The 69,963-nt window shown below is 38.2% G+C and overlaps 5 protein-coding genes, 1 long non-coding RNA gene and 1 pseudogene across 8 annotated transcripts; 3 read left to right on the plus strand and 4 right to left on the minus strand.

The window, feature by feature from the left end:
• The first annotated feature begins 3,149 nt into the window (after positions 1 to 3,149).
• On the plus strand, positions 3,150 to 24,515 carry LOC149011811 (myosin-17-like). 2 transcript variants are annotated; one of them, XM_089161625.1, is made up of 39 exons: positions 3,150 to 3,589; positions 6,956 to 7,084; positions 7,249 to 7,392; positions 7,707 to 7,852; positions 7,946 to 8,102; positions 8,541 to 8,599; positions 10,137 to 10,296; positions 10,420 to 10,569; positions 10,648 to 10,784; positions 10,931 to 11,077; positions 11,168 to 11,269; positions 11,362 to 11,419; positions 11,504 to 11,605; positions 11,848 to 11,885; positions 12,066 to 12,192; positions 12,273 to 12,443; positions 14,055 to 14,186; positions 14,280 to 14,389; positions 14,487 to 14,547; positions 14,739 to 14,916; positions 15,622 to 15,827; positions 16,325 to 16,444; positions 16,545 to 16,643; positions 16,743 to 16,964; positions 17,509 to 17,648; positions 20,328 to 20,445; positions 20,535 to 20,585; positions 20,702 to 20,782; positions 20,898 to 21,068; positions 21,277 to 21,426; positions 21,515 to 21,721; positions 22,368 to 22,505; positions 22,621 to 22,691; positions 22,821 to 22,920; positions 23,001 to 23,057; positions 23,143 to 23,199; positions 23,348 to 23,428; positions 23,601 to 23,683; positions 23,787 to 24,513. In XM_089161625.1, the coding sequence occupies exons 1-39, from the start codon at positions 3,587 to 3,589 to the stop codon at positions 23,908 to 23,910; spliced, it is 4,587 nt and encodes a 1,528-aa protein (XP_089017751.1). In that variant the 5' UTR covers positions 3,150 to 3,586; the 3' UTR covers positions 23,911 to 24,513. The 2 variants fall into 2 exon arrangements, with proteins under 2 accessions (XP_089017751.1, XP_089017749.1); XM_089161623.1 differs by having other exon boundaries at positions 16,545 to 16,964; positions 23,787 to 24,515.
• Positions 24,516 to 26,060: 1,545 nt separating this feature from the next.
• Positions 26,061 to 27,698, minus strand: LOC149011812 (pentatricopeptide repeat-containing protein At5g48910 pseudogene; annotated as a pseudogene).
• Positions 27,699 to 29,222: 1,524 nt separating this feature from the next.
• LOC149011813 (uncharacterized protein At4g33100-like) lies at positions 29,223 to 30,090 on the plus strand. Its single transcript, XM_089161365.1, has 3 exons — positions 29,223 to 29,447; positions 29,536 to 29,620; positions 29,708 to 30,090. Exons 1-3 carry the CDS (start codon positions 29,362 to 29,364, stop codon positions 29,780 to 29,782), a joined length of 246 nt encoding a protein of 81 aa, XP_089017491.1. The 5' UTR covers positions 29,223 to 29,361; the 3' UTR covers positions 29,783 to 30,090.
• A 70-nt stretch (positions 30,091 to 30,160) lies between these two features.
• Positions 30,161 to 38,732, minus strand: LOC149011814 ((S)-coclaurine N-methyltransferase-like). The gene is made up of 8 exons (XM_089161363.1): positions 38,476 to 38,732; positions 37,956 to 38,064; positions 37,234 to 37,458; positions 32,304 to 32,403; positions 32,116 to 32,226; positions 31,717 to 31,800; positions 31,441 to 31,499; positions 30,161 to 30,750 (listed from the first exon to the last, which is right to left on the minus strand). Exons 1-8 carry the CDS (start codon positions 38,666 to 38,668, stop codon positions 30,558 to 30,560), a joined length of 1,074 nt encoding a protein of 357 aa, XP_089017489.1. The 5' UTR covers positions 38,669 to 38,732; the 3' UTR covers positions 30,161 to 30,557.
• A 1,172-nt stretch (positions 38,733 to 39,904) lies between these two features.
• On the minus strand, positions 39,905 to 40,645 carry LOC149011815 (uncharacterized). Its single transcript, XR_016174779.1, has 3 exons — positions 40,541 to 40,645; positions 40,248 to 40,401; positions 39,905 to 40,158 (listed from the first exon to the last, which is right to left on the minus strand). It is a non-coding gene; the product is annotated as an uncharacterized LOC149011815 (long non-coding RNA).
• Positions 40,646 to 51,249: 10,604 nt separating this feature from the next.
• On the plus strand, positions 51,250 to 57,650 carry LOC149011816 (protein PLASTID MOVEMENT IMPAIRED 1-RELATED 1-like). 2 transcript variants are annotated; one of them, XR_016174525.1, is made up of 4 exons: positions 51,250 to 51,557; positions 51,884 to 54,027; positions 54,143 to 55,538; positions 56,383 to 57,650. XR_016174525.1 is itself a non-coding variant. In XM_089162297.1 (3 exons), exons 2-3 carry the CDS (start codon positions 51,887 to 51,889, stop codon positions 55,296 to 55,298), a joined length of 3,297 nt encoding a protein of 1,098 aa, XP_089018423.1. In that variant the 5' UTR covers positions 51,250 to 51,557; positions 51,884 to 51,886; the 3' UTR covers positions 55,299 to 56,371. The 2 variants fall into 2 exon arrangements, 1 of the variants encoding a protein (XP_089018423.1); XM_089162297.1 differs by lacking the exon at positions 56,383 to 57,650 and having other exon boundaries at positions 54,143 to 56,371.
• Positions 57,651 to 60,195: 2,545 nt separating this feature from the next.
• On the minus strand, positions 60,196 to 61,716 carry LOC149011817 (putative WRKY transcription factor 51). Its single transcript, XM_089164043.1, has 3 exons — positions 61,281 to 61,716; positions 61,025 to 61,171; positions 60,196 to 60,679 (listed from the first exon to the last, which is right to left on the minus strand). Exons 1-3 carry the CDS (start codon positions 61,511 to 61,513, stop codon positions 60,553 to 60,555), a joined length of 507 nt encoding a protein of 168 aa, XP_089020169.1. The 5' UTR covers positions 61,514 to 61,716; the 3' UTR covers positions 60,196 to 60,552.
• Positions 61,717 to 69,963: the final 8,247 nt, after the last annotated feature.

The following is a 69,963-nucleotide window of genomic DNA, read 5'->3' on the forward strand; positions in this document are numbered from 1 at the left end:
AAAGAGGTTACTTTCATGGGTCCATCTAGGGATCTAAGTAATGACATGTAAGTTTGGAACACTTTTAGTTAGTCAATCTATATTTTCTGTTCTCACCAGAAAAAAAGAAAAAGAAAAAAGCCTAACCGTTATCAATTGAAATGAATACATTTTTTTTATAAACTATTCACTAATGAATTATATTTTGCAATATCTTGAATACAAACTACAAGGTTATGGTTAGTTGGATTTTTTTTGGTATTTGCTACCGATATAACACATCAATCTTCCTCTTTTACCTAAGCTTAGGATCAATAATAAAATCAAATTGATATGGGTTAAATAGTACGGACCGGGTTAACCACAGTCGGGTCAAAGATTCCGGTTGGGTGCGGCTCAACCGTGTTCAAGACTGGCCTAAGGTTCTAACCAGACGCTGGCGTAGGAAGGGAGAAACCTTGCGGTTATGGAGATAAGCATGATCTGTGGAATTCTGGATGTATGATCGAGTTATACATGGCAATTGCCATTATGTGAAGTAGGGATCGTGTTAATCATGATAAACGCCATTATCTACGGAAAAAAGGGTAAAACTCTAAGATCGAACAGCCATCGAGAGGAGACACGAACGATCCAATGGTCGAGAATAAGAGGTAAATCTTATATAAACCAAAAGGTCATGCACAACAAAGGTTTCTGAATCGTTTTCTTCTATTTTATATTAAATTCAAGCTCTGCGACTCATCAGAGTTTTGTGATCAGTTCCATTACTGATTTAGCCTTCGAAGGTGGTATCCCGACCCCACAGTTGGGCTATATCTAACATTGTTTTACAGATTAATCCTCAATGATCTAAAAGCTGAACAGATTTTAAATGCATTACAAACCAAACGGATGCATATTCATGGTAATGGACATGATCGTCTAAATGAATAATCCATGTAACAGCGCTAAGCAATCAATGGAACCCATGTATAGTTTTTTTTTTTTTTTTTGAATGAGGTTCATCCGGGCCAGCTTGCGCACTACGACTACATCCTCAAGGCGCTTTTATATAATTAATATAGGCGAGACTTCTTCCCTGGCCCTGAGGGGATTCGAACTCTGACCTCCTATGTGAAAGCGTTAGTCTTTGCTAACCGAGCCACCCCTAAGCGTTGAACCCATGTATAGTTGGCAACATTGTTACCCTTCGAAGCAATGCACGTCCACAAAAATATAAACAATTGAGAGATACCTTGTCTAAGTTCCAAAGCAATGATGAATGTTGGCTTTTGTTTTCTTATTATTATTATATTTTAATTTTAATTTGTACATATATATTTTATAAATTAATTATTAAATAAATAAAAAATATGAAAAGGCAGAAACTGGACGGCATGTGAACACTTTCTTTTCTATTTTAATTTTCTTTTGGTGTAAGAAATCTCATGTGTCACACTCATGAAGTAACCTGTCATAGATTGTGGAATCGGTAAATGAGACCGGTCTCACTCGTTGTGATGGAATCGGTAGAAACTAGGATTGAGGCTCGGCCGATTCCGATTTTGTAAACCTTGTGCGCTCTTCTCCGTTCCGAACCGACCCTATCGAACCGTCCAATCGCTACCTTTCCAGAATATTTGGGAAAAAACATTAAATGACGGAATTATCCTCATATTCCAGGACAGAATGGGACAACCGATGGAAACTTCACCGCAGTCGAGGATGATTCGGTCATTTTCGATGTCTCGAAAATCTGTAAAATGTAAACAACTGCGAATCCCGTTTCCGTTGCGGAACTCGAGATTTTGAAACAATTCTGGGCGTGTAGGCGCTTAGAGAGAGAGAGCCTTCTTTCATAAATGAAAGATTCCTTCTATTTAGCTATAAAATTTACGCGCCAGCAGATGTGGTGGATATTTCTTTTGTCGTGTCGTGCAAACTTGTAAATACTTTCTTTCATAAAAAAACATTAATTATCCACTTAATTACAATAATGTCCTAAGTACCGTTTCAAAATTTTCAAAATTCAAAACTAAAAACAAACCGGATTTGAATTTATATATTTTATTTTTCATAGGAGGCTTTGGAAGTGTTACCTTTTATCCATAATGCAATGAACAAGGTGAATTTAGACACTTACCCAAGGTAGACATCCCATCTTAAACATGAGCGGGAATCCTCTATTCATCTGTAGAAACCGCAGAGTAGAGGATGGTGCTCTCCTCTCACTTCTCCATTTTATATTTAAGAGCAGGGTTCACCTTTAAGCATTGAGAAAACAGATAATAACGATATGTCTCATCTTAAATATATGGTAGAGAGATGAAAAGAGCACAATAATTATTCCTTAGACACATGGAACTTAGCTGTTTTAGCAGTGTAGAATTGTTCCCTCCTCTATGGTACTATAACTAGATTCGACAAAAGGATTTCAACTTTTCATCGGAGGCTGGAGTGATCACCTCTCCACATTCAATTTCAAAGAGTAGATGCCATGTTCCTGAGGAAATTTCTTTTTTCCTAATTATATATTAGATATGGCACGAGAAGAAATACACGTCTAGACAATTTGATTGAACCAAAACTGAATTTAAACCTTTACTGGGCTTTCAATTATTCATTCATTCGATCATCCTTTGTCGCATTAATGGATTCAAATCCTCTACAGCGTCTAAGTTAATTTTCAATAAGTGCCACGTATCTCGTATCTATTTCCAACCTTCAGATTATGATATTTTAAAATCTACCTATACACTTTGGCTCACCATTCAAGCTAAAATATGAATAATCTAAGGATTATAAATAAAAATGAGACATGTGGCGCTCATTGACAACTGACTACTGGATGGCCGTTCACTTGAGCGTTGCAGAGAATTTGAATCTCTCATTAATGAAAAACTTCTTTAAGTAATACGAAAAATCAAACATCAAGGCAAGAGGAAAAAAACAGCTAAACAAAATAAAAAACAAAAATGCAACAGAAATCAGTTTGGGTAATTTTTTGGCCGTTGCTGTCAAGGACAGGTAAGAGGTAACTTTAAGTTACACAGCAATTTGAATTTTAGAAAAAAAATGATGGCGGTTTCGTAATTAAAGCTAAATAAACGCCCAAATAGTTTCGCTAAACCAAATTGCTTAATTAGTGAATAATGACTCTCTCATGACCGTCTTTAGACTTTGAGGTAGTAGAGAGGGTGGAGACCACGATTGTCCCACAGCCTTCCCAGCTGACCAGAGAAGCTTAGAGAGAGAAGCTAGAGAGAGACAGAGAGACAGAGAGACAGAGAGAGAGAGAGCTTAGACTTTAAAGAGACGAGAGCGAGAGAGAGAGTGGTTGCTTCGAACATTAACTTCGAAAACTTCATTTGGGAGAGAAAAGGAAATAGAGGAAGAGAGACAGAGAGTTTTGAGAGACGAGGTTGAGGAGGGAATATTCGCAACCCTCCTCATCTTTGTGTTCTTGAGGAATAATTTCCGATCTTCTGAAGAATTTCACAGAGATAATCAAGACTAGTCATTCTCTTCTCTTCGATCTGAGTTACTGAGTTTCAGTCTTCCTCGTCTGCTCACCTGTAAGTCTTTCGGATGAGATAGGGAAGGAGATCGATCTTCAAAATCATCAATGGTACTTCACAATAATTCCTTTTTTTGTTTTTAAATTCTTCCCCCTCCCCCCTTATTGAAGTTGTTTTTTTTTCCCTTCCCCTTTTGATTAAATTTGAATTCTGCTGCTTCCTACTGGAACCGCTTCTCTGTTTTTCATTTTGATGTAATAAAACGGAGAATTTTTTTTATGTGAATGAAAAGATTTGTTTAAATTCATTTGTGGGAAAGACTGGTTTCTTGCTTATGCCGAGGGAAATGGGAAATCTCCTGTTTCATTCTCGAAATTGTTGAGTTACAGTTTGGATACGGAATGCTTTAAGGTTTGGGAATTGCTTAATTCGTTACAACTGTTAATTACTGCGGAAAACTGGAAAGGCAGATTCGCACAAGAATAATTTCGAAGCGCAGTCAGTGTCTCCCCTTACTATTCTCAGGAACTAGGCAATTGTCATCTAAACGGACGATTTAAGGCAGTAGCAGAGAAGTTTCAAGATGCACTGGTGCTTGTCCTTATTTGCACAAGTTATTGAAAAGCTTTTACCTTGATTGCTCTTGATGGTGGTTTCACATTGCGAGGAAAACAAGATGTTGCGTGAAGGATTTGATATTTTTATCTGTGGAATGCTTTGCTTGAAAGCTGCATCGTTAATACTTTGTTCATTTCTGATGGCACAGTGCCGTCTGTAGGATGCTAGATTTTTTCCCCTTTATTTGTTTTTTGGTCTGAGGAGAGTTGCAGAATAAAGATGAAAAACTATTGTGATCGATGTTGTCATGGGAGCTGTTATGTATGTTAGTTCAATATGAAGACAAAAGAGCTAACCTTTGCTTCTACAGTTAGTCATAAATAGATAATTGCATTTTCTTTGGGTCCAACTGCTGCGGTTCGGCTGCTCGGGAGAGTGAATTGGTGGTATGAATTAATAGTAGAAACAAGAGGCTTGCCAAAACTCTTGATGGTAGCATTATTAAGAAGGATGAACAGAATAGATAAGTGTGCATACGGTTGCATCTTATACACCATGAACACCTTCATAGTTGTGTTCAAACTAGTCTTTCATGGTCAGAAAATTTTCATAATGACTTGAATGAGACATGAATTTGGAGTATAAGTGTTATCTTGATGTTTGGAATTTGGTGGTCGTTGAACTTTACACATTTATGAATGCCCTTCTCAGTTCATCACACAAGTGAATGCTTAAATCTTCAAAGTAAAATGATGAATATGATAAAGCATGCTGCTGGGATGTGGGTTGTTGCCCATTTAGTTACCGCAAAGAGCTCTTGGGGTTATACAGTAGTAGAACCACCACATCGACTTGAAAAATGGTGGTAGCTGGAATAGTATGATGTGGTGGGAATGGTATAAATTGGTGACTGTAGCCCTCATGGCAGTAACATACAGAAGTGGTTTATACTAAAGTAGAAGCAGTGGCTGGTACTAGTATCAGTAATGATTGAGAAGATTCGGCAGTATAATGATGCAGTTGGTGAAAATGGTGGCTACAACAGACATTTCTTCCTATTTCTGAAGGTTTTGTTGATCAGGAGTGGAAATAGGTTTCTCTGAAAACCACTCGATCTGCAACCTACCTGATCATTAATTGTTTGAAGCTGTTCTGTTTAAACCGCCATGAGGAGGGAATGGGTGCTCTGGGTTCCTAGTTAGGAAGTTTCCAACCCGAACCATTTCAACTGTCAACCATGGTATTATTCTTCGCTTTAGGCTCGTCCTTTTTTTCTTTTTTTTTTGGGGGGGGGGGGCAGGTGTGGGTGGTTGTGTTGGGGGGGGGGTGAGATGGCAAGTTGGAGCAAGAGTTACCACCCCTCTTTGGAGCTGAACTCCTATCCAGTGTACAAAACATATGAAGTAGATCTTACCTCCATGTCTGAAATCTCCCAAAATGTTGATTTCACTAATTAACCATATCATAGATTAGCCTTTTTCCTTTTCCTCCCTAAAACTGGATATTGTTTGGTTTGTTTTCCCCTATATTCTTTTGATAATCCTTGTATGAAAAATGAGCAACTTAGTGCATGAGGCTACTGCCATCCATTCTTGATGGCCTACAATACTTGCATATGAACTCCAAAATTGTACATAAGAGATGCATTTTTAAGTTTATCGTTTTACCTGTACTTCAGCTATTAGTGCTTGCTAGAGACTTCAAAGGTGTGGGATCTATGAACTTCTTTGGGTGTTGTTCGACGGCTTCCCTGAATCCAGATCTTTTGCTTCCTTCAGTTGAAAATTGACGATTGACTTTCTTTTGCATGGTGTTTACATTGGGTTTTAGATCTGCCTATGTTCAATAACAGAAAGAAATTGGTTTAAGAGGAGGCTAATGCATTTGGCTCAAGAGTAAATTGAGAAAGTCCACATATCTACAACCAAAATGACCCAAGAAATCGACCACCCACCATACAAATTCTCTCAGATGAAGAACATTTAATGTCAACTGTGGCCTCAATAGAAGTGTGGTATCCAATCTGAGGGAGAAACCGTAGCCTCTCTTACAAATGAGTTCCCTATAACCACCTGTAAGCCTGTACTAGCATTAGCAGAACAGCCTGCTTTCATTCTCAGCATCCTAAGACTCATTGCAACTGAAATTTCAATACCTATACTGCTGGTGCACATTCTTCCTAGGTGAAATCACCCTACCTAATCAACAAGGAATAAATGAACATATAGCTCCTTACTATCATGAGAGATTCCAAATATTGCAGCATTCCTTGGTTCATTTCTTCTTTCTGTTACCTGCCTGTCCTTTGAAGGTATCTTCCTTGCATGATGAAACTACTGACCATGTAAGACATTCTCCCTTTTTTTTTTTTGGTGATTTTTTTGTTTTCCTTCTGTTTTACTCTTACATGATTGTGACGGAAGGAGAAGCCTTCAAAGATATTAGGGTAATCATGTGCCATCATTTTGGTTGATGGCTGCTGATCAAGACATTAACTATGGATTTGTGAAGTTCCTTGACTTAGAATGTAGGTTATAAAACAGTAATTTACAACAACCAGGAGAAACTGTGGTCCTTATTTGTTCTATTAACTTGTACATGTTTCTGAAATCCCCCCCCCCCCCCCCCAATTATTGATAAGAATAATGTCATGGATCACGCAATCCTGTTAAAGCTTATCTTTCTATACCACATTTTAAAATTTCCTAAATAGAGTTCTGTGGCCCCATTCACTTCTTTCTTTTCATGATTTGGCAAAGTGTGAGATTGGATTGACCTTTGTTATGGCAGCAGTATATCTCCTCCTGTGCAATTTGAATGGCCATGGAGAAATGCATGTTGGAGACAATGACTATAGCTAGAAAACCATTTTTTGTATGTTAGGTCGTGCTTTTCTTATGATGCTTATTGCTTTGCAGGCAGCACCAGTTAATATCATTGTAGGTTCTCATGTATGGGTTGAAGATCCGGTGTTGGCCTGGATTGACGGAGAAGTTCTTCAGATTGATGGTCAAAATATTCATATTCAGATCACTAATGGGAAAAAGGTGTGGACTGAATCTGTTCATGAATGTTCTTTCGAATAGTCCAGTTTTAAGTTCCTACAAATTCCTTTCAGAGAGAAACTTGTTGCTTGCACATGTTATGAACCTCAAAAATTTTCCCATAGATACGGCCCTGCGGTTTTTATTAACTTGATACTTGTATGCAGGTTGTCGCTAATGTATCTAAAGTATTTCCCAAGGATACCGAAGCTCCACCTGGAGGAGTAGATGACATGACAAAACTTTCGTATCTGCATGAACCTGGTGTTCTGCAAAACTTGGCCGCAAGATATGAACTTAATGAAATTTATGTGAGTACTTCCAACCCCTCTATCTAGTGCCCCCCCCCCCCCCCCCCCAAAAAAAAAAAAAAAAAAAAAAAAAAAAAAAAAAAGAAACAAAGAAAAAATACCTCATATCGGTGGGGAAAAATTAACCATCTAGATATTCATTGACATGCTGCTGATATGACTTTTAAGGTGAGGGAAAAGAGGGGGAATAAAGAAGAAAAATAAAAGATACAACATACAACAGATAGATAAATGAAAGAGAAATAATTTACAACTTCAGCTTTACCTTTCCAGACATGATCTGCTGATGCTAACCAGCGGCTTTACCTTTCCAGACATACACAGGGAATATCCTTATTGCAATAAATCCATTTCAAAGATTACCTCATCTATATGATACCCATATGATGGAGCAATATAAAGGTGCAGCTTTTGGGGAGTTAAGTCCTCATGTTTTTGCAATTGCAGATGTTGCATTCAGGTGATTTTCAGTGCTTCTCTTACTCCCCATCCCCACCCTGAACTGCAGTGCATCTATAACTGTATTAATATGTGGTCTTCCATAAGAAAACAGGGCAATGATCAATGAAGGGAAGAGCAACTCCATTTTAGTCAGTGGAGAAAGTGGTGCTGGTAAAACTGAGACCACAAAAATGCTCATGAGATATCTTGCATACTTGGGTGGGCGGTCTGGAACAGAAGGACGAACAGTTGAGCAACAAGTTCTAGAAGTAAGATGAAGTTAATACTTACTGTTACTGTTTTGCTATCATCATCAATTATTGGAGGAAGGTTCTTCTGGTGCATCCAGAGAAGCTCCTAGGTGTTAGGAAGCCATCCAAATTTAAGGATAATCCACTATTGGAAAAGGTTTGAAAAGTTTTTGATGAGTCAATAACTCAAGGGTTTAATTCAATGCATGTTGGGCCATATGCTTAAGTTGGACCGTCAGATATTTCTTTGTGATCAATGAGTTTGTTTCAGAGTAAGGCTACCTGGGTGGAGATTCCATCCATCCATTGGTTGGAATTGCCACAAACAGCTCAAGTCTGCTATTTTTGTTTCTGTTATGTTATTGTTAATTTGTCGTTGCCATTCTTTATGACTAATTAAAAGAATTGGTATTGAGGACTGAATAGTTGTTTCTTTTTCTGTTGTTAAAATAACAGTCAAACCCGGTTCTTGAAGCATTCGGCAATGCCAAAACTGTTCGGAACAACAACTCAAGGTGACTATTTTTTAATGTGGCACATTTTGAGAAGAAATTAGTAGCCATAATAAGATTAGCCTGGCTTACTCAGGGTGATTAGCTTCAGGACTTTGATTGTCAAACTTGAAAATGCTTTGAGACCTTTGACATTTGAACTTGCAAAGCCACTTCTGGATCCAGGTCCTGGAGTTACTGTGTTAAAGGGTGATTTCTTTCTACTGCTCTTCCTAATGTCTGTTGATCTCTCTCTCTCTTTCTCTCTCTCACTCTCACTCTCGCATGCATGCACATGTACATTTACAGCAGGCGGCCCCTCTGCTTTCTCTTGGTAAGAGAATTTCTTTGGACAATGGAGTTGTAAATTCATGAGTGAAGGCACCAGTCTGAAAAATGGATTAGATCTCCAATACCAAAGTCATTTATAGGACTTAATTGACTAACAATTATGTAGACGTATAAGACCTCAGTTGAATATAGTCCACCCCTCATCAGTCCACTCGCAGTCTTATTGGCTGTTAGCCAGCCTATTGGCGTGAAGTTCCAGTCTTGCGGAAGAGCTTGGCAAATCTGCAATAGTGAGGTTAAAGAATCAAACTGTAAATCCCTGAGCTTACCTGCTACTAGTTTAGAGTCTCTCAGGGGAGATGAAGAACCTAAGCCCTTAAGGAAGCTTGAATTTCGGCTATGATGCGTCTCCCTTAGCTGCTCGTCCAGAATAGGAAAATGGAAAGTAACCTTTCAGGTACATGAGCAAACTATAAGCACTGATTTTTGGTAGTGAAGTAGCAGTATTAGAATTCAACGTTTTTTCATTTAATGTCACCCTGGAGACAGTAAAGCCAATAGAGAAAAATGTGGTATAGTTCAGGAACTGGAGTTGGTGACATTTCTCTGTTCTCTCACTGTATTGTCCATCGGTGTTCCTCTGGATAAATACACTGTATTGCAGTATGTAAAATGGTTATTGGGTTTGAAAGTTTCACTTGTTAAATGTAAGTTTTAATTAAGCTGTCAGGTTTGCACCAACTAAACTCTCGTATAGGATGACCTCATGGTACTCTCGTATAGGTTGACCTCATGGTTTCCTATTAAATATTTGTCTCGCAGAATTTAGAGTAAAAATTAACTGCATCTATATCAGTTTGAAAATTTGGATCTGTTTAGTTCATTTTGCTTGGTTAGAAGAATGATGGTAGCTTAAGATCATCGAGAGATTTCTTTGGCTTCCTTAAAATTGTTAAACACTGTTGAGGGGATACTGCTTAGTGAACTTGGAAGTGGAAGTGGTTTTGTAGATTGTGAATCTAAGCCGTTTCCTGTTCTATGACAACTTGACAAGAAGGCCTCAAGCTTAGCAGCCCAAATAACTAGGAGAAGTGGGAATAATTTTTTAGTCCTACAAAACTTCTCATTATACACCTGTTGGGATTAGATTTTAAATACTCTTCAGAATGTTATTCAGCAGTTATTTCGTGCCCATTCTGTTTCTGTTTTAACCCTTGTTCAAGGAACTTATTACACTCTGTTTCATGTTCAACATGGAATCACGATGAAGTCGTTTTGGTAAATTTGTTGAGATCCAATTTGACAAGAGTGGGAGAATATCAGGGGCAGCGGTTAGAACATACCTTCTTGAAAGGTCCCGGGTTTGCCAAGTATCAGATCCTGAGAGAAACTACCATTGCTTTTACCTTCTTTGTGCAGCACCACCCGAGGTATATGGTCTCCATATTTGTTTTCTGTTGATGTTTATTCAAATTTTCTCTCTTGATCAAGTATGAACCTGTATTGCTATGTATATGTTTAATTTTTTAATGATATTGCATCTTTAAATGCAGGACATTGCGAAATATAAGTTGGCAAATCCTAAATCATTCCATTACCTAAATCAATCCAGTTGCTACCAGCTTGATGGAGTAAATGATACCCATGAATATCTTGCGACCAGGAGGGCGATGGATGTTGTTGGGATGAGTGAGCATGAGCAGGTCATCCTTCTTGTCCAAGATGTTGTAATTTTTATTTTGATGGTTCATCCAGCTTTCTGACCATAATGTTATCTTCAGGATGCAATTTTCAGAGTTGTAGCTGCAATTCTCCATCTTGGAAATATTGATTTTGCAAAGGGAAAGGAGATAGACTCCTCTGTAATCAAGGATGAAAAGTCTAGATTTCATCTTAACATGACAGCTGAGCTTCTAATGTTTGTTCCGTTTACTCTGAAATTTTAAGTCTTATCTTGATTAATTATTAAAATTATGTTATTTGCAAATTTATGTCACATTGACCTATGGTCATTTATTTGACTCAACGCTCTCACTTTCTTTGGCGATAATTGCTGCCCGGTAGGTGCGATGCCCAGGGTTTGGAAGATGCACTGATTAAACGTGTTATGGTGACTCCCGAGGAAGTCATTACAAGAACTCTTGATCCTGTTGCTGCAGTAGTCAGCAGGGATGGTTTAGCTAAAACAGTATATTCCCGCCTGTTTGACTGGTAAGATATTTTATGAGGCTTTGTGATATTGCTTATATTGGTTTTCTTATGGGTGTTAGGTTTTAACAAGTTTACTATTATTGTCTACAGGCTTGTGGAAAAAATTAATATTTCAATTGGGCAGGATCCAAATTCAAAGTCAATAATTGGAGTTCTTGACATTTATGGTTTTGAAAGTTTTAAGTGCAATAGGTGAGGGAATAGTGGGATGAACCATCTTTCCAAGTAGTTTTTAGTGAAAAAACTTTACCCATCAGATATGCTCATCTGTGTATTTGAAACAGTTTTGAACAGTTCTGCATCAATTATACTAATGAGAAGCTGCAACAACATTTCAACCAGGTTAGCTCCCTTTAGATTTTTCGCATTTTCTTGAGATCTTTTATTTGATTGATTTCTTTGACATTTTTGCTTGTATCTTGACAGAATGTCTTTAAAATGGAACAAGAAGATTATACCAAAGAGGAAATTAATTGGAGCTACATAGAGTTCGTTGATAATCAAGATGTCCTGGATCTGATTGAGAAGGTTTGATTTCTTTCTAGATGCATTTTTCTGTGTCAGTTGTTTCAACAGTGAACATACAATAGATTAATAAACAGTCATAACACACCTACAACACGCACATGGTGCGAGTTCACACATATCTTTAGACCAGTATATTCATATTTTTTGTTACTCACTTACTCTTCATAATTGATTCACAAATCTACATTCTTCTGATGGATCAATTTGGATGACGACAATTGATAAGTCCTATATTTATGCAGAAACCTGGAGGTATAATCGCACTTCTGGATGAGGCCTGGTATGGAGTTCATGCTTGATTCTGCTGATCCTAGCTATGCTACTCTTTTAGTAGTGGATACATGGAACTGTTGATTTTCTGTTGTTTTCATAGACATGATGACATGTACTTCTGTTGTTCTACAGTTGTGTAAATTTCCATTTGTACTTTCACTAATGTTAGTCTACTTGGTCCATGCAGCATGTTCCCCAAATCTACCCATGAAACATTTGCGCAGAAATTGTACACCACATTTAAAAATAATAAACGCTTCATGAAACCAAAGCTTTCTCGTACTGATTTTACAGTATCTCATTATGCAGGAGAGGTAAAGTCCCTGGCTTTTTTGTTCATATTTATATTCTGACAATATGATGATTATTTTGCTGAATTCTCTACTTTATGTAGGTAACTTATCAAGCTGATCAGTTCCTGGACAAGAACAAAGACTATGTCGTGGCGGAGCACCAAGATTTATTGACTGCCTCAAAGTGCTCCTTTGTAGCTGGGTTATTTCCCCGACTTCCAGAGGAGTCATCTAAGTCATCCAAATTCTCTTCCATTGGGGCACGCTTCAAGGTACTTGTGTCCACTTCTTTCGTGGTTTCTTTATTTCGGATCAAATGACTTTCTTAATGATGTGGAGAAGTACTACTTACTTCCTGCACTTTGTTGAGTTTGTTCCATCCTACTGTCTGGTGTAGAATTAAGCTATTTTTCTCTCTGTTAAACTGCTCAGTTATAATGCCTAGTACATTTTCAAAAGGGGCTTGCTTAGTGACTTCCTTGAGGCATGTGCTCTGTTAAGGATGTACCTCCAAATATGCGTGGTTCTGATCGTGTAAACTTATATATGTGTGACTGATCCCATAGAAACTTGTGAAAACCTGGCTGGAAGCTCACCTAACAAGGTTTTTAACAAATCCAAGATTGCATAAATTTGATTTATATTTAAGGGTTTTGTACTATTCAAACTTAATTTGGTGTGCGCAAATTGTTCTGAATGAAAATAATTTTTTTTTGGAACATGTCAACACAAATGATCGTTTTACTGCACTTTTGGTTTTTAGCAATTTTTTACCGTATTAAAGTTTGAAGTTTTAGACTTGATAATAACCTTAGCATTAGAAAGTTGAAAATTGAAAGTTGCATCTACTGTCAAAAATCTAGTTTTTGCTCAGAATTGAATTTTCTTAAATTATTTCTCTTGGATTCGAGTATGGGGGTGTTTGCTTAGTTATGAATAATATCTTAAGCAAATAAAATACAATTGCAAAAGTATTTACTTAAACAGACTTTGGCATAAAGAAGTATTGGTCATACTTTCCACCCACTGTCCAGTAACAATCTACATTGTGGACCTTAGGTCAAAACCACAAATATCATTTAAGTGTTTTTTTCAAGAAATAATTCATCCATTGTGTATAGGTCAAAAAGAGGCTGTATTCCAGAATCAGCTCAAAAAACCATCAACTAGGCTTTGAAACCAGCCACTTAAGATGGGTGGGAAAAAATGCCAGGTTTTGTCCCAACTTGAGCATATCTTGGTTTCTCCATGGGTTGAAACCATGGTTGGTATCGAGTTCCTTTTCCTTGGTTGTACGTCCTCCGTAGGGGCTAAGATGATGGTGAATAGCTGGTGAATTTATTTAATGGAGATTGGTTTTACATCCTGTTCTTTGTATTCGTATAAACTATTCTTGTCTTTTAGATGCAGCGACTTCCTCACTGGATTTGATTAGCTGCCTCCTGAAATGGTCTTGGTGCAGCCACAAAATACAAGTGAACATGCTATATAGCATCATGCATGCCTTTTGAGTCAAATTTCTGACAATCTGACTCACCCTAATAACAAGTGTGGGCAGTGAAAGACTAACATCCAGCATGACCTCGCTTCTTGCAAGTGCATGCTGACCAGACTAAACCTCATGACAACTTGTATTGGTTTTTTGATTGAGCTCTGTTTGTTTTGAATGGAATGCGAACGCACATGTGACATAAGGTGATGCATGAACGCTCAGTTTTTAAGCTGCTGATGCTTTTTTAGGCTACTAGACTTGGAGAGTGCATACATTATTTTGTGTCTGGCTATTTTTGAGTAATTGGTGTTAATTTTTTTAATACACAACCAGCATTCCAGCACACATTCTGCAAGATACACTGACAAAAACCGACATTCTAAACTTGCAGCTGCAACTTCAATCTTTGATGGAAACCCTGAGTTCGACAGAACCTCACTACATCAGATGTGTGAAACCAAACAATGTCCTCAAGCCTGCCATTTTTGAGAACTCAAACATTATCAATCAATTACGCTGTGGTGTAAGCTTTCTTTGGAGAAGACAGTCTACTTTATTGGAGTTCATTATCTGTGATTTCAGTAGATAATATTTTGGTGGCTTCTTTTCCTTTTAGGGTGTTCTTGAGGCAATTAGGATTAGCTGTGCTGGGTATCCCACTAGACGAACATTCTATGAGTTTCTTCACCGTTTTGGTGTTCTTGCTCCTGAATTTCTTGATGGGAAGTAAGTTTTACCATTCCTTGTTTTAGCTTCTGTTCTATGCATTCAAGATAGGGGATATAGATGAGACGCTTTACATAAATTCTTTTATCCTTTGCAGCACTGATGATAAGGTTGCATGCCAAATGATTCTGGATAAAATTGGATTGAAGGGTTATCAGGTAATTGTAGCATTTATCTTGTAATTGTCTTCACACTGAAGTGTCCAAGGTGCTCCTCTGAAGGATCTTTGAATGTTTTTATCTGCTATATTGTAATTCTATGCATGTCTGGTACAACTTTGCTAATGATGTATTTAGCCACTGCTAGTAATATCCAATATCATTCATTATACCCTGTCACTGCTTCACAGATAGGCAAGACGAAGGTCTTCCTGAGAGCTGGTCAGATGGCTGAGTTGGATGCACGAAGAACAGAGGTTCTTGGCAATGCAGCTAGAACCATTCAAAGACAAATCCGTACTCACATTGCTCGCAAAGAATTCGTCACAGTGCGCAAAGCGGCGATTAATTTGCAATCCTGTTTGAGAGGTATTTCTAATGCACTCATCCTCGTCAAAAATATCATTCCTATGAATGACATGTCTTTGAATAAATTTTTTTTTTGTTAGAACCGAAGTACTTCCGCATACTAGTATAAATTTAAATTAAATTGTTGATGTGCTAAAAATTTCCAAGTTATTTAAAAAAACCCGACAGCTTCCTCCTGCTTTCCCCAAAGTAAATTGGAGGGGGGGGGGGACCTAGAGATAGGAGGATCAGGAAATAAAAAAGGATGCAAAGTTAAGGAGTGTAAAAAAGGTCAATGTGTTGATCTCCCAAAGAAGGGGGACCTTCTAACCCTATGATGCTGGCTTCTTAAGTTTTGTCCCTCCCTTATGACAATTCATTCTTGTTGATTTCCCTTCAACCCTAGGTGGCCTTAGACCATAGTTCACCAGACAAGGTAATTGATTATATACTTTAATTTGAGTCACATCAAAGACGGAGAAAACCCTTACGTTAGCAGGAGATAGTGGTATGAGATTCTCTGGTCAGCCTTACTCGCCAGGGTCAAGCTGAAATCTTCATTCAGATATATAACGACTTCCAAAGATACTATAGTATCATATAAATGTTATGCTTGTTTTTCTGGAGATGGTCTCTATATTATTTTTCTTCACTGACTTAATTACTTGATTAAGATGCTGCTGCTGGTCTGTTTGAATAGTTAGTCAATGAACCCATTCTTTGCAGGTATACTGGCACGCAAATTGTTTGAGTACTTACGTCAGGAAGCAGCTGCTGTGAAGATGCAGAAAAGCTTCCGTCGATATGTTGCCAGGAAATCTTACACTGAATTACAGACATCTGCAATCACACTGCAGACCAGTTTGAGGGCAATGGCTGCTCGCAATGAATTCAGATTCAGAAAGCAAACAAAGGCTGCAGTCATTGTCCAGGTACCACTGCTGACTTAATTGAATAACATAGCACCATGGCAGGGAATTTATCAATCCAAGTGAAATATAAGGAAAATGGGAAAGATCTGACTGTCTGAGCCTAACCCAGCCTTTTTTGGGCGTGCCTAGTGTGTTGATGAAAGCATAACAACTTATATATTTTATCACAAAATTGTGTAATGTTTGTTTTTATTTATTTATTATTATTATTATTTTGGGGGAGGGGGGGTTAGGGTGGTTTGGGACGGGTGAGAACATCTTTTGAATACATGCTTGCTTTGGCCTTGCTTGGATGCATGTAGACTGGATTTTCTGCCAGTCTATCAGGCCTACCTTGGGTAATGCCAGGATCAGGGCCATTCTGGCTGTCCTTTGCTGCACGTAGTCAACAAGAACTCTAGACTCTGCTAAAGCAAATATAGAAGTCCAATTTCTTGAGAAATAGCATTTCAGGAATTTGAAAATTGTTATTGATCATGGTTTGTTGTGGCCTATAGGCTCATTGGCGTAGCTACAGGGAATTTTCATACTATACGAAGCTTCAGAAGGCAATTCTTGTTTCTCAGTGTGGTTGGAGACGAAGAGTTGCTAGGAAAGAGCTCAGAAAACTCAAAATGGTTTGATCTGATTCACTAAAGTGGTTTTATCTGCTGGCACATGTTTCTAATGTATCATGTGGTGGTTACCTAATGCCAACCATTCTTTAAATGAATTCAGGCAGCAAGAGAAACGGGGGCGCTTAAAGAAATGAAAGACAAACTAGAAAAGAAGGTGGAGGAGCTTACATGGCGTTTGCAGCTTGAGAAACGATTGAGGGTAAAAACTAATTTAATTCTATTTTTCACTTGTTTTAAATTTCACTTTTCTATATTAGGAGGGATATTTGCTGATTTTATTATATATTGTTTGAAACAGACTGATCTGGAAGAGGCAAAAGCCCAAGAAGCTTCCAAGTTACAGGATGCTTTGCATGCAATGCAACTACAAGTTGAAGAAGCAAATGCAAGGGTTATAAGAGAACGAGAGGCAGCTCAGAAAGCCATCAATGAAGCACCACCAGTGATAAAGGAAACCCCTGTTATAGTTCAAGATACAGCAAAGATTGATGCATTGACTGGTGAAGTCGAAAATCTGAAGGTATGCTGACTAAACCAAGTATGTGATAGTCTGTTACGTCCTCTTGTTTGCACTGCAACTCTAGGAGCTATTATGTAGAGTATATAATTCGATAATGGCTAGTTAGATGATACTTCCTGTGTAAATCAAACTTACATACATGGGGATTGTCGATGATTGGATGAACAGAGGTGCAGCTTGTTTTCAAGTGCAATGTTGGGTACAAAATCCTATCATATAGGATGGAATTGATTCCTGAGAATAGCTTATAGAGCTACATGAATCCGCTATTGGGTTCCGATCCTTATTTACATAATTATGGTGATGGAAATTGAGTCTTGGGTAGCAGGGGGGCCTCTTGTGTGCGAGGAACTTACTGGTATAAAAGTAGCAAAGCATCAGAAGTTGCTCTTTATGGAGCTTATAATATTAGGTTGCTCATCAATTTGGCAAGCCTGTAATTCTGGTTTATGGGCCAAGTTATTTATTTAATCTAACCACCAAAGTTTTTAACCTTATACCTTATCTGATATTCTGATGTAGTAAACCTTTTTAATTCTTTCAGGCTTTGCTGCAATCAGAAAGACAGACAGCAGAAGAAGCCAAGAAAGCTCATGCTGATTCTCAGGCTAAAAATGGGGAGCTGAGCAAAAAGCTTGAAGATGCGGAACAGAAAGTGGATCAACTTCAAGATTCAGTGCAGAGGTCTGCAAAATTGTTTAAAAGTTTTAAATGTTTTATACTTCTTTATATAATTTTGCAAAATGTCTGAGGTTTTGACTATCCTGCTGGAGCCCTTGAGAATACTTCTTATACTCCTGCCCATCCCTAATGTTCTGCCTTCTTTCTGTGGCCTAAGTGGCAGAAAATGCAACCACATACTCTTAACTTTTTCTTACACAATTTCCTTTTTGGAAATAACTTTGTTCTAAGCATCCTTGCAGCTTTTTGAATTTTCTATCCTTGAAGCCCTTTTTATTCCTTTTATGTCTTGCTTGAGTTGCCTTCAGAGCCTACCCTTTTGCAGTAGGGACTGAAGCTAAATCTTCTCTAGCTTTCATTATTGTCTGTAAACAGTTGGATCAGGATTTCTATAGGCCAAAAAGGACATCACTGTGAATGGATGAGATGGTACCTAATATTATAGTTATATAATCCAATAAAGAAAATCAAATGTTAACATTGCTGTGTTGGTGCCTGACACAAACACAAGGTTGAAGGGGGATAGGGATTGGAAGGCTGACTATCTCAGCCTCTGTCAGCACATTGTATTGCAAAACAGAAACATAGCTTCCTTCATTAAATAGTGTGGTGGCCTCATCTGAGCTTTATATTATATGGATACAGGGACTGAACTGAAAACAGAAATAATAAAAATATAAAATCTCTAGAAGAGCAAGACTTGAGTTAAAACTTACAAGTTCTTCCAAGTTTGCTTAGTAACAACATTGGAAGGTAACTAAAATAGAAATTAAACTTGAGAAATTAGATCTATGCCATAATGTTAACTAATTGTTGTTAGTACGGGAGATAATGACTTAGAGAATTGTGTTTATTCATAGGCCTCAATGGGGTATATATAGTTACAATCTGACTGAGGCCTACTCTTAAGTAGTACAAGAAATACAAGAACAAGTAGGAATAGAAAAAAATAACCTAGACTGATTAGGAAATTAGTTTAAAACAGAATAGGAAATTAAACTAATCAAAAACACATTCAAATAGGGTGTCCTACAAGGAATAGGAGAGAAATTGTGTCCATCTCGACTCTAGTTCTAGCACTGCTCGAAAGGGACAGATTTGTCCTTCTCAACACTAATGAAATAGTTGCTGCCTACTGGGGATATTATAGTAGCAGAATGTAATTATCCATGCCAGCCGTCAACACCATTCATGTGAATGGTGTCATGTGAAGTAACTCTTGGTGCTTATCACATGAACGTATTATCTTGATCCCTTCTCTTCATGCTTCTCTCTGGAATCGGGTTGCCTTATGTGAAGCTCCATGGAACCAACAGCTACGTGCCACATCATCAGACCAGGTTACCTCTCAGCAGTTGAATCCCACAACTACGCTGGGCTGGTTTTGGGGTTGTTTGTGCAGCTAGGCATGGATATGTGATCTATATTAACTGGTTGAGTGGCTCCATGGTTCAAGATCTCGGTCTCGAGGCCCCTCTTGCCAACTTAGAAAAAGGGGTTGGCTCGCCAAGTTGGTGAAAAAATTTTCCCCAACTTTAAGGGGGTCATTGGGGGCTACATCTTGCTCTCCAGGCTATTTCAGCCCTTCCGAACACACTGGAGAGCTCAGATTTATTAAAAGAAAAAATAGTGTAAATGTGAGTTTTTGAACCCCAAGTTGGAAACCCCTTGCTGAAGTGAAACCTTAAAATGGCCTATTCTACACATCATATACTCACAACTAATGCTCAAATATCCAAAGTTCAAACAAGCCTAATACATAACACATGTTCATAGTTCGAATTACAAAGCTCAAAGGATAATCCAATCAATCAAAGTTACAATGCAAGAGTCAAGATTCAAGACCTCATGTGCTAAGCACATCATCTCATCTCACTAAATGAAAAAGGCAAGATCTGGCAAGTTCTCGCACTATGTGTGCTTCCTATGCCTAGACATAGGTCCATGAGAATTACTGCTTAGCTCCTGGGGAACTAAAATATTTCATTCTGTCAAATGTTCCTGTTCCTGCTCTTATTGGCTCTGGAGATGGTGTAGGTGCTACGTGACCATACACTGATTTCTGTTGCTCCTATGTATACGCACTTTACCTCTTCATTCAGACAAAATGTATATTTGTGTTGGTTAGCACTAGTGAACCCCCATGAGTAGTCATGCTGAATTTCAGCTAAAGCCTTTTTACTATGTACTTTAGAACTTTAGTGGCTGATGGAGACAAGACGGGTAAATGGTGAACATAGAGGATTCCTATGCTATGGTGTTGTAAATCATACATGTAACTGCTCCACACACTGAAAGTTGTAGAGGTGTCTACTTTCTGGGCCAAAAGGAGCCTGGTTACCAAACTAGGGGCATTTTTCCATTCATTCTTGTAGTTCATGTTGGATTAGGATCAAGATCTGATCCAATGTGAGACCTGTGGAGTATTTAATTGTTATTAGATTCTTAGTTTCAGTTTCTTGCTTGTTTCATTTCTGGATAACTTCAGTTTTCAGTGCCAGCATCTCTGGCTAGTGGAAGGAATTTTTGTAACGTGGCTGTCTTTATTATTTGCATTCACTCAAGTTGATCTTTAGAACAAATGTGAACTATTGAACAGTATTGAGGGGATATGGGTGGAGGACCTCTTACAGGCTGTTGAACAATTTTTAAGCTTTTTATTTGTTTTTCCATATTATATAGGCTTGAAGAAAAACTGTCCAATGTAGAATCAGAAAATCAAGTACTTCGTCAGCAAGCACTGGCAATTTCACCCACTACTAAAAGTTTATCTGCACGGCAGAAGACAACAGTTCTTCAGGTATTCATTGCAAACAAGTCATTATATACTTTCTTTCTTTTTTCGTGAGGTATATCTTCATTGATAATACAAGAGGCTTTGGAATACAGAGAACTCCAGATAATGGGAATGTTCTGAATGGAGAAACACAGGTGGTATCGGTAAGGGAAACTAGGTCATGAAGAATGATGTATAGACATGATGAATTTACTATACATTCTTTAATTTGGAGAATAAATAATATATTTGCTTTTATGTCATTTATTCAATGTTCTAGGATTTGAGTCTGGCTGTATCTACTCCACGGGAGCCTGAAACAGAGGAAAGGCCTCAAAAATCACTTAATGAGAAACAACAGGTTAGAAGCATTCAAAGATTAACGTTTTATATTTCACTTCAGTTATAACTATTGAGGTTCAATGCTTCATTTGCTTTTTCTGATCTGGTGATTGATTTCTTCTGATGTGGTTCAGGAGAACCAAGACCTGCTGATAAAATGTATTTCTCAAGACCTTGGGTTCTCTGGTGGTAGACCTATTTCTGCTTGTATCATTTATAAATGCCTTCTTCACTGGAGGTCATTTGAAGTAGAAAGAACAACTGTCTTTGACCGTATTATTCAAACAATAAGCTCAGCTATTGAGGTATTTTGACATCTTGGAGGATTTCTTGAATTTCTTGTTGTAGTTGGTCAATTAAGACTGCAGTTGATAAATTAATAACATTTATATTGACCTGGGGATAGAACACTGGAATTGTACAATTAATCTTTCCACCAAAATGATGCGTAATTGTCTTGTGTTATGCTAATATAACTCTGCTTACTAATACTGCATATGTACCTTGTTAAAGGTCCAGGATAATAATGATGTTCTAGGCTACTGGTTGTCGAATTCATCTACATTATTGTTGCTTCTCCAACGTACCCTGAAAGCAAGTGGTGCAGCTAGCATGACCCCTCAAAGGCGAAGATCTGCTTCTCTATTTGGGAGGATGTCTCAAGTAAGAACCATTCATTTGTCTTATCTTGTTATATGTGCTTCTGCTTTTTGAAAAAATTATGTCATACTTCCACTTAAATTTTCTTCAGGGACTCAGAGCATCTCCACAAACTGCTGGGCTCTCATTTCTTAATGGCCGGATGCTTGGTGGATTAGATGACTTGCGACAAGTTGAAGCCAAATATCCAGCATTACTGTTCAAGCAGCAACTTACAGCATTCCTTGAGAAGATATATGGAATGATTAGGGATAATCTGAAGAAAGAGATTTCCCCATTGCTTGGATTGTGTATCCAGGTTATTGCTACACATTTAAACTAGAATTCTCAAACCTTCCTTTGCTTTTTTTTCTTTCTTTTGGGGGGGTTGGGGGGGGGGGGGGGACAGGGAGTTGGTAAGAGACTTTAACCTCTGTTTGAAGCTGAAGAGATAAAATTTCTTGTCCGTTTATGGTAACTTAACAAATTAAATCTAAGTTTACCATGGCTGTCAGGTTTGGATCATAGTATCTAAGGAAATTCTCTCAGATACGATACAGAATTTTAGTCAGAGACCTGGATTCCTGTAGGTTGCTGGACTTTAAGAGTATCTAAACTAAACTCCCGTGCTTTCTGATTTGCACCATCTGATCTGTATAAATCATGTACTTGATAGCAGTCTGGGTTCTTTAGGATCCAAATTTGTGCTAGTATATGTATAACTTAATAATGTCAAGAAGTTAAAAATACACATTCTAAGAATCTTCAACTGTTTTTACATATACATGGTGTTTTCTATGACCTTACTAAATACAGTTAAATTTGCTTAGAAAAAAGAAGTCCTACTTTATGTATACTTTCTAGTACTTAGGTTTTCTTATTTTCTTTCTTGGGGTTACATGGATATACTTGGCTGATATTTTGCTTGTGTCCTCACTCTCAATCATTTTTTTATTTCCCTGCAGGCACCTAGGACATCCAGGGCAAGTTTAGTAAAAGGGCGTTCACAAGCAAATGCTGTTGCTCAACAAGCATTAATTGCTCACTGGCAAAGCATTGTGAAAAGTTTGAACAGTTACTTGAACATTATGAAAGCCAACTTTGTGAGTCTGGTTCAAGAACAATTTGTATTTTACTTAGTCTAGTTTGAGAACGATTTTCATATACAGTTTTCTGTGCTGAAATGTTATGACTCATTCATGTCTTCTGGCATTATAGGTTCCCCCCTTCTTAGTCCGCAAGGTTTTCACTCAGATATTCTCTTTCATCAATGTTCAACTCTTCAACAGGTAAAAATGCATCAGAGCTTCTTCTCTTCTATTGCAGACATTTATTTTAATAATTCAGGCGGGTAAAAGAATTATATCATCGGCCCCTTGTTAATTTTTAATCATTTGTTCACCATTCTCTTTCTACAGCCTTCTTTTGCGGCGTGAGTGTTGCTCATTCAGCAATGGGGAGTATGTAAAAGCAGGGTTGGCTGAGTTAGAGCAGTGGTGTTATGCTGCTACTGAAGAGGTGAGCATATATCAAATTTTTACAAATTCTCTTGCCTGGGGGTTTTCCAGTTACTTTTTCTAATATTTGGTTACATACAGTATGCTGGTTCAGCTTGGGATGAATTGAAGCATATCAGACAAGCAGTTGGATTCCTGGTGCGGCCTTGTCAGTTCTCGTTTATTTAGTGGCTTTTCTAAGATATATTTTCTTACTTCTTTTTGTTTATGTGTCATGCCTCAGGTCATACATCAAAAGCCTAAGAAAACCTTGAAAGAAATAACCAATGAACTCTGTCCAGTGGGTGACTCCTTCCTTTTGTACCTCTCAAAGCCTTTACTAAGCTTCTCCCTTCCCCACTCAAAAACACTGTATTTTTCTCCTGGCTCTTTCCTGATCCAAAATTTAATTTTATTCTATTTTTTGTGCTTGTCTTTGCTTCTTTCAGGTGCTCAGCATACAGCAGTTATACAGGATCAGCACCATGTACTGGGATGACAAGTATGGCACGCACAGTGTATCTTCGGATGTATGTAAAGTCACTTTCACTGCCAAGTTTTATTGAATTGATATACCCCACTTGGAGTATCCAAATTGTTCCACTATCTTCATGACTCGCGCATTCTTGTTTATTTGATTCTATCCCACCCTCACGTTTTGCAGATTTTTCTAGTTAAATCGATGTTCCTCTCTTGTTGTAGGTTATTTCAAGTATGAGAGTTCTTATGACTGAAGATTCCAACAATGCTGTCAGCAGTTCCTTCTTGTTAGATGATGACTCAAGGTAATGTTTTCATTTGAGTCCTATATACCTTGAAAATGGAGATCTTGAGATCCCTCTGTGAGTATGTTTACCAACATGAAATTCTTTTGTTTGTTCACTGCAGCATACCATTCACCGTGGATGACATCTCCAAGACCATGAAGCAGATTGAAATAGCTGATATTGATCCTCCACCTCTAATTCGCGAGAACTCTGGATTTATGTTTTTATTACAACGGTCAGAGTGATCGCCTTGATAACTGTGGCCATCTCCAAATCATGCCAACCACACCTTGCGTTCATACCACCTACCATTGCAAGTTTTGCAACCTGTGCATATTTGTCTTGCTCTGTTCTCCATGTGTATTATATACCACTCATTCATCAGGCATTTGTTCTGTGTCCAGATTGATTCATTTTTTCTCCCCTTGTTTCTTTCATTAGATGGGTTATTGGTTTAGAAGTCATAATGTTTTATACTGTGTGATTTTAGAAACATACGTGGGGTTCCAACAATTTCTGGGCACACCTACTTAGGCTTCTTTTTGTCCTTTTGTTGGGTTTTTTTGTCTATCTCAGCAATTTGCATGTAATTTGTTTCAGCAGCCGCATTTTAGGGCCATTATTTGTTGTATTTAGAAGCTATTTGTATGAAAGGTGATGTATTATTTCATATGATTTTTTACACAGGGATCTCCAGTGCTTTTTTTTTTTTTTGTCCATTTCGGTTTCTTTTTATGTCGGTGTTTGGTCTTGATAGACATTTTAAACTTTTTTTTTAAATGATAAAAGATAGCAAACAATTACTGGAAATTCAAGTACATATGTCAGGAGGGGAGAGTTCTGTTTTACCCAGTCCTTCCTTGATGAAGTATGGACTGACTGTAATAAAGGCTAGGTTTCTGATCCCCTCAAGAAGGGGTTGGCCTTCAAAGAGTTCTATATTCGTATCGCTTTTCAGGAGCTATACTAAGAGTAGAAATATGAAGCTTCTAATTTGTTGATTTGTGGCACCACAAAAATTTGATTTAATCAATCAATTCGCGCAGAAAGAATTTTTCAGAATTGATTTTGGAACAGACGTTTTATATATTTGGAAGATGTATTATGCAATATACCATTAAGCAAAATCGAATTTATGACCTTTTCACTAGGAGGTGTTGGTCTTATCGACTAACCTTGCAATGGTAATCTTTCTTTCAGAATTGACGAATAACAAAATCTGCCCGAAGTTGCTCTAACCGTTGTTTTTGTAACAGGATCTATTTGATCCGAATCAGCAATCCAAACAATGGGTAGAAGAACAGTAGGAGCAGTGGAAGTAGTTAGGAGTTCCAACTTACCAACAAAGGGATGCTCAATCCGTAGTGACTAGCCTTTCTTAATGAAGAGGTCATGGATTTAACGCTCCCTGTAATATATGTAATATTTTCACCCCTTAATATAAAACTACCAATTATGGAAGAAAAAAAGTTCCAACTTGAAACTCGGCAAAATTTTCTACAGAATTCTGTTTTTGCGTGAGTTGGAAATCTTTTGAAGCCTTTTTTTAGATGCTTAACCATCCGGATTTTGTCCCATTGGTGACTTTCAATTAAATGGAAAGTAACCATCATTCCATCAAAGGTTGCTCAGTTGACAATCATCCAATACCTCTTAGTGAAAAAATCCACTAAAGATCATGGATTTGAGCCTCCTGATGGTATATGTAGTCCTCACCCCATAATATAAAGCTACTAGTTCTTAAAAAAAACTATAAAAATGAAAAGCACAGTTTGAACTCGAGAGTTCAAACTCCAAGCTATTAGTTCAAGTGACAAAGACCAAAGCCTTAGAGTATGAAGTAAGTGGATGTACTTCTTAGCATACAGGTAGCAACCTCTAATGTAAGACCAAGAAATTTTTTTTTGGTCTATGCTCGATCAGTCTGCAAAGTCCCCAAGCCCAAATGTCCATCCCGAGAAGGGAATATACAACCCACATTTTTTTTCACATAGCCAGGCACTATGATTTCTGTTGCAACTTGAGTTCAAAACATGAACAAGTAGAGGAATCGCCAATGTAAGGTTGGTCTGGTTGACTAGTAAAACCCATACTTTTGCAAACGGCATATGTAATATCCTCATCCCCTACATACAAAAAGTTCCCATTTCAAAAAAATTAAGTGGAGAATTCCGTAAGTACATTTTTCAATTACTTCTTGAATTACATAGCACCCTCAGGCTTTCAGTTGATATTTGTTGCATCAGAGAAAATACACAAGAATTGGTTAGCGAAAAAAGAAGTGGAAAAAAAAATACATAACAACAATAAATAGAAGCAATCAGTGAAAATGCATAGAACAATAAATAAAACCAATCTATTTCTTCTCCGTTGTAACTTTGACTGGTTAAAGAAGCTATTCATCTATATTATACCAAACCAAAGAGGGATTGGGCTCATATCCCTCAATTTCTAGGTGCTTGCATATCCTACTTGTAACCTCATAAATCTCTCTGGACTGAGGGTGTGACTTATCATTCACAAAGAACTCATGAATAACACTGCTGATCTCTATAGAACTGCACCCAGGTACCTTCTCCTCAGTTCCCATAGTTCTCATCATCTTCCTCGTCTTCTCAACATCAACCCACTGGTTACCAGCTGCATAAATGTTCGATAAGAGGACGTAGCACCCTCCATCTCCCGGTGCCATCCTTTCGAGATCTCTCATCACCTCCTCACCAACATCAGTGTCCCCATGGATCTTGCATGCCATTAGTAAAGCCCCCCAAACAACTACATTCGGCTTCATTGGCATGTTTATAATAAGAGTTTTAGCTTCATCGATGAGACCTGCTCGCCCAAGGATATCAACCATACAACCATAGTGTTCAATCTTTGGTGTGATGTAGAACTCCTCCTTCATTCGATCAAATTGCCTACGGCCCTCATCTACCAATCCTATATGACTACAAGCAGATAGAACTCCAACAAAAGTTACATCATTAGGAACCACACCGGCAGATTCCATTTGTTTGAAGAGTGCTAGTGCATCAGCTCCATGGCCGTGCATGGAAAGCCCACCTAACATAGCATTCCAAGAACACACATTCTTTTGGGGCATACTGTTGAAGACTTGAAGGGCTGTGTCAATGCATCCACACTTGGCATACATGTCAACAAGGGAAGTGCCCAAGAAAACATCATGCCTTAATTTGTTCTTGCCCACATACGCATGGACCCATCTACCCATGTCTAGTGCCCCAACTTGAGCACAACCGGAGAGAACAGTTGCCATGGTCACACCATCGGCCTGAATCCCAGAAAGTTGCATATCTTTGAAGAGGTTTAAGGCTTCAGCAGCCCTTCTGCTCTGGACATAGTTTGAAATCATCACACTCCATGAAACCAAGTCTTTGTCAGGCATAACATCAAAAAACGATCTAGCAACATCTATGTGGCCACATTTCGTATAACCAGAGATGACTGCATTCCATGAGGCAATATTTCTATTGGGCATTTCATCGAACAACTTCTGTGCGCAGTCAATATCATCAAAGGCTAAACACGCCGATATCATCGTGTTCCAAATAACTACATTATCCGTGGCGATTTCGTCGAACAGGCGATGCGCAGCTATGATGTCTCCACATTTTGAGTAGACATGGATCAGCGCGTTACGAATAAATTCATCAAAGTAAAAACCAAGTTTCATAAGCTTCCCATGAAGAATTCTGGCTCCCACGTAACTGGGTATCGAAGAAAACGCTTTGAGGGAAAAAATGAAGGTGAACTTGTTGGGTTCAACACCTTGTGATCTCATCAAGTAATAGAACTCAATTGCCTTCTCCGGCATTTGAGCCACCACGAAGCCCCTGATCATGGTTGTCCACATATAGGCATCTCGTAAAGCGATGTTATTGAACATATGAAGAGCATAATCGATGTTACGCATAGACACAGCACAGACTTCCAACATCTTGGACGCGACATAGGAATCCATTATTCGACCAGAGCGAAGACTGTGAGCGTGTATTGGCTTGAAATCCTTCATGGACACGCAGGATAAAAGTAGAGAAATTATTTTCTGGTTTGAAGTTTTGAGTTGCCGATGAAGATGACCCAACGAAGAGGAGATGCAAGACATTGGCAACCGCCATTAGGGGTAATCGAGGACGTTGAGGTTGAAACTTGAAACTCACAAATCGGGAGTTTGCACTTTGAAGCAAGACTATATGGGAGCATTTTTCTCTTCTTTGATTTTCGCCAATATATATATTTTTATTATTAATTTAGTTCGATTTTTTATTTTTTATTTTTTATTTTTTTTGTTTTGAGAATATTGTTATTAAAGAGGTCATTAGAACTACTTTTGTTGATGGCATATGTAATAACTCATCTTATGCACGCATTGATTACATCTTCAACGGGGAGACGCTATCTGCAAAGGTAAAACCCACGACCTCTCTGAAGCATGGATCTCTACCCATCTACCAAAAAAAACATGTAGATTTGGGAGGGCCATGCTACTAGCAAGTAGATTTTGTTGTGGTCACACGTTCAATGCATGAACGCTTGCGGGACATACCAAACCTTCCACCCTAATAGTGAGTGCAAATATCCTAAACTAAGGCCAAACAATGGCACTCATTTCTAACTGTTTAGTCATGTCTAGAAGTCCTAGTGAGACATCCATTATATCTCCTCTTACCAATTGCAACCCTAGAGAGTAGTTAGGTCTACCTTCTTTTGAAAAGAAAATTCGAAGAATTATGAGATCAAAAGGAGCATGAAAAGAGTAAATAAGCACCACGTGAAGAGAATGGCAAGAGCACTTGACATCTCCAAATAACCCGGCCCAATGGATCCTCTTATCGATCATCGATTAATTTCAATCTTGTGGTATTATTCACTGTCTGACTTAACCATCAGAGATGGCACGCTCTGACTTGTTTGAAGTCTTTTAGGGTGCGTTTGATAAAGTTCTTAAAAAACGTTTCTGGCGTTTTTTTGTTCTTTGGGAACGGAATAACGGGTTAGAGGCGTTTGATAAAACGGTTCGTTCTTCTGTTCTTTAAGAATGGACTAGTCAGAAAAGTGTTATAAAGAACGCTTTTTGCAAAACATAAAAAAGATGTTTTTACCAAAGAACAGAAACCGAAGTGATAAAATTGGTTCAAATTGATGCCTTAGAACAAGTTTATCAAACACCAACTTATTTTTTCAGCCCAAAATAAAAAAAAAAAAACACTAACATATTCTATTTAGTGTTTTAAAAATATTTTCAGAATGGATTTATCAAACGCCCATTTTCAAGTAAAGAAAGGTCTTTTAGCACAGAAACATTAAAAAATGGTTTTGCATAAGAACTGGTTTCTTAGAATAGAAACGTTACCAAACGCATACTTAGCAGATCCAGGCTTAATCCGTCTTTTAAACAAATCGATGCAATCGAGGGCTTGACGGGCGATTCAACCAATGTGGTCCTATAATTTGGGTCACGGCTGGTTCGATGTAAGGCGATTACATCAGATGCACGAAGCGACTAAAACCGGATCGAACCAACCTAACCATTAGTCCAAAAGAATTTCAGAATTAGCGGCGGTTGGGTTAAAGCCTGACGAAAGATTTCTGGGTTTCGAGAGCTAAGAAGAATTTATGGTAAAGAAGACTGTGAGATCAAGGAAGACGATTGACTGATTCTGAATCTGAATGTTATGGGGATTAAGAAAGATAGGAGTGATTCTTCTTTAACATCTCCCTGCGCTCATCTCAAAGCCGCTTACCACCAGTGCTTCAACAGGTCAATTCCAATCCCCTTCAATCTTTCCCTTTCTCTTTCTCTGTGTGTGTTTGCAGTTCTTTGAATGTTTCTGATAAGGGTAAAGCAGGTGGTACTCAGAGAAGTTCTTGAAGGGTCAGTGGGACAAAGAGGAATGCGTATCAGAGTGGCAGAAATACAGAGAATGCCTTTCTGTATGAATCTGCTCTTCGTTGTAACTAATTAAGAATTCAATTGTGCTTCTTGTGAATTATTTCTTTTCATCTTCTTCTGTTTCACAGCAACATCTGGAAGATAAACATCTCAGTCGCTTCCTTGAAGCTGAAGCCAATGTCTATACCTCTGAATCCAACTGAGACCCAGATGATGATCCAGAACTGATGATAGCTGATGCTGCTTCTCGTTCCCAGAAATATAAATATTACAAGTCTTCAATGTACTCTGTTTTTGCCCTAACTTCATGAGGTCCCATTTTTATTGGGGGGTTTCTTAGCTTCCATCAAATCAGAGCTAAGGGTTCTTTAATGCCCTCAAGCCATTGTTAATCCTGTTGGAAACTGGTGAAACTACTGAATTAAGCTTGTTAAGCATGACTGATACATGAAACTGAGTATCAGAAAATTCTTGTGGATTTTATTTGTGGATTTGTAGAAGGAAAGATTTGATGTTATTCAGTGCTTCTCTTCCTTACTGCTGAGATAAATTAAATTCCATTGTTAAAATCTAGTGCCCCTTTTCTTTTTTTTATGGTAAAATATGACCTGTTCCTTTCTGACTCAAATGGGAACAGTCCAACACCCAATTCCAGTTTATCAAAATCTGAGTCAAGCAGCTGATGCCAGGATCGAATCCATTGAAATGAAAGAGAGCCATGGAAGGTGTATGACTTAAGAAATGAGCCTTCTCTCATTTCGTTGTTTAATCCTCTGTGCTAGCACATTAAAAACCATAATGCTATAGAAAGTTCCATAAAGGCAGTTAATCAGCTGCTATTTTATTCTTCCATCCTGAATCCCTACAGGGTAGTTTTTGAAGTATCCTTTGGTACTGTTTCAACTTTACAATGGATTTTCCACGGTTTGCCGACTGAAACAGATATAGAACAGTACAAAAATGAATCTATGACACTCATCATTTCTTCTTGAATAAGAAATGTGCAACCATCCATTCTTCTCCGTTGTTATAGCCGAAAAGTTCTGCGACGGAGATGAAGAACGTTCGCCAGTAGGCAGTCCACTTGACAGCTGAATCTTTGCCATAAGTTGACTCCATTATTGGAGTAATAGAACCCCTGTTCTGGTCCATCCTCTTAAGCCACTCCTCACTGCAAGACAGCATGACATTAGCTATATTTTTATGAAATAGGCAGCAACAATATTTGAGAACCTAAATGGCCTAATTCAACCTATTGCACGGTTAGATTACATGGGCCATTCAATCATTAATTATATAATCTCTCTTCTGATAAGAGGAAACTGCTAAGCACACAAAGGTTCATGCTTAGGGAGCCATGCATACCCAAGAGATACTGTTACAGTGAATACACCAATGTACATATGTGGTAGCTACCATGTCAGCAGTATCCCAGTTTTCTGAGTAACATGCTCAACATTAAAAGTTAAAATGAACTAATAAAAAGCGCAAATAAAAAGGAGGGGGGGGGGGGGCACGTCTTTTAAAAGCTAAAGCTCGCAGTTAATCATAAACACACCACCTTTATTTAAAACATTCGATGGCACTTTTTGTAAAAATGACATTGAAAGGAGAAAGCTTGCTCACTACAGGTCATTAATGTGAAAGATAATATCCAAAAGAGAAAAGTATCAAAATGAAATTATGTCTGCAATTGCATTCTGTCATTCCCCTTTCCAACAGACGGGGTTACTACTTCTGAATACATCAAAATTGTCAGAGTCATGCTGCCATTTTCAGAACTAATGCTACGAACACCATCTTGCATGAAAAATGTTCATTCTATCAGCATCAATTGTATTCAAGAGCACTATGCCCTTACCTCGTTCGTGCATAATGTGTCCCATTTATAAGCCAATGGTTAACTATAGAAACATCATCCTGCAAGAAAATTGCCTTGTTATTGTTGATTAATAAGGAAAAAGGAGGCAGGTGAGGTGGAGAAGAAGAAAAAAAGATGCCTAGGGATAGAGATTGTCCATATTTTACAGTGATCTTAAGGACCAGTAACATGACTGTTTAGTTTCCATGCAAGATCAAAATATTTATAATGCCTAGGGCATGAGAAAGCTACTTCATAGACAACTTCTTACGACACCTGAAAGTAAAGAAGTAAGTTTGCAGAAGGCATTGTCCCTCCAGTGAAGAAGTATCTGGTGATCCAGTCGTCTTCATTTTTGTCCTGTATGAGATGAACGGGTAAATAGTTGCATAATTACCAGAGCTAAGAGAATTATAAATTTAGCATTCAAACATTTGACGAAAATAAACAGAATGAAAGATTGGTGGCAAGTGGCAACAAAACACCTCTTGCATTAGCACTTCATATAATATAAGAAAGAATTGGATCTATGCTGACGTGAGAGTGAAATTCTGAATAGGAAATCATTGTTGAGAAAATTTTCAAATGAAAATCTAAAGTTACTGGTAAACATATAACTAATAATTGTAATGCCAGCACAAGTTCTGTACCATTTCATAACCAAACTATGCATACCTCAAAGTGGTAAGCAAATGCTTTGTGACAGAAGTAATGTATGAAAAGAAGGCTGTCCTGCTTCATCCACTTTGATATCTTCTTAAGGAGGTCCTGATAGTTCTTCATGTGCTGCATCAAGGGACAAACTAACGTTGAAGACCATATTGACAAACTTCATAAACTTAGTAGTCTCAAATATTTCATACTTCAAACATTTCTATGGATAAAACTCTATCGAAGGAGGCCTCCATTTCATACGTGCTAATGTCTCCAACAATGATTTCAAGATTTTGCAGCTGCAGTTCCCTGACAAGTTAAAATGCATGCAGTTCAGTAGGTGAAGGAAGTTTAATTTTTAAGCATAGGTTAGTTAACAGCTAAACAAGCTAGCCTTGGAGAATCAGGGGAGGGTAAGTGTGAGGTTAAAATGGACCAGATTGTTTACACCATCCCAGGTCTCCATATTGGAAAGAATGCAAAGTAGATACTGTAGCATATCTATTCCAAATTTGTACTTTAAACATAGAGAGAAAAGCATAAAGTGTTTTAGCTGCCTAGGCTTGTATGGCAAGAGTTCATCCATTTTAACAGGAACCCATTGAAAGGCACATCCCTTGAAAACTGACAAGCATAAGAATTATGCTGGATATTTTGGCATTTGATGTGTGTTCATCAAAACCAGTTTAGTTAGATTAAATTAATTAATTACATTTTCTTATGTGCTAGTAATTATTGTTATAATTTGTTCAACTACCCATTATGTCCATTTATTTGTTCTAAACTACGGACCAACTTTGGCATTCTGTTCTAGGGTTGTTGACTCACCGTATTGTATAATTCAACAATTATATTGGTTGAAAAATATAAACATGTATATTTTGATGATATATGTCAGTCCATAAAAATTCTTCAATGGTTCACCACATATTGTGTTTAGCAACATAAATTTCTGGTAATTACTTTTTCCTCTTACCTAAGCTGCACTTAGTGTTACACTTGCCTTTTGTGAGTCAGTGGAGTCTAATGGTCATTGTACATTTTAACCCTAAGGATCAAGCTTATCAAGGGGCATGTAAGTGTGTTAAGATTCCATGCACAGCTAGACTTTGAGGAATGATGAAGGAGGAGGAACCTTGGAGCACATCAAGACGAGAACCAAAATTCAATACATGGATAAGCATCTAAGTAAAAGCATGTCACAATAAAAACCACTCACTCCATTACAGAATAGGAACATCTATCTCAAATATGAGATACAGAGCAAGCGACCTCCAAGAGATGGCAATTCATGCATTCAGTCATATCATTCTGAGCAGGAGTTTCAAAATTTACTTGTTTGAAGGATAATACTCATGGGTGACAAGATAGTATTGGCATGAATATTCCTTACATTGTCATCACAAAGGATCTAAGTAGTGGCATTATATTGAGTCTGAAAAAGAAATAAAGATCTCAGTTGTCATTTTATGATTCAGTAAGCAGATCTGTAGATCCTTGTGTGACAATCAATAGAAGTCACAAACCAGAGGTAATCAGAAATTGAAACATAAAAGCAGAGTCCCACATATCAGAATGAATCACAGTAGATGGTGAAACACCTGTACTATCCAAACTAGAAAAATTAACAAGGGTTAGGTTGGAAAAATCACAAACATCACAGAAAAGTTAATTGGGTTTTACAATGCTATGAAATAAAGTGGGAAAATACTTTAGTTAAAGCATCAATGGGAGGAGCACCCAACCTTCAATTCCAATTCCAGTAATGTAACTAAAATAAAGTTGTTCGGACTTTGAATAGAACTCCTCCAATGAGCATGACTAGAAACAGTGGAAAAAGAAAAAGAAATCATCCTTGAGCAAATACAAACCACTATGTTTTCTGCCACAACCAATTGTTTTCCCATCACCAGGTCTTGAAAGAGAAAGGGGGGCATTATAAAATGTGACTTTACAATTCAAAACAACAGTGAGACCACTGGAAAAAAAACTGGTGGAAAAATCAGAGACATGTAAAACAGAAGATAAAGATAACGAGCGAGAACAACAAATAGAACCCTTCCCAGACACAGTGCTTTCAGCAAGCCAAACTCTATCCTGAACAAGGACAACGCTAATAGAACAAACTAGAAGAACAACTCATATGATCGAAAGCAATTGAGTCAATTACCCAAGGATGGGATATGATTGAGGCACCACCGAAGGGAATACCTGAATGAGAATGTGATGCAAAACCCGACCTTGAATCAGGGAGGCCGGCAAGAGATTGATTGCAGCCAGAATCAACAAAATAAGGAGAGTAAAAACTGAATATAACAAACTAGAAGAACAACTCATATGATCGAAAGCAATTGAGTCAATTACCCAAGGATGGGATATGATTGAGGCACCACCGAAGGGAATATCTGAATGAGAATGTGATGCAAAACCCAACCTTGAATCAGGGAGGCCGGCAAGAGATTGATTGCAGCCAGAATCAACAAAATAAGGAGAGTAAAAACTGAATATAACTAAAACTTGTAATCCTGTATAGAAAGGGTGAATCCAGTGGTGAAGGTTTTCTGGACAAGAAAAGTCCAAGCAACTTTCCCACGCAGCCTTAGCCCAGCAACATTTTGCTGAGGCTGTTTTGGTGCCTTGACCTCAGGCTACAACTGTGGTCCATTGACCATTGTGCAAAGGCCCGCCCTTTATAACTGAAATTTGTATTTATGCTAAGATCAAAAGAGAAGAACGGGGAATCGGTATAGTAGGCTTTCTCAGCCTGGGTGTGTCTCGTCTGCATCTATCTTAGCTGTTGAAAAAGGTCTTCTCAAACCAAAGGCATGGAAGAAAGCAATTTAAGCTCAATTTATCAAGTCATATTTCTGACCAGGCCTATTAGTATCTTGTCCTAAGCTTAAAATACTATGTCCCAAAAGTTAGAAATTACCAAATAAAAGCTAAGCAACTAAAATACAAACATCTTAGAAACCTAGCTAACAAACATCAAAATGGAAACTCCTAAAAGCAAAAATTAGCAACAAGCTGAAATTGAAACCTACCTAATGTTCTATTGCAATGAAATAAAATATCCTTCTGAAACTAAACTATGGCAGCACTAGAATAAACTCTTTCCTTCACTGATGGACCCATATGATCTTCTAAATTGCATTTTGCACCCCAGACAAGGCAAATATGAGGCTCTGACATAATTCACATGAATGGTTGCCATGAACAGTGTTTTGGGTTTTTTCCTTCATATTTTGCTCTACACCTGTGAGGACTGGGTTGGAAAATACTGACACAAATGCAAATACAGTGGTGGTGAAAGCTAAGTCGAAGACTAAGCTGCTCATCTTTCAAAAGGGAGGAACAACAAAAAGTGGTGGCTGATGTGGAGTTTGACATTATCGATTGATGAGGCAGGCTTGACTCACCACGTCTATGGTCATGTAAATTGGAATTGGTAACTCGCCCATGCAGTTTCCAGCAAATTTAGCACACTGATCAAACTTGACAGGTTTCTTTTCAGAAGTGGAACCATCACAAAATTGTGTAAAATCAAGGAAAAGGACTGCTCCAGCGTTGAGAAGGGAATGCCTAAGAAGTTGGGCATGGATTTGGCCATACTCAAACATTAGACCAGCCCCCCCCCCCCCCCCCCCAAAAAAAAAAAAAAAAAAAAAAAAAGAAAAGAAAAAACATATCAGGCCCTACCCTTTGTTTTCCTGTTGCGCTCTCCCCTTCCCTTCTCTCCTTTTGGCTGATGAATTATTCATTCATCCCAGAAAAACAATCAAATACCTCGAGCTTGTCATCATGCTTCTTGAATTTTGGGGTATTTGTAGAACAAGTGACCTGTAAATCCTCATAAAAATCTAATTCTTGACACATACTATGCAACACTGAATAGTACCATGACAGTTGTGTCTTCAGTTTGGTCTCACAAATATTCTTTTCTGAAGCTTGTAGACTTGAGCATCATTTCCAGTCTTGAGATATGCATATTGGGAAGCGTTTTAATTCTTACCAGCAGTATCTAGTGATAGACAACCTCATGCAATATGAAGTTTGTATAGAACGAATGAAGTATAACATTACCAAAGAATTTCCATTTCCTTTGAGATGGACCAGCACCAGCAGGCTTCTCAGTCTTGCCTGTAAGACACCCAATATAAACTTGGGAATCAATAGACAAATAACAAGATCAAGACCACATCAAATCATTGCTCCCATCTAATTTGGTAGAGGGAACAAAGGAAAATCACCATGAGTCCCAAGACTTATGCTTTCAGTTGCAGTTGATGCACTGGAAAGATTTACTATTGCATGCTCCAGCAACAAGGAACCATAGCGAAGGGCTGAGTGAATGCTGTAGCACTTAGGTATCAAAGATATACTTTGAAGATGGAAGAGAACTTCTCAGGTCAGATACAGGCAACCTAAGTAGAAGAAACAAAACAGCAAAGGGGTCCTCAGTGGTTCAGGTTTTCAAACAGAAGAGTGTGGTAGAGGTAGATCAGAGAGAGAGAGAGAGAGAGAGAGAGAGAGAGAGGGACAGAGATGGCAGCTGCAGTTTTTAGGAATTTGATCTGAAGGTGGATCTTTGATCTAATACCATGATGGTTGGTGAACAGTTGTCTTGTCATATTGACAGCAGGCCGTCTTTACGTATAATGAATGATAATGAGTGCAAGTACAAGAACACCATAGGAGGACTGGATTTAGTATCCTTCCATATTCTATATATAGAATACAATACAATAGAATGTCAATACAATACCTAAAAGAAATTTGGTGTCGGTATATGTAAGAAACATAATCCAACATACATAATCAATTGAACATACTTGTCTGGTCATACTTTGTTCTCCACTTTAAACATGACATATTTCATAAATTATTTATCTATAGTGTTTTAAGTTTTAAGCTTCAAATTGTATTTTGCAGGTGCCCTTAGCATCTCCATTTTTTTTTGTCTAACCAATTTCATACATATTGTCATTTATCTTTTGTCTCACCATTAAAATACAATATGTTTATTAAAGAACGATCTTCTGATACCCAGTAGTGATATGTTAAACCTTGGATATTCCAGTATTCCACCAAGAATATTTTTCCCCCACGTAGACAAAACAGTGAGTATCAATAATGTACCTGCATTGTTCATCTATAAATGCTTTTTGCGTTGTTGAATTGCAAATCCCTGTGATCCTGCAGTTAGCATATTTTTGAGCAATATACAATGCAAGAGATCCCCAGCCACATCCGACATCAAGGATAGTTTGACCATCTTTTATCTGCGCCCTTTCACAATACAGCTCCAACATTGCTTTCTCAGCTTCCTCTAGGTTGTTTGAGTTATCACTAAAGTAGCAACAGCTGCACAAGTTCATTGCTTCAACAAATCAGTGAATTCATAACTAAACCATGTATAAGCTCATCTGAATAGTACACATCTTGACAAAAAAGCATAAACTTCAAGAAGTCATATCTTGTGCCCACAATTGTTATTGTAATTGCAAGTTTTTAGCTGCCCTGCAATTTCAATAACTACTAAACCCGTGGATAAATTCTGGCCCTCTATGATTTAATGCCCTTTCACTTGCTAGTTGTGCTAAGATTTGCATATTTATTATGCCCAGGAGAGAGTGAGATTCTTTCCAGAATAAAGAAAAACATTGATTGGAACAGAAGTTCATGATTCCCCTTGATGCAGATGATAGAAATTCTGTGTTGAAATACCTCCCCCGCGACAATTAAGTTTTCCTTATACAACACCACTCATTCAGCTATCTATTATTTATTCAAACTAACACAGATAATTGATTGATATGACAAAAGGACGTGGAAATGATGTAGAATTCATAGTCAGTTACCTGTATTTGAGATTCTTTCCTAGTACCAATTTGAAGAAGGAAGTAGGTAATTCATAATGTTGAGCCTTTGCTTTCTCTGTCTGGACAGCTATCGGCATTTCTTTAAGAGCTGTGAAGAAACAATAATTTTATTTTCAAAGAAATGCATACAGTAGCAAGGAAAAATTCTAACAATGCAATCTCCTATACAACTATAACCAAGTATTTACATAGTTAAGTCTCAGGAATTTGTTGCACGTACAATTAATTCACCATGCTTTGTGTGATTTCAGTTATATAATCATCAAGATGACATTATTAAGAATAAAATGTAACTAATTCGAAATTTGAACTTGTAATTGTAAATCTCATTGTAAGATTTCGAAATGCAAATGACCGATTCATTCTCTCTATTGTTTCATCGTGGATGACATGATTTATATTTGAAGCAACTCTGTAATATTATATTCCAGTTCAGTTCACATTGACAATCAAGATAAAATCTGGAAGCAAGAGAATGAGAGAGAGAGAGAGAGGTTACAATTAGCGAATTGAAGGAGATCAGAAAGCTGGAGTTCAGTGGATGATTTGTAGCAGGAGCGGAGACGGCCGGCCAACAGCAACCTCGTCAACCTCCTAACCACCATGTCCGGCAAGAGATTTCGCTCCAGAGACGCCAACATCATCCGTACAGATGCTCCATATGGTACCTGCACCAACGCCTCCATGCTCATCTCGTTCTCTCTCTCTCTCGGTCGAGGTTACTGCAATGCTGTAATGGACAAACCACTGTCACAAACGAAGATGGCAACATGAGTTGTTTAAAATTAGAATTCCGAGAAAGATAAGGTGTATGTGTTTTACATTTTTACCCCTGCTTTCCTTATATTTTCCTTTTTACTCTTTCTAAAATCTAGAAATTCTCACCACAGGTGGTGGTTCTGTTTGTTCCACGTCGCCCAGCTCAGTTCCATGAGGAACTAAATTAAGTTTTATTGTATTCTGATAATTTTAATAATTAGTATCTTAATCCGATTCTTAACGACTATTATGTAATGCAATATTGTTACGTGTCTTGCATTTTTGGCAGTTTTTTTTTTTTTTTGAGAACATTTTTTGTAGTTTATTTATTTTATTTTTTTGGTAGAAAATTTAATTTTTTAATAGGGTAGATCTCTTATTTGCTATAATATTTATTCTATAGGTAAGTCTTTTTTGTTATGGATAAGGCTGCGTTTGTTTGCTGGAATAAATATGGAGTGGGAAAAAAGGGATGAGAAAATTCTTGAAAAAAAATGTAGATTTTTTACTTTTTCTTTAAATCCCAAAGTTGTAGATTGTTTGGTTGCTTAGAGTGAGAAAGTTAAAAAAACTTGTTTGGTGATATAGCAATTCAACTTTCCCACCTCAAGTCATTTTAAAATCCCATAAATTTGGTAGGATTTTGTGAAAAAGTTTGGAAAAGTAAAAGTGGGACACACTACTATCACTTTTCCACAAAATTAAGGGTGTCGATTCGGTACGGTAACGGTAATTCGGTACGGTATGGTACGGTATTGAATTTGAAAACCTCAAACCATAACCGTACCGTACCATATTTAAACGGTACGGTATGAAAACGGTAATTTAAAAAATGGTACGGTATGAAACCGGTATGAAATCGGTATGGAAAAACGGCACGGTTCGGTATACGGTGCGGTTTTGTTACGGTATTGTATGGGAACATACCAAGTTTGGAACATGCAAAAAAACATGATGTGAATTATAATAAGCATACATCAACGTACAGTGACTTATACAACCACACTACCACAACCAGTGCAGAAATTTATAACATCCTTCCCCACTCTCCCTTTCTGAGTACTCTCTGTACTCTATCTCTGACCCACTGTTTTTCTTCTAATCCAAATAAAATTACCTATTGGAAGTACAATTTCATCAACTGGAAACAGATAAGAAGAGAAAGACCTATATATAATATAAGTGCTTAAGCTCTCACTTATTAACAAGAAGTGGATCAAGAACAGTGGATGGATTGAAGAAGCAGCAGCAAGTAAATGACTGTTGCAATGAAGCCGGCGATAAGAGCTCAAGTTACTCTGTCGCAGCACTTGGGAACTTGACCATAGATAGGCAACCAACCAGCGTGGCTATTCCCTTTGTTACCCACATATGCAATTGCTAAAGCTGCTGAAATGCTTGAGCTGAGCAACATTGCCATGATCTACAAAATCCCATAAAAGAACAATTTCATTAAATCTATCCATTTTTCAAATTCACAAACTCAAACCAAGAACAGAGGAGTTGAATTACCACATCAAGTGCCACAACCAAGCGCCAAAGGAGACTCTCTTTGGGAAGGAAAATAACCAGCAACCCATAAACACTAACAATGGCATTCGTTAACTATAACCTCTCTGTTATCTCCTTCGTTGATGCGGAGAAGCTTGAAGCCATCAGCATAAGCCTGCAGCAGATGACCATAAACATCAAAAGCAGGTTCCAAAGGACATCAAACTCGAGGCCAAACAAGGGAAAGTAGGCTCAAACATGTTGATATACATAAGAACTAACATCAAATTCATGAATATTTCATCAACAATTACCTTGTAAATAAGTATTCTAAGCAATCCAAGGGCACCAGCAAGGTGACAATCAGCCCACCGAACCAGAAAAAGAAACAAATGCGCAACAAGCTATAAGACAATCTCAACAGCCGCTGCCTCTACTCTCTGTTCTTCTCTTCGATTGTGACGAACAAAGGAAAGTTAGTGTTTAGAATTAGGGATTTAGGGTTATAGTTATGCGGTATACGGTATGAAAAACGGGATTCGGTATTCGGTTTAGCGGTACGGTAAACGGTATTTACCAACGGTATGACACCGTTTACCATAACCGTACCGTACCGAATGACCAAATTCGGTAACGGTACATACCGTACCGAATTTCAAAACGGTACGGTATGGTACGGTTTAAACGGTTCGGTACGGTATGGTTTAACGGTTTTTTAACCATATTGACACCCTTACACAAAATACTTTTATTCTCCTTCACCCCACTACACAACAGTTAAATGAGAATGATTGAACCATGGACACTGAATCTTGTGCCATATCTTTCAAAACCTTAATCTAAAATATTTTACCATGAGCAGTGTTAACTTCTTCCAAAAAGACTCTTGCTTCTTATTCCTAATTTATTTATCAAGTCCATTGGTTGTATGTCATTCAATCTTTGGTTTAAGGCTCCAAGCTTTCTGTTCATAATCTTTATACTCTACTTTGAGTGTTTTTTTTGGGTGGGGGAACAAGAGTTTTGGGGAGTATTACATATATATGTCGCTGGTAGAATTTGAATCCACAACTCTCCATTGAGAGATGAGATTCTTAATCGTCCTACTAATCCTCCATTGGCACATTCTTATATCGATTTTTTAATGACGCTCCCCACCCTTCAGTTTGTCAAATCATGGTTTGAGAAATCAAAGAAAGGAGGAGTAAGGGTGATTATTTGTGATCACGATGGAGATCCTCTGTTGGCTACATCCAATCCAGGAACTTACAGTTCTGCAGAAGAAGGAGAGATCATGGCATTTATAATTGGACTACTACAAGCGTTGGAGTGTGGATTTGATTCGATCTTGATTGAGTCAAATTACAAACAACTTCTCAGATATGTGCAAGGAGAATTGCATCCACCAACCTCTCATACAAGATATTAGGTTCCTCTTTGAACAATTTGAGAATTGTACCACCTTCCTATATTTCTAGGAGTCCTGTCTTCGTTTGGAAGGATAGTATTGAACTCCTTTGTGTCTTGGTTATTTAAGTATTGTTTAGAAGCCTTGTGATCATTTGTAGTAAAATGGAAGAAAGGATTAACAAATACATAATATATATTAAATTTTTTTAATAATAATAAAGAAAAGCCCTATACTCCAAAAGATATTGAAATTACAGCAAAACTTTCGACCCTTTGCATCTCTTAATAATTCAAGGCATCCAAAAAGAGGCCACGCCTCCATTTCTAAACCTAATTTTTAGCAGCTGATGTTGTCAAAAATTATGTTAGGGCTTATTTGGTTACATGACTTTAGAGATTTCAAATATCTAGAGATTTTAAATTTGTAGACTTCAAATCTATGGAGTCATAATTTATAAAATTAACTGTTTGGTTAACTGAATGTGTGGAATGAAATTTGTGGATTTATCTGTGGTTTTTGTGAATATACAAATATTTTTAGTGTTTTTATAATAGAGGTGAAATATCTGGATTTCACCCCATACCCATAAATCTATAGATTCACATTTTTAGTGTAAAAAAATGAATCTCTAAATATCATGAATCTAGAGATTTTCACAACCAAACGGATATAAATCTCGCATTTATGAATTCAGAGCTTTCAAATCTCTGGATTCATGTAACCATACAGGCCCTTACGAGATTTACTTTTCAATGACAGTGAGAAATTTTCGATTAAATATCCAGTAAAATTGATCCATACTCCGCCATCTTCGTCAAATAAAACAAGGAATATTTTTTGTAAGAACCATTGAAACTCAATCCACTCTCTTGACCCTCAAAGCTGTGATTAATTCAACAACTCTTATAAAAGCTTCAAATTTGGGGAGGGGAGGGGAATAATTTAAGAATCCTTTACAAACCTCTATCAATTACAGGGTATTTAACAATTATAGATGTAACTTGTTAGTCTCTCAACTTTACAAGGAGACTAGTAAAAAAGGAGAATCGTATAGAATGGGATCTAACCTTATGTAAAATCTTTTTTATACAAGGATAATAAAACTTAAACAAGTTGATTAGGACTTTTCTACCAGGACTTAGGTCATGAGTTCAAATGTGTGTATGTTTTTTTGGGTTAGATTGACCATTAACAATGAGAAAATAGAGAATATGTGACCAGACATAAGCAACAAGTGGAACAATAAAACCATCTGTAGGATTTAATTTCCAATTTAAAGCCATAAAGCTCTCTGGCCCCCAATTCAATCTAGCAGTATGGCTCTAAATGCTGCAGTGTTTCACACCAAATAATAACTAATGAAGAAGACAATCCCTGCAATGAAGGCCCAGACAGATGATCTGAGCCTGCATGGAAATCCTCACCCTTTCCCAGAAACCAAAAAAAGTATACATGTAATAATGATTTGGGAGAAAAATAAATTATGGCCCCATAAATAATTAGGTGCGGATAGTTATGATTTATGAAGCCCTCCACCCAAAATGTAATGGGAAGTAACTAAAGTTTTGGTCTACCAAAAAAAAAAAAAAAACTAAAGTTTTGGTTGGAATCATTTGTCACATTGCAGGCCAACTATACTTGAATTTAAATGAATAGATGTTTATCAAAAAATTGACTGAATGAATTATGTAATTACAAAATCTAAAGCAAACAATTATTGGTAATGGTTTGACTTCGATATGTGAGTTCAGATCTTCTATAAGCAAAGAAGAGGATTATGTTCCTTTTACACCTTTTTATCATATATTTAGGAGGAGATTCAACTATAATTTACCTCGTTTTTACTTAAAGGAGATTCTCTCCTTGTACATGTATACCGAAACGGTGTGAGAGGAGTACAATCCAAATCCAAACTCATATATTGGTACTCCATCAATTAACAAATACAGCTAAGTGCATTTTCTTTTCCTTGAATTACTGATGATTTAAAATGTATATCAAGCTTATTGAAAAGACAATTTTCGAATAAAATTTTTATGATCACAATATCTTAATTGGATCAGTATCCATTGAAAGCCCCAAATCCTCTACATGTATGTAGAAGAAATTTTTTAACCCACATGATTAGATTATTAACATTTTTTTTCTTCTATCAAAAGCAAATAAACACGTGTTCAATCTTAAAGTAAGATATTTTTATTTGGACACCCTCCCATGTGGCCGTTACAGTGGGGGACACCTCTCCATTGTTGGTACTTTATTTCATTGTGTTCATATTAGAGACTTTGGAGATTATCCACACTTAGAATAGATGTAGTCGAATTCACATGATCTAATTATTTGATTGGTGTTGCTTTGTACATTTCAAATTTAAAGAGGCCACGGATATATAGGATGTGGATGTCTTTTGGAGCACGAGAGGCGATGCAATTGCAGGCTTGCTTGCAGCTTACCCTTATGGCCTTACCCAGCTAGATGGAATTTCGAAGAAGGAAGAACGAGAGGACATGCTTACCCAGTTACCCGTAGTGCTTACCCAGACGGTAAGAAGGAAGGAAGAACGAGATTTGTAGAAAAGAAAAAGTGGACAGAGTAGAAGAAGGAACTAAACAAGAAGGAAGGAAGAACGAGAGGCATCAAGATTCAGGCAAGAGCTCTCGCAGTCTCGCTCTATCGTTGCTCTCTATTCTCTTCGAATGTGATGAACAACAGAGTAAAGTTAGCCAGTTTAGGGTTTAAAGTTACTAGAATTTAGGGTTATAGTTATACAGTATACGGTACCAAATTCGGTACAAAAAACGATATGCAGTATTCGGTATGGCGGTACAGTATACGGTACATACCGACGATATGATGCCCTATACCGAAACCATATCGTACGAAATTCGGTTTTGGTACAAACCATATTGAATTTTGAAAAGGTTCGGTACGGTGCAATTTATACAGTTTCGGTATTGAATCGACACCCTTAAGCACGAGAACCAGGTTGTGGTAGGACCTATTAGAGAGGCAGGAAAGCATCTGCATTTGATGGCATCTCCCCCACCACACAGTCATAATAGAGTTGAAATGACTAATATGTACCATGGGATCAGTCGAACTGTTGTACAAAGAGAAAGATGGAGTTTTGAATCCTAAAAGCAAAGGGGTTGTCATGATCTTAGGGATGAAGAAGTCTTAAGTCAATACCTCATGCATCTCCTCTAGGATCTTCTAGTCAAGTTGACATAAACACTCGGTCATGGCTTTGATCTGCCGATAGAGGTTCTTGTCCCTTCCGCTAAGATGCATTCGGGACTCCCCATTTGTGTTCATCGAAGCACTCAACTCTGCGCTGCGTTTCTTTAGGACTTACTTGTCCTTTGAGGTCGACGGCCTCCTGCAAAAGCTCCTGGGAACAAATGCCTAGCATGCTTCATTCCCAATCTGTCAAAAACAGAGCGATGGTCTCCTCCTTGATGACCTCTCCTTCGTTCTTCCTCTTCTCAGACTCTAGCAGAGTCAGTGGAGAGTAAAGCTATTCCAATTCCTTGGATCCTATCTTGCTAATTGAGGGGGGAGGGTACCACTTTCTCTGAAATAGTCACTGTAGGGCCCCTTAGGAGCATGAACTGACTCTATTGGGTCACCATTGTCTGGAAAGTACCCATCATCTCCATCATTGTCCTTTCCAGGGCTTGCGCCTGGGCAAAGTTATAAACTAGGGTCGAGGATGTTCCCTGTATGGGAAGATTAAAGTAGTTCCGTGCTCTTGGACTTGCACTTCACATGGAGGGACATGGGAAGTATCTTTGGATGGACCATCCTTTCGAGGGTTCACTTTCTTCTTTCCACCACATCCACGTCCTTGAGACTTAGACCATTATTATCTAAATTATCTCTTGCCATCTTTTTCTCAGATAGTAAGCATAGGAAAGTATGGTGAAGCTTCTTTCCCACAGACAATGCCAGATGTTGCTCCAAAATCTTCCTGCTCCGGTTAAACCAAGAAGGTGTCAAACCAGGGATCCATGAGCAAAGAAAACACGTGAGAGCAAACCGCCTCAGTGGACGAGAAGCCACCTCTGATGGTAAAGTTAGATTTCAGATAACACAATTCCTTTAAGGAAAGAGTAAATGCTCAAAGAGATGAAGCTCTTAGGTAGGTGTATGAGTTAATTATGTCTTACCTAGCGAGAGTCTAAGTGATCGTTTTTATAGTTGAAGCAAACCATGGAGACAATTGATGCTGGTCGTTGGATGGCTAGATACGATTCCCAATGATCTTCATTGAAGAAGCCAATACAAAAGCTTGCTTTGGGCGCACTTCACAAGTTCCATACATACCTCTGCAACAACTGACACCAGATGTGACATGTCTACTTCTAAACTCTTAACAAACCAGCAGGAAGAAATAGCCAGAGAGATTTCGATATGTGGGCATATCTCCTGATAAGTGCAGATCATTAAATGCATAAGTACAATGCATTAAATGTTGAATTTAATGCTCTGGCATGCGTATAACTGTATAAGGAGTGTTTCGTATCTGATTGTGATATTGCCAACAAAACTGAAGGCCGAGAAGTCCACGAAGTGATTGTTCTAGTAAGTGCCTACCGCCAAGTGTAAATTAGTTTCCACCTTCCGAGAAGTACCATGGTCTAACAGGCGATTGAGCCGAATCAGGTTGACTTCTGTTCATATGGCTCACATGCATTCAGGAGTCCCAAATGTGGTTTGGCATAACAACACCAACAAAGGCGATCATGAGACAATAATGTGGGATCAAACAAGTAATTTTATAGTTGCTCAGATGAAATATTGCAGGAGCTTATCCACCACAGCTGTGAAATTGGAAGATGCAAGAGATGGAGTGATATTGTCAAGATCGGTGCATGTGCATAAACTTATCTTATCCAATGACTACTTAGCTATAATCCCAGCTTTGAGGGAGCAAAATCACTCATTAGACTAGATATGCTCTAGTTTGTTTAAAGAGATACATAAATTCAGTCGTAGTTTTGCTTATTTGGAATTTCATTTTATCAATAGGGACTTTGATATGTTAACAGATTACTTAGCTAGAGCTTCTCAACAATTCTGTTTTGATAGAACTCGGTGGCATATCCCACCATAATGTTTTGTAGATAACTCTTTCATCTTTACCAAAAGATAACTCTTTCATCACCTACAGAAGAGTGAGCTTGTTAATATAAGTTTTAGTTTACGCAAAAATAATAATAATAAATTTCCTCAGATGAATAGTAGATCTAGATTTAAAATTAGAATCATACCATGCGCCACCTACCATACTTCTTTTTTTAAGGTAAACACCAAGTCACCAACAAATATTTAGGTCCAAACATATTTAGATAGTCATAGTGGCAAAACAAAAATGTAGCGAGGCCCAAACAAACAAAAATGGACTTAGAACCATTATTATCTGAATTATCTCCTACCATCTTTTATCATATGGTAAGCATAGGAAAGAATGAGAAAGCTTTTTCCCCATGATGATGCCAAATGTTGCTCCAAAATCTTCTTGCTTCAGTTCAACCAAAAAGGTGTCAAACCAGGGATCCGGGAACAAAGAAAATATGTGAGAGTAGACTGCCTTAGTGGATGGGAAGCCACCTCCAATGGTTAAGTTAGATTCCAAATAACATAATTCCTCTCAGGGAGGAATAAATGCTCGAAGAGATGAAGCTCTTAGATAAGTGCATGAGTTAATTTTGTCTTACCCAGCAAGAGTCTAAGTGATCATTTTTATAACGGGAGCAAACAATGGAAACAAATGATGTTGGCTGTTGGATGGCTGAATACAATTCCCAATGATCCTCATCGAAGAAGCCAATACAAAAGCTTGCTTTAGGTGCCCTTCAAAAGATCCGTACATACCTCTACAACAGCTAACACTAGATGTGACATGTCTACTTTTGAACTCTCGACAAGCTGGCAAGAAGAAATACCCAGAGGGATTTCGGTATGTGGGCAAATTCTCCTAATAAGCGCAGATCATTAAATGCATAGGTACGATGCATTAAATGCTAAATTTAACGTTCGGCACGCTTACAACTTGTATAAGGAGTGTTTCGTATATTATTGTGATCTTGCTGACAACTGAAGGCTAAGAAGTTCACTAAGTGATTGTTCAAGTAAGTGCCTATTGCCAAGTGTAAATTAGTATCCACCTTCTGAGAAGTACCATGGTCTGACAGGCGATTGAGCCGAACTGGGTTGACTTTTGTTCACATGGTTCGCATGCATTCGAAAGTCCCAACTGTGGTTTGCCATAACAACAAAAAAATGAGGCGGTAATGTGGGATCAAACAAGTAATTTTATAGTTGCTCAAATGAAATATTGCAAGAGCTTAGCCACCACAGCTATGGAATTGGAAGACACAAGAGATGGATTGATATTGGCAAGATTGGAGATGTGCAGAAACTTATCTTATCCACTGACTGCTTAGCTATGATCCTAGCTTTGAAGGAGCAGAATCAGTCACTAGACTAGATATGCTCTATTTTGTTTAAAGAGATACATAAACTCTTTGCTTATTTGGAATTTCATTTTATCAATAAGGGCTTTAATATGTTAGCAGATTAGTTAAGTAGAGCTTCTAAACAATTATGTTTTGATAGAACTTGAAGGCATATCCCACCATTATGTTTTGTAGGTGTTGCGTCTAGAACTTCTTCGAGAGCCGGATATTGAGATGACCACCTTAAGAGCTCTCCAACCAAGTTGGAATAACCGGGATGCCTACACACACAAAGAAAGCAAGAACGGTCCGGCCTAGTTTTGACCGGGGAACCGCCTCCGACGCTCAAGTCAGCCTAGGCAACAATAATGGTTCTTGAGAGAGTTCTCAAGAACGTAATGAGTAAGTACTCAGATGAAAGTTCTCGTACCTTTCTCCATGTAGGAGGTGGGTTTATATAGAGGTTACCTGAAGGCGGCGATTCCTTAAATTTTGGATCCATAGTTGAGGAGTGAGTGGAGTCACTTTGGAATAACGGCTCCTTCTTTGTCGGACCAGATAGAGCCGTTATCTGATGACTCATCTCCCCAATTCTCGGAACGGCTCTTACTGAGTAGTTATCTGTAACTAACTCTCTTGACCTGGCCGTCTTCTTCAACGTCTCTCTTGGACTTAGTCCAAATGGGCTTCTTGAGCTTATTCCGTGCATGTTCCCTGAAGGGGTGAATATGCTTCCTCCCGAGGGGGTTTTCTGTGCTTCTCAAGGGAGAACACTATTCCTCCCGAGTCTTCAGAATAATCATGGCCCAAGAGGGTTTTCTGTGCCTCTCAAGGGAAAACACTATTCCTCCCGAGTCTTCAGAATAATCAAGTCCCGAGTGGGTATGCGTTTTCTCCATAAGGGATTCTCAGAATCCTCCTAAGAGGACTTCCCTTAAGAAGACTTCTCTATCCCGAGTGGGGGTGTACGTTCGTCCCGAGTGGGGGTCCTCGAGATATATGTTTCCACAACAGTAGGTAACTCTTTTATCTTTACCAAAAAATATCTCTTTCATCACCTACTGAAGAGTGAGTATGGAAGGCTTAATATAAAATTTCCTTCACTTGTCCAAAAACAATACAAAAGAATTTCCTTTTCAGGTGAGTGGTAGATTCGGATTTAAAATTAGAATCATACCATGCGCCACCTACCATACTTCTTTTTTTAAGGTAAACACCAAGTCACCAACAATAATTAGGTCCAAACATATTTAGATAGTCATAGTGGCAAAACAAAAAATGTAGCGATGCCCAAACAAACAAAACTTTGTTGTTATCTACTTATCTAGGTGGTTGGAATACATTTGTTAACCTTCACCAAAAAAAATAAAGCATATTTCTATTATATTTCTATTCACCCTGAATGATATCGAATCTAAAAAACTATCAACAAAAATAAAAAAGAAAAATCTAAGAACCTACCTTCAAAAACACCAAAATCTAGAAATGTAGTATGAAAAAGGAAGCTTAATTATCATTATTGGCTGCCTAAGTAAGTATGAATGAATTTTTCCCGGTTCAAATAGTTCCGGCTGGTCCATGAGAACCAGCTAGGAGATCTTGTAGTTTTTTAATTTTTTTTTTTTACATGTGAGTCCTTTTAGTGGATCATAAACTAATGTTGGGTTCTCTTAATATAATATAGGGTAATTTTCATATGGACCCCCTGAGGTTTGGTCTATGTCATTTTTAGTCTAAAAAAATTAAGATTTGTCAATTTAAAGACAAATTATCGTTTTTATAACCAATTTGCCTTATTCTTTTTTTTTTTGGACAACTTTCATTTGGACTCCCTGAGGTTTGGTTTATGTCATTTTTAGTTCAAAAAAACTGAGATTTTTGTATTTGCCTCCCCTGTATTATAGAAAAGGTCAACTAAAAGACAAATTACCACTTTTATGACCAATTTGCCTTTAATTTTTTTTTTTTTTTTTTTAATTTAAAATTTTTACATATACATCATACCTGTCATGAAACTCGTGACTCCCTCTTAGTCAAAAAATTATAGAAAATCTTTAAATTTAAATAAATTTTAAAGTATGACCAAAATACCTTTATATGTTAAAATTACTCAAGCACCCCTTAGCTTATACCCTATTTTTGTACTAAAAGGGGAGTCACGAGTTTTTATGTAAACAATTTAAATTAAAAAAAGAAGAATGACAAATTGGTCATAAAAGTGATAATTTATCTTTAAATTGACCTTTTCTATATTACAGGGAAGGCAAATGCAAAGTGTCATATTTTTTGGACTAAAAATGACATAAACCAAATCCCAGAATGTCCAAATGAAATTTGCCCAAAAAAAAAAAAAAGAATAAGGGCAAATTGGTCATAGAATCGATAATTTGTCCTTAAATTGACTTTTTCTATAACATAGGGGAGGCATATGCAATAGACCAAACCTCAAGGGGTCCATATGAAAATTACCCTATAATATATTATGTGTGAGTCTCAAGCAGATTAATACCGTCGTTAAGTATATTTAAATTTCAAATATAAAATGACCAAAGTACCTTTCAGATTATTTAATATATTGTATTAATATATGGTTGATGGTTCTAAAAGGAGATAATTGGTCGTTAAGCATTAATTATATATGATTAAAAAATATATAATAATAATAAATTATAATAACACAATATATTATATAATCTTAAGAACATTTTGCCCCTCAACGTTTGAAATCGGAATATACTTAACAACGACTAACGGTATTAGTCTGATTAGGACTCACACGTAATATGTTGCACGAAGGGGACTCAACATTAGTTTGTGGTCCATTAACAGGACCCATATGTAAAAAAAAATTCTTTTTTCAATTATTTGTTTGATCCGATACGCCACGCCGCGAGTGGGTCCAATCCACGCATGCATAACAAATGAGAGGCTTTCGTCCCTTTTTCCTTTTTGTTTTATTTGATATATTGTAATGATAATAATAATAATAATGAACCAAAAGTCAGGCCTTTTCTCCATGGACCCAAATACAACACCGTGGGCCCATGATCGTTAATGATCCAAGTCCAACCTAGTTTATCAAACTCCTTTAAACCGTCTGATTAAAGATCAATTCAAATGCGTAGACCAAACGGTAAAGACTAGTTTTCCACCGGTATTCTTAAAGTTAGAACAGTGTCAAAGCTTCCAAAGCACCTTCCGTAGTCTTGCATCGCTACACGGCCTACTAACAAATCTTTTCAAAAACGAGAGAAAGAATCGAGAGAGCCAAAGACAAAAAATTTATCCCGGAAGAACTTTTCAGTCGGAGAAAATTCTTTCCGTGGAGAAGCACGACGAAAATCCAGTCTCTGTGTCTCGCTTCTATCTTTCGAATCATGTCCGTGGGGTAAGACGACGATGAAATTGGAAATCTGATTTAGGGTTTCTAGTTTTAGCATCGAAGAACTCTGAGTTACGGTGAGTGGCAATAACTTCTGTTTGATTGATATTCAGATTTCAGCTTTTTTGTCTTTCTGGTGTTGGGGGTTAGGTTTGGGCTTGTACTAATTGGGGTCTTTGGGTTTTAGGGTTGATGTATTTCATGTTTTAATATCGAAATTGAAATTTTGATTTTCCAAAGTTTCAAAACCAGGTGGAACACTGGAGAAATTTGACTTAAACTGGGGAAAGAATTTGAATTTCGATGAACATATGCTTGCGTTTGATGGTTTTCTTTGTAAGTAGTGGTCGAAAAACGAGGACTTTCACTTAATTTCTGCTTTTTGTTTTTGGATGCTGTGAAGACGATGTTGGCGAAAGTTGAACCTGGGAAGAAAAATAGTGGGGATTCTGGTAACGGGCAATTGTTGAAGGATATTGAGGTATTAAGCAAAGCCCTTCTTCCATATAAAGACTCGTCATCAAAGGGTAGAGTCTCTGCAACTGAAGGTAGATCTAAATCTACCGGAAGAATTCGTTATCCTGAACCAAAATCCAAACCCGCGTCTGTAAAGGAAGACTCTTCTGATAAGGACAAGAAATCTTCTTTATGGGGTTGGAAGCCCTGGAAAGCTCTGTCCCATATTCGAAGCCGAAGGTTCACTTGTTCTTTCACTCTTCATGTACACTCGATTGAAGGACTGCCTTCCAGTTTAAATGATAACAATCTTTGTGTGCACTGGAGGAGAAGGGACGAGGCATTGCAGACTCGCTCGGTTAAGGTTTTTCAGGGGGTAGCTGAATTTGAAGAAACTTTGACTTACAGGTGCTCTGTTTATGGTAGTGGAAGCGGCCCTCACCATTCAGCCAAATATGAGGCAAAGCATTTCCTGCTTTATGCTTCCATCGTCGGTTTTCCTGATATTGATCTTGGTAAGCATAGACTTGATCTCACTAGGATTCTTCCTCTTACATTGGAGGAGTTGGACGAGGAGAAGAGCTCAGGGAAGTGGACAACAAGCTTCAAGCTCACGGGCAAGGCCAAAGGTGCCACTATGAATGCTAGTTTTGGATTTTCAGTAAATGGGGACAATCAGGTTGCATCTGGCGGTTTGAGAAGTCTCCCTGAGAATCAGAAGTTAAAGCAGGATGGACCAGGTTCAATGAAGCTTTCAACTGCAAACCAGGTTGATAATAGGGGAGCGGGCGCTCTTAGGCGTTCTGGAAGTTTCAGGTCTGTTACAAACCAGCGGTCTCTACCATCTCGATCTGTGGATGATGTAAAGATTCTTCATGAGATATTGCCAAGTTCTAGATCAGAGCTTGCGACTTCAGTAAGTATACTTTATGAAAAATTTGATGAGGAGAAGCTACATTCGTCAATTGACTCTAAACCAAAGTCTGAGTCTTTATCTGAACTTGTTGATCCTCTTAAACTGAAGCCTGATTTTTTGGTTCATCTTCCTAAAGATAGTAGCGAAAATGAGTGTGAAGATACTGAATTTTCTGTGGTTGAGAGGGGTGTAGAAACACATGACAAGTGTTCACTACCATTGGATGAAGGCCTTAGGAATTCTGTCAGTATCTCTGTAGAGAAGACTACTGAGGAGGAGCTAGAGGCAGCATTCCGCAACCTCTCAATTTCGGATTCTGCAGGGTTGGACTCACCCCAGAGTAAGAGAGAATTTAACGAGCAAGAAAATCACATGGAAGTTAAGTCAAATTATAAAATGAGCAGGAAGGAAAAGTCCCTTAGCTTAGATGATATTACAGAATCTGTTACTACCGAGTTCTTAAATATGCTGGGGATAGAGGAAAGTCCGTTTGGCTTGAGTTCTGATAGTGACCCTGAATCTCCTAGAGAGCTCCTGCTGAGGCAATTTGAGAAGGATACCCTGAACTCTGGAAATTGCATCTTCAACTTTGATACCAGCAATGGCAAGGAGGCAGAACTATGTCATGATGCCCCTTCTGCGTCAACGTGGGGGAACTTATCTGAGGATCTTGAACTCTCATCGGCTATTCGTGCTGTTGAGACAGAGCACAACAGTAAATCGAGGGCTGAAATGCTGGAAGACATGGAGACAGAAGCTTTAATGAGAGAGTGGGGATTGAATGAGAAGGTTTTCCAGAGAACTGAACCTGCTAGTACTAGTGGTTTTGGTAGTCCAATTGATCTCCCCCCTGATGAGCCTTCTGAGCTAGCTCCTCTTGGTGAAGGTTTGGGACACTATCTTCAAACTAAGGACGGAGGTTTCCTGCGATCCATGAATCCCTCACTTTTCAGGAACGCAAAGAATTGTGGCAGTTTGATCATGCAGGTTTCCAGTCCCATTGTTGTGCCTGCTGAAATGGGTTCTGGCATAATGGAGATATTGCAGTGTTTGGCCTCGGTAGGAATTGAAAAGCTTTCTATGCAAGCCAATAAATTAATGCCTTTGGAAGATATTACAGGAAAGACAATGCGTCAAGTTGCATGGGAAGCTAGTCCTAGTCTGGACAGGGAGAGGTTTGTGAATTAACCTTAGCATTATGAGTTATTGAAGTATTCGTCCTTCCATTTTATTTGTTTTATTTCTCTACCATGAAATATATTTTTCTCATTTCATCCTTATCTGTCTCAGGCAGGATTTCCGGCATCTTGAAATGGAAATTGATCAAGATAGACTGGGTGGAAGAAAAAAGGCTGAAGGATGTCCTTCTGGGCACAAGTTCAACAAGTTGGGCTCAAGTGAATTAAGCACACAGACAGGTTCAGAGTATGTCTCTCTCGAAGACCTTGCTCCTTTGGCAATGGACAAGATTGAAGCCCTCTCTGTGGAAGGTCTGCGTGTACAATGTGGCATGTCAGACGAAGATGCACCTTCAAACATATGTCCTCAATCAATAGGAGAATTCTCGGCCCTTGAAGGTAAGAGGTCCAACATTAGGGGCTCTCTTGGTTTGGAGGGAGCTGCAGGATTGCAGTTGTTGGACATCAAAGATGCTGGGGATGATGTTGATGGATTAATGAACCTGTCCATAACGTTGGATGAGTGGATGAAATTGGATTCTGGAATTGTTGATGAAGATCAATTCAGTGAGCGAACTTCTAGAGTTCTTGCAGCCCATCATGCTAATAGCATGGACCTGGTTACTGGAGGATGGAAGGGAGACAAGAAACGTGGCAAAGGCTCTGGTAGAAGGTATGGATTGTTAGGTAACAATTTCACCGTGGCACTAATGGTGCAGCTTCGAGATCCCTTGCGTAACTATGAGCCTGTTGGCACTCCAATGCTTGCTTTAGTTCAGGTTGAGAGGGTTTTTGTTCCTCCAAAACCCAAAATTTACAGTACAGTTTCAGAGACGAGCATCAACATTGATGAAGATGAGGAGTCTGAACTGATGGTAAAGGAGGAGAATAAGGATGAGCTCAAAGACAGGAAAGATGAAGAGGAAGGTATTCCACAGTTTAAAATAACTGAAGTCCATGTGGCAGGCATAAAGAATGACCCCAACAAGAAGAAACTTTGGGGCACCAAAACACAACAGCAGACTGGGTCCCGTTGGTTGCTTGCTACTGGCATGGGTAAGGGCAACAAGAATCCTCTTTTGAAGTCAAAGGCAATTACAAAATCATCTCCTGAAGTGACTACAACAGTGCAGCCAGGAGATACTTTGTGGAGCATCTCATCTCGTATTCATGGCAATGGAGCCAAATGGAAGGAACTGGCAGCCCTCAACCCACATATACGAAACCCTAATGTCATCTTCCCAAATGAAACTATCAGATTACGTTAGAACTTGGTGAGCATTCAAAACCACTAAAATGGGAAGGTATACCCTTTTTGTACGTCTCAGTCACTTGCTGTTGATATAGCTGCATTTAGTTACCTGGTGCTAGCAAGCCTGATCATTCCAGACTCTTGATTGGAGAGTACCTCTTAAATAGTGCTCAAAAGAATTATAATGGTTGGTGACAATGCAGTGGAGCTTCACCTTGTATTTAGTCTGTTGATATATGGAACTGTGCAGCTGAAGGTAAATGGTTTGCGTTTTGCTTTGTTTCTTGTTCGTTGATATACTCAATCTGTTCTTGGAAGCATTTGTGCAGGCATTGTAAATCTTCTTGCTGGATCAATATTTCATTTTTTCCCTTTTCTTTTTAGTGTTTTAAGGTTTTAAGGTTTTCCTATCTGATTGGGGGAAGGAGATCTAAGGTAAAGACCACTTGATAGATTTTTGTTATTACATACAAATAATGCTTCAAAATGCTTACAGAGTGTTCCAAAATTTTATTTCAATTTTCATATGTGATTTCTTTTTACTGGAGATACAAAATAGAGTACTAGGGTGGGCTGATGATCTATTACCCCCTCCTTTGTTTGAGGTTGAGAACCCTACAAATGGGTTTTGGGTGACACAGCATCCAAGGTATACACCCATATTTGGCGTTGACCCTGGCAAAATTATGTCTCACCATTCAAATCGGTGCAAACTTAAAAGCTTCTGTTTTGATCTTCATGATTTTCTCTGGTTGGGAGATGCAGAACTTTTTGTGTCTAATTTCGACAGGTTTTGCTCTGAATTTCAAACATTATCTATTGTTAAGCTAATCCATATTTTCAGTTTTATCTCCCAGGTGTCTTCAGTCCAGATTACATGTATATTCTTTGTTTTATAAAGTTGCCTAGGTTTGAATGCTAAATTCAATAGAAAATGTAAGGAACTAAAGTTGGGTATGTTTGTGTTTATAGATTTCTATCTGGATGCTCAAATAGTGAGTGTGATTGGGTTATCTGCTTCAATTCTAATTTAGAGATTGGATTTCATGTTATACCTTTATTTATGGAGCTTTTCTGTCTGGTTGTCCATTGGATGTTAGGTGGTATGTATCAGTTGGGTGAAATCTAAACTTGGACAGCTTCTTCAAATTCTACTTGTATATATAGGGTAAAGCAATCATCTCAAATGTGCTTAACAGGGGACTCTCTGTGTTTGTACTAATAGTTTTCATTTCCCATCTCATGTTGTGTGCTTGGGCTAATAGTTTATGTTGTGTGCTTGGGCTCATGGAAAACCCTTCTTGCTCTGCTTAGCCCTAGTGACAAACTGTTATGTTTTTTTCATTACAGTATTTACGAACAAAGTTCTTGAATGAAAAGCCTTGAGTGTGGGATCACCTCACTAAGTGCACAACTGACTGGTGTTCATTCTCCCACAAGACAATAAAGAGCCATAAATGGTAGCATTGTGATCTGAAAATCAATATTCCCATCTTATTTAGCAAGTTGGATTTTTTTTTTTCAGATTACCCTGCCGTGTATAACACTAGATGGTGATTCAGAATGTAGGTCTTTTTTTAGTCTGACCAGGTTCATGGAGATTCAGAGTTGCCACCTTAGAGATCTGTTAAAGCATTGGTGGGCTCTTGTTTGCTTGGGTATTTTCACTTAGGGCACCTATAGGTTTGACTCAAGTTATTTTTTTTTCTATTCAAAATATATGATATTTTATATTTATCTCCCCTATGGCAGGGATATACCATCATTTTTATGACTAATATAAGGACATTTTTGTTAAAAAATGATGACTTCTTGTTGATTTTCTTAGATATCACAGGGGGAGACAAATGCATCAAACGGGTCCAATAAAAGTTATTCTATTTACTTTTGTCTTTTTATTAGGTAGGGAATGCCTTTATTTCATTGAAGTGTTCTTTTCTCTTTTTAACATAAAGTCTTAACTTTCTATGAAGAAATGCAAAAAATTGTAGACTACTTGATGGTTTAATGTATATTTCAATTTTCAGCAAAACAGGCTTTGTCATGCAACAAAATTTAAAAAAGTATTGGAAAAATATAGTTTGGAAAAGATTACTGTTGATTGAAAATGTAATGGGAGATGCCAATCCATGAGAGATGATTGGAAAATTTTTAGGAAAAATTACATAATTAGTTACTATTTGGTTTTTCTTTATAAAAAGTGATCACTCAATGCTTCAATTAACAAAATTAATCAAAATTGAATTTGGGTTTATAAAATTAATTAAAATATTGATTTTTCTTTTTCTTTGGATATTTTTATTCCTAGAATAATTAATAGACAATTATGAAAGCAATGAAAAAGAAAAAGGAACGGAGTGGTTGGGGTTGCAAGAAGAAGACGATCATTGCTTAATACGTCAAGAATGTCCAAAGGGATGAAAAATCACTAACTTGATTAATTGTATAAATTCAAAATTAATTTTAGTTACTTTTGTTAACAGAAATTTTAAGTAATTACTTTTGTAAAAGAAAACTTTAAGGTAGCTAATCATGCACTTTTCTGAAAATATTACCATTTTCTAAATATTACATGACGAGATTGCTAATTTGCTATACATCTTCTCACTTTTCCTTGCACCAATCATGATTCTGGTACTCATTTTGGCAAACTAGACAAAATTTAAATTGTGGAAAGCAATCAAAATAAAATTATATTTGAATATTGAAGAAGGAAAGGAAAATCTTTTGGTTGGTCTCTTTCATTTTGACTGAAAAAAAGAGTCTTTCAAAAGGTGGAGCTGTCAAAGAAGATGGGTTTTATATATGGTGACAAGTCTAACAAGAGATGAGTGAAAACCCCAATGTAGAGAGTATAAGGAGGAGAGAAGCCTGCACAAGTGGGTTTGGCTTTGGAATCAAATCCATGATTGTGTTGTTAAAAGACTCGGACTAGACCATCAGAGATTGTCTGAGTCAACAGTGTGGTCCTTGAGAGTGTTTTAATAGATAAGAGAAGATGGTGGAGTCTTCTAAGAGAATAGATCACCAATGCAGTAACAGTGTTGCTCATTTTCTGGACACTTTGGAATGTTGGAAAACAATGAAAATCCCCAAGCCAAGCAGAAGGTGAGATGCTAGAAGATTATCTAATTATGATCTAATGAGGCCAGAGAATGATCAAGAATGATTGATCAGATATTTTGGTAGAATACTTTGACCAGATCTAACCCTCCAAGTGAACTATGGTTGAGCCCTAGTTGATCAGGCAAGAATATTTTCACATAGACAAAAGTGAGAGCGAACTAACAAGGGTTTGCTAGGACCTTCAATAATATAGTCAGATTCAATTACAACACCACTTCGAGGATGGGATTTTAGAGCTCCGAACTGAATAGTTAAAGAGCAATGGGAGAGTTAATGAGCGTTACCACCACATGAGGTAAGTGAAGAGTATTTATAATATAATTGTCCAATTGCGATCATCTGCTGGCTTGGATCTCTTTTGAGGTTGACACATTAGATGCATGAGTTGGTTTCCTTGACACGTCAGCTCCTGCAAGTGACAGTTATGGCTTAATAGGACAGGCCTTGCCACTTGTAGACAACAATTCAACGGGTGCACTGTTCGAGATGGATATGTTGTTGGGTCAACATGTTTCTTGTTTAACATGGGCTTGGGAACCTCCAAGATGGCTAATGTCTTCTCGAGCCTCAGTGTATGGACCTAGTGAGAGAGGTTCGATCCATGTTCTCAAACACCGCTCTTTCTCACTTCTTGATCAATATCTTGAGGTCTCGGGCCAAACCCCCAAGATTGAAGCATCACCACCATGACTGGAGCCCCTTCTAGAGCTCATTTATGGATCCGAGTTGAGCCCCCCCTCCCCCCAAGCTCATTCTTGGTACTATAGGTCGAATGACGTTTAGTTTGGTCCAACCACTGGATTAGCACCGAGCTCAGATACTTGGCATAAATTGGCATAACATAGAGTTTCATGGCGTTTGTGATAGAAGTCAAGATGGAGACAGTTAATTCTATCTATACCATTAGATGGATTGTTTGTTAAATTTCCTAGTGATGAAGAGAATGGAGCTTTCAAGGGTTGGAATATTCAAAGAGGTGAAGTCTTCACATGAGTTGAGTCCTTTAAGGGGTGGAGTCTTCAAAGATGCGGAATCTTCTAAAAAAAAAGTTTTAGTCTCCAACTGGGGTCCAAGAAGAGAAGAAGTGAAGTCTTCCAAAAGATTCGAGCCAAACAGAAGACAATTAAGAGAGGGAAGGTTGTAAAAGGGGTTTGGGTTAAAAATGAAAATGCAAGGATTGGAGTTCTTCTCTTGACTCAATGAAAGAGAAACAAGAGAGAAGGTTGTACAAAGGGGTTTGGGTTAAAGAATCAAAATGCAAGGATTGGAGTTCTTCTCTTGACTCAGTGACAGAGAAACAAGAGAGAGAAGGTTGTACAAAGGGGTTTGGGTTAAAGAATCAAAATGCAAGAATTGAAGTTCTTCTCTTGACTCAGTGAAAGATTAGATCTTACTCTATAGACGTATGCGGCATGGTCGAATCATGTAAATCCTATGTCTTTGTATTTGTGTTTAGTTTGTCATTCAACCCTAATAATCATATCATTTTAGATAACATATCAAATCTAGAAGGTGTGTAAGCACATCAAGGAAATGAAATCCATGTGAATTAGGGTTGTATTGACATAAAATATAATCAATTAATCTGTCACTACTTTTTCTAACCTGACATGATTACATTCACTGACAAACCTATAAAACCCAGTGCCAAAGGCTTTTGCACAAACAAAATCCAGGGAAGAAGGGGGGGGGGGGTTGCAGACTTACCTCAGCAATTTTTTCCAAGAAACCTCTGCTGAACAAAAGCAAGCCAAAGTCATGAAATGTGAAAGCACCATATGGCCTCCTCTAAGAAGATAATATAATCAAAAACCCTTGCACCACAATTGATATATAAGCACCATTAGAGAAGAAGTAATTAAGAGATTTTCACATTTGGGTTCTCCTCTACATACCTGTGCCATCAATTGCTGTTGACCTAAACCTGGTTAAATATCAAATTCATAAAGAGGACTAAAACCCATTTAAGATTGAAGGATCAATTGCAACATCTATTATGGATATACATCCTTTACACTTGTTCTACCATGCAAACAGTGAGATTAACATGGTTAAATATTAATTTGTATCATGTACTGAGTAAAATATACAACTGGATGATTAAGATACCATCAGAAATGAGTGAAGGAAGAGGGAAAATGTCTTCAGGGTGGAGGAGTTTCATGGTTATGGGTACCCTCATATGTTGTTATAACATATCCCGGATCTTCAGCTTGGCGTTCAACCCGCTTTTTTACTGGACAGCCATCAACTGAGCACCTGTAGTAATTCCTGTTAAGCATAAAATGAAATGTTTAAGGTTGAATTCACTCTTCAAACAAAGAGAAAAAGATTGAATTATTTATCCCACATTGTAGTAGAAATGTTAGGTACTTGAATAATACACAAAACCTCCAGAGATCACGAAGCATTTTAGATCAAACTATTTTTAACCTATACCATACTAAGCCAGCCCAAATTGAGAGTCTAAACACTAGATCAGGCCTCACTTGACAGATAACAAGAGATCCCTACACTATAAGAATTCAAATGCATTTTTTTGTGTTAATTAAAACCCTAATGAAAAAAATGTTGATCAAAAGAACTGTATATGAGTGTTCTTAACCTAAACATTACCTTGGATTTGGGCTGTTCTTCACCATCTTCTTCCCATATTTCCTCCACCTGAACCCATCATCCATTATATCAACATCCGATTTTGTCTTGAATGCAACTTTCTCTCTAGCTACCTTCTTAGTCTTCCCTTCCTCGTTTCCAAACCTCCTATTAACCCAAAAGAAAAAAGAAAATACCCAGAAACATTTAACATTCAAATACTAAGAAATTAGTGCCAGAATTTCAAAGGTTAGTCGAAGCTAGAGATCACACTTACTTGATGCTGCTGCTACCGGTTTGTGCTGGTTGACTGCTGCCCTTGGTGGAATCATCCACACTTGGCATGGGTAAAATGGAATCATGAAGTGAACCCAGCACTGTTGCCATGGATGCAGCAGTATTTCCTTCTAGCCATTCATCTAAGGCAAGGTAGTCTGGGAATTCAAAATCACAAGCTTCAGCGAACTCATTTTCTGTAGAGTTTACAGATTGGAAAGTAGAATCGGACATCTGGGTCTTCTCTCTTTTTCTTAGAGACACACGGAGATGCACAAACACACACACACACAAGGAGGAGATGATTCAGAAGTCGAGAGAGAAGTCTTCCTCAGTCAACAGTTGATGATACCTGAAACTTCGAAGCCATGACACTTGATCTCAAGTGTTTTGCTTCGAACTTTCCTTGAGGTGGAAGGAAGTTTCTCTCAGAGTTTCTCTACTACGTCTGTACGTGCCTCACTGAAGTGCTTGTGGCCCATCTATATAGCTCAAGAGAAGATAAAAAGGCCAAAAAAGGAGAAGATCACGGTGGACGTGGGGCCATTCAATGTAGACCTCAGAGGACTTCGGACTTTACGTTTTTGTGTTCACACCGTTTAAGTCTCTTTTTGTTTCACACCATTAAAAGCTTATTCCTTCTTTTGCTAATTTTAAAACTAAATTGCGGATTTTGCTTCAATAAATGTGCAGTACTGTTCAGTCCGAAAAGTGTAGTTTTCGAATATAAATCTCGACCAAGATCTCAATCGAACAAATACAAAATCCACTGGATGTGTGTGCATTTATTGCACACGACTTAAGCTCGATCCGCAGAAGAACCCTCTTGGCTCTTCCTCATTTTCTTTATTTTTTTTTTTTTGGATTTGAGGTTCATCGAGGTCACGAGTACATTCTCAAAATACAACAAATTTTTGAGCTCTTACTTTAAGAAAATTAAAACTCTTGACCTCATACTATGTATTTGATCTTTCGTGAACTAAACAAAGCCTTGAAGTTTTTTTTTTACATGAAAAAAATTTACTCTTTAATTTGTTTCTTATTGTCATGTTCTTGGTTATATCCATGGCTCCTATTCGTTTTTTATACTCTAATGTCACATCAAATGATAATAAAAATATATAATCTCTTGACCATGGGTAAATATAGGACTTGGGGATTTCACCATTTTCAGGTTCTAGTATCTGTATTATAATGAGAGTAAAAGAAAAGTGATTATCTCCATCGATGGTTCATAAGTTAATTTTTGTTGTAGATGCTTTAGCAAAGGAGACAGCATTAACTTGGAAAGCTTTTGTACCATTCAAAACCTCGGTTGCTTGTTCGTTGGATTATATTGTTTGATATGTTAGGGCTTGAGTGTAATCTTGGTTCTTCTCTTTAAATAAAGTTTATCCTTTTTATGAAAAAAAAATTATTTTTGTACTTATAAAGAAAAAATAGTCTTAATAATTATAATGTTAGTTTTTTATTGGAAGTTTGTTCTTTATAGTTGTAAATAAAAAAAAATGACAAACATTAAAAAAACGGACATTTTGAAATTCACCATCAATCAAAATGTATTATTTAAATTCCTTTTATTCAATGTTTACAATAAAAGTTATGAGCTATGTCATGTTATTTATTCTTATGCTTCCATGATTTGTCATTCTTTTCACCATTTCCTCTCTTTTTTTCCCAATAATGTTCATTGATATATCAAACAATAGTTTTTTTTTCTTCAGGTTTTTCTCATAAAATCTTAGCATTTTTTTTGTTTCTTTTGTAATATTTGAGTTATTTTTATTCATGTATATTTATGTTTAACATACACAAGGCATATATCTAAGGAAAAAGGAAAAAGAAGGCTCTAAAACTGTGGTCTATCTCGAGTAAGATTGACTCAAGACAAAACAAAACCAGTGTTGTCTCACTTACAGCTTTTATCAAATGGACAAAGGATCCTCAATTGACTAGAAGAAAAGCTATGTGGTTAAATTGACAAGAAGAAAAGTTGTGGTTAGCAAGCTGACAATTAAGTGGCTTGTGTAATGATTAATCAACTATCCATGAAACAACAAACTTAAAATGTGTTCACACAAAGAGATGGTTGCAATGCTTCTTCACCTTGGCAGAGAGGGTGATGTTTGGCCAGGTTGTGTGGCCCCAAGTGGTAACATAAGCCGATAAAGTTGTCTAAGAAAGCATTTAATAGTGCTAATATATAAAAATCATATGTTTCAAAAAAAAAAAAAATTTATGAAAGCATCTAAAGAGACCCAATATATAAAAAATTCTTAGCAAAAAAACAATTTAATATGTGAATTTTCATTTTGCAGGATATAGGATGCTCTATTATGTTTGTTTCGAATTTTTCTACTCAGAAGATTGATCTATGATGAATGTAGAGGACCTATCGGCATTGTAGATATTTTTGAGGTGTCTCTATTGTAATATTTCTTCAAACATAATGAAAATTCTCTACATCAACATGTGAATAACATTTGTTATCGTCATGTCCATTTCGGTCCAGAAGGATAATCATTGGATCGGCCCTAGAACGGCTAATGGGCCTAGGCCAGCTCATCATCTCCAGTAGGACAGGGACGGTCTATGTGGCACAAGGCCCACATGCTTAGATCCAATTCCCATGTGGGAATTCGATTATATCAAAGATACTACACGACCATAATCTTCTCGAGCCTTGGGACGACAATATCTCTATTCCTTCTTGGAGGCTCCGACACATCGCAAAATAGGGGCAAGGCACCTTGATTAGACATCCCTGATGGTTGAGGAGACCACCTGGATGGCGCCTGGAGCCCATAATAGTCAGAGACCACCGCCATCTTCCACGAGGACAAGGCCAGCTATCTCGAAGGTATGATTCCATTATATATGCCATCAAAAATAGAGAACAAAGGGAGGGCTCGACTGATTCCAGCCATCCCATTTTTCAGCTTTCTAACCCCTCAAAGAGCTTGGTCTTGTAACAACCCCCGTATTTCTAACTCGAGATCCGTATTGCAGGTCTGAGAACCCGAAGGTCTAGTCGGGTAAATTTGTGGAGTGTCCGGATAGAATTTCATGATCCATACCCTGAACCCATGGATCTGGATCCTCTGTCTGAAGAGCTTGCCTTGCTTGGTAGTTGGTCTTCTGGAAGGCAAGTGTTGTCTGGAGATGTCCGAAATGAAGGTAAGATCTCCCCCATCTCTTCTTTAGGGCTAGGTTAACTTGGATATCAACCCCCTAGCAAAAGCACCCTTGTATGGCAAAATACATAGGCCTGTTGCTAGTGGCGGTCGATCAAACCAAGCGACAGCCTGGAGCGACCGCCCGGTTTGTTTTTGGGGTTTTGCCCTAGTTTGCCCCCTGACTTCTATAAAAGGTAACCCTCGTCCAATTTACGAATATTTTATTCGTGGTTACCGTTTTTGGAGGTTAGACGGCTGCAGAGAAGTGCCGAAAGCGGATCTGAAGTGCTGGCAGTGATCTGGAGATCAATCCTTCCTTGTTTCTAGTATTCTGGAGTGAGGTAATGGATTCATCCTTCATCCTTTATCTCCTTTGTCTTTCAATTTCGTGTTAACCCATCCCCTCATCATGGTGGTTACCCTTTTGATCAATCACAACTCTCTTTCCAATCTTCTTGATGTGATTCGTCCGAAAACAAAACCCTGCTTTCGTGAAAAGGATAGATTCAGTCAAGGGGAGAGTTCTGAGTAATCCAATGATGGTAATTGTTAGGGTTCCTTTCACCCATTGGCTATGGGAATGTTAGATTCGAGATTTAGGCCATGATCACTCGAAATCCGGATTGAAAACGGATGATCAAAAGCCTGAGTTTCGGATTGAAACTCTCTGTTTTTGGGGCGGTCACTAATGGCGGTCGCTCAACCTAAGCGACCGGCACGAGCGACCGGCTGGTAAACAGTGACCAACTGACTTTTGGCTTTGATCCAAATTGATTCAATTGACTTATGCATTATTGTAACCCTGTGTTTAGGTGTTCTCTGTTTGAAGAGAAAGTCTTAAATAGTTTACGGATTCCATTTTACAGACGATTTACTTATATGCAAATAAGGACATTCAATCCTATCTTTATGAATAGACTTGAACATGCTAGTCCAGTGTCTGTTAGTATTAGTCTTTCATTATGTATGCTGTTGTAACCATGTTTTACATACTAATCTTGTTATATTACTGCTGTTCATCTTGTTTACATATATACTTTGTTGGTTATGATTGTTATGTACTGATGATGGTTGGTATGTGGTTCTGATGGATGAGGTATTCCTCTGGGATATCTTAGCTTGGGATATCAAAAGGCTATGGAATGGGACACATGCCTACTGATGTCTCTAGCACTGTCATAACTATTGGATGACATGTTTTGGTAGAGTCTAGAATTGCATAGCTAGGTACCCCACATGCTACTACCCTTTTGGTAGGGGGATTGAAACCGGATGACCCGTGATGACAGTGATGTGACTTTGGTCCACTGTTAGTCATATAAATGGTAGGGTTGCATATGTTAGGGTTGGGCTCATGGACGTCCAAGGAACTGACCGGGTGTCGTGAGGAGTCATGAGAACATTCCGCCCCAATAATATGTGGATGACCATAGGGTTATGGAATGGAGTCCAACAGCGGTAGCCAGTCCGTGAGGATTCTCATTCCTAGGTTGCGAAGGATACTGAACCGAGTTGGTTGGTGCCATAGGGGATGTATCTGGACTTCATGTAGACATGTTACCTGTATGACTTTGTATTGGATTAGAAACCCCGACATGCGCCAGTACTCATTACCAATGGTCGTGGTGAAAGAGTGTTGACTTAACCCCAGCCATGGTTTGAGAGCCAGGTGTGGACCTTTCTTTTTGCCCAGGATCCCTACAGAGGTAACCAGTCCTTGCCGGATCAGAGTGACTAGACTTACTCAGAGGAGGGCTGGTGTATATCTTAAAGCATGTCAACTGTTAGAGACTTGCATAGTTAGAATCTTAGTATCATTCATACTTTGCACTCATTCATATCATTTATGCATTTCTGATTTATTGGATGTTTTGATGGGAATTGTAATTGTTCTTACTGAGTTCTCTAGAACTCGCTCCTTTATTGTATATGTTTTATTAGCCGCCTGAGATGGAGGAATTGTGTCGGAAGATGGACTGGTTTCCTATGAAGGAACCTTCCCGTATGAAGAGGATGTGGCACCGGCAGTGGGAAATGGAGATAGCCTGTGCGGGAGCTCCTGCGAGTGCATGGAGTGCGCTTATCGCACCTATTGATGGACAGAGACGGAAAGTGGTTAGACAGTTTGCTCAGCGAATAGAGAAGAACTGGAGGACCCCTTTTCTTGAGATTCATGAAAAACATTATTTAGCCTCAGAAAAGGAAACTGGAAAGAAAATAATATAACTCTTTTTGATTGCTTCCGCTAAACTCATTTTCATTTTAATTCATTATTCTTTCCTTTATTATTTTTATTGGAGTATTTGGGCTCCTGTAATTCTTTATTTCATTTATTGAACATTTTTGCTCTTGATTGTCTTTATTTGTATTTATTATTGTTGATAGACTAAAACCGTGGATCCTGTGACGGATCACTCCCACGGGTTGTCAAGCGGGTAACCGAGACCGGCGGGTGGGGTGTGATAGGTCTTCATGGTCTCTTGGGGCTTTCAGCTCCTCAAAAGAGTCTCTAATTTATTGGCTTGGATTAACTTGATCGTCGAAGGTGGCTTCCTGTTCTCAAAGGCAGCCCACTTTCACCTTGTTTTGGTCTCAGGAACGAAGGCTGGATCAAGAGCAGACCATGGAGCTAAGATCATATTTCTTGCACCAACATTTGGCGCCGTCTGTGAGAAGAGTCAACAAAAAGTTCAGTTGCTGTCCCTTTTCTTGAATATGAGCCAAGAGCGTGGAGGGAGCTTAAGGAGTGATGATTTCCAGATCTGAGGCTAACTCGGTGGTTGACGAACCAGATGGGATTCCTAGATCTGAAGTTCAATATACTCCTTTTATGGCTTTCTTCTTCATGGTGTTATTCTCAGACGTATCTCATCGCTAGGACACATGTGATGTGCGACGACCCTCTAGAGTCATCTTCCTGTAACAAGTCTCTTACGAGCGGAAAGAAGGAGATTGTGGAGGGGTGCTGATTCGTGATCTTCTTCTAGAGACTGAACCATCTATTCCTTATGCATTGATCTCTTTCACTCAGGAGCTGGTGTAGTCTGCCATGTCCTCGAGGACAAAGCTTTATCGTCACTTGGATTAGGGGGCTGATTGTGGAAAGCACTCCTGCTTAGGTGCTAAAATGCTGACGCACATATCTATAATGAACATCCTTGGCAACGGAAACTTCTCTCTAGCCCCACGGGTTAGGCCTCAGAATGGGTCTGAAGGAAAGAGAATTCTCAAAGTATCCCTAGACGAGCTTCCACGAAACTATGTTTAGCTGATTCACAAGTCTCGGACACTCGTCCATGGGAAGACAGCTATCAAACAGATGTTTTCGACACTTATGAAGGAATCATCCCTTTCCTGCAAGCTTCACAGCTTCGTAGATGATCTTCCCTGCAAGCTTTTTAGCTTCGCAGATGACTTCCCTGCAAGCTTTTTAGCTTCGCAGATGACTTCCCTGCAAGCTTTTTAGCTTCGCAGATGACTTCCCTGCAAGCTTCTCAGCTCCGCAGATGATTTTCCCTGCAAGCTTCTTAGCTTCGCAGATGACTTCCCTGCAAGCTTCTCAGCTTCGCAAATGATCTTCCCTACAAGCTTCTCAGCTTCGCAGATGACATCCCTACAGCTTCTTAGCTTTGTAGATGACTTCCCTGCAGCTTCTCAACTTCATAGATGATCTTCCCTGCAAGCTTCTCAGCTTCACAAATGACTTCCCTGCAGCTTCTCAGCTCCGCAAATGACTTCCCTGCAGCTTCTCAGCTTCGTAGATGATCTTCCCTGCAAGCTTCTCAGCTACGCAGATGACTTTCCTGCAGCTTCTCAGCTTCGCAGATGACTTCCCTGCAAGCTTCTCAGCAGATGTTTCCTGCTTCTCAGCAGATGTTTTCCTGTATCTCAACAGATGGCTTTCCTGTGACTTCAGAGAGAACTTCCTTGTAGCTTCATTGAGAAATGCCTACGGCTTCACCGAGAAGCATCGGTAATTTCTATAACTTTACTGAAAGGCTTTCTTACATCCTGCGATATCTATTTGCCCTTACAACTTCGAGACGAAACCTGTCGCAAGAACTAAAGGCTAAGTAACAATATAAGAAAAGAGGATGATTTACTATGTGATTCAGAATAAAGCCTGATGGATCTTGCGAATGGAGGATCTCAAGAAGAGTGTGACAAGCCCATAAATTGACAAAAGGCCTTTGAGTACAGCCAAAGGTTCAAAAAAAGAAATCCCGATAAAAAAGGAGAATCACTACAAAAACAAGTTCTTAAAAAGAAGGAGAAAAGAAAAAAGGATTGTTGATTCATTAACATCTGGCTAAGCGTCTTCCAAGATGGTCACTATCACGGACCCATCTGGGTTAACCTGTTGAAGGGGGATCGGCTCTACCTCTGCAGAAGTAGTTCGGCTTCCGGGGCCAGGGGTGGAGGAGCTTGCTATGGGCTGTGTGACATCTTTCGGGGGAGACAACATCCAGCAAAACACTGGGATCCTTAGGCGCTTGCAAGTATCTGCATTAAAAAGAGAGCCTTCGCAGACTTTCTTTAGCAAGTCTTCCGGGAGCTTGTCGATCATCAGTTTAAAGGCATGGTCCATACCGTGCTCGAAACCAGGTACAACAGCATCAATCAGCTCTTTCCAGTACTCCCCCGAGTTCTTAAAGGCAGCTACAGCTTCCTCACCCTCATCCCTCAGTCTTGCAACTAGCTTCCTGATCTCAACTTGGAAAGCTTGGTTCTGTTTCTCACTATTGGAAAGTTTGGATGTTATGGTCCCTATCTCTTTCTAGGAGGAGGTCAGAAGACTCTCTAGTTCTTGGTTCCACAGTTGGAGTTTAAATCTTTCTGACTCAATGGAAAGATTATCTCCCACCAATTGCTGATTCAACTTGTCTACTGCTTCTTTGCCTTTCAGTACCTCATCTCTCTACTTCAATCACTAGGCACTGTTACTAATTAATTTTTGGACTCGCTCTTTTGCGTCATCTAGTTGCTTCAGCAGTGAGATTTTCTCTTTTGCAACTGCAGCATAGTGAGACTCCAAAACAAAATTCTTATGTTGAAGATCAGCGGAATTCTTCACTTGAAACGACACTTCGGAAGACAGAAACTTGCTATGACAAAGTATACCTTCGGTTTGGAAGGCATGCTCATAAACATTTCTGAGAGGCAAAAAGCAAAATGTGTGAAAATTTTTATGAAAAAGGAAGAGCTGGCTCGAAATTATAGAAGGAAAAGCCTTAGTTAGCTAGACGGGAGGATAAAAGGTGCAGCGGAAGGTTGTCGGCCACCATCTTATCATTTGAGGCCACGCTGTGTTCCAGCCATTCTTTCGCCTTAACAGGGTGGCCGAAGAGGCCTCCTTCTGCCGAAATATTTCATCGTGGAATACAGGTGGCATTTTGCGATTCAGATGGGTCCTCAGAAGTTTGAGTCTTGCCGACAGATCGTGAGCCTGAAGCACCTTGTGATGCAGAAGTAGACTTCAACACTCTGGGGGGTGGCCGAAACGTACAG

The sequence above is a fragment of the Hakea prostrata genome, chromosome 7 (assembly GCF_041222555.1).
Source record: "Hakea prostrata isolate BN-2017 chromosome 7, UWA_Hpros_2, whole genome shotgun sequence".
NCBI classification, from domain to species: Eukaryota; Viridiplantae; Streptophyta; class Magnoliopsida; order Proteales; family Proteaceae; genus Hakea; species Hakea prostrata.

What these genes read in the sequence shown, in the direction of transcription:
- LOC149011811 (XM_089161623.1), top strand. An exon ending in GGATGAGTGAGCATGAGCAG is followed by an intron (nt 10,570 to 10,647) that starts GTCATCCTTCTT and finishes TGTTATCTTCAG; the next exon opens with GATGCAATTTTCAGAGTTGT. An exon ending in CCTGAATTTCTTGATGGGAA is followed by an intron (nt 14,390 to 14,486) that starts GTAAGTTTTACC and finishes TATCCTTTGCAG; the next exon opens with CACTGATGATAAGGTTGCAT.
- LOC149011813 (XM_089161365.1), top strand. Translation starts at nt 29,362, where the DNA reads ATGGGGATTAAGAAAGATAGGAGTGATTCTTCTTTAACATCTCCCTGC. An exon ending in TACCACCAGTGCTTCAACAG is followed by an intron (nt 29,448 to 29,535) that starts GTCAATTCCAAT and finishes AGGGTAAAGCAG; the next exon opens with GTGGTACTCAGAGAAGTTCT. An exon ending in AATACAGAGAATGCCTTTCT is followed by an intron (nt 29,621 to 29,707) that starts GTATGAATCTGC and finishes TCTGTTTCACAG; the next exon opens with CAACATCTGGAAGATAAACA.
- LOC149011814 (XM_089161363.1), bottom strand. Translation starts at nt 38,668, where the DNA reads ATGAGCATGGAGGCGTTGGTGCAGGTACCATATGGAGCATCTGTACGG. An exon ending in GGAAAGAATCTCAAATACAG is followed by an intron (nt 37,459 to 37,955) that starts GTAACTGACTAT and finishes GAACTTGTGCAG; the next exon opens with CTGTTGCTACTTTAGTGATA. An exon ending in ACTTACTTCTTTACTTTCAG is followed by an intron (nt 31,500 to 31,716) that starts GTGTCGTAAGAA and finishes ATTTTCTTGCAG; the next exon opens with GATGATGTTTCTATAGTTAA.
- LOC149011816 (XM_089162297.1), top strand. Translation starts at nt 51,887, where the DNA reads ATGTTGGCGAAAGTTGAACCTGGGAAGAAAAATAGTGGGGATTCTGGT. An exon ending in CCTAGTCTGGACAGGGAGAG is followed by an intron (nt 54,028 to 54,142) that starts GTTTGTGAATTA and finishes TATCTGTCTCAG; the next exon opens with GCAGGATTTCCGGCATCTTG.
- LOC149011817 (XM_089164043.1), bottom strand. Translation starts at nt 61,513, where the DNA reads ATGTCCGATTCTACTTTCCAATCTGTAAACTCTACAGAAAATGAGTTC. An exon ending in ACCGGTAGCAGCAGCATCAA is followed by an intron (nt 61,172 to 61,280) that starts GTAAGTGTGATC and finishes TTGGGTTAATAG; the next exon opens with GAGGTTTGGAAACGAGGAAG. An exon ending in AAGAACAGCCCAAATCCAAG is followed by an intron (nt 60,680 to 61,024) that starts GTAATGTTTAGG and finishes TATGCTTAACAG; the next exon opens with GAATTACTACAGGTGCTCAG.